The sequence below is a fragment of the Sinohyriopsis cumingii genome, chromosome 9 (genome assembly GCF_028554795.1).
Source record: "Sinohyriopsis cumingii isolate HCF-2022 chromosome 9, ASM2855479v2, whole genome shotgun sequence".
Taxonomy (NCBI): domain Eukaryota; kingdom Metazoa; phylum Mollusca; class Bivalvia; order Unionida; family Unionidae; genus Sinohyriopsis; species Sinohyriopsis cumingii.
This window is the reverse complement of record NC_142969.1, coordinates 13,718,401-13,786,346: the sequence shown is the minus strand read 5'-3', so window position 1 is coordinate 13,786,346 and position 67,946 is coordinate 13,718,401. Positions and strand designations below refer to the sequence as shown.

The 67,946-nt window shown below is 37.5% G+C and overlaps 1 protein-coding gene and 2 long non-coding RNA genes across 3 annotated transcripts in view; 1 reads left to right on the top strand and 2 right to left on the bottom strand.

Annotated features, from left to right (window-relative positions):
• The window catches only part of LOC149791298 (uncharacterized), a 26,465-nt gene extending 9,554 nt beyond the window's left edge, over positions 1 to 16,911 (bottom strand). The window contains exon 1 of the long non-coding RNA XR_016423341.1: positions 16,771 to 16,911. This is a non-coding gene — a long non-coding RNA (uncharacterized LOC149791298). The remainder of the gene's footprint in view (positions 1 to 16,770) is intronic.
• A 27,891-nt stretch (positions 16,912 to 44,802) lies between these two features.
• LOC149791297 (uncharacterized) lies at positions 44,803 to 60,265 on the top strand. The gene is made up of 3 exons (XR_016423340.1): positions 44,803 to 44,867; positions 58,630 to 58,718; positions 59,963 to 60,265. It is a non-coding gene; the product is annotated as an uncharacterized LOC149791297 (long non-coding RNA).
• Positions 46,240 to 64,899, bottom strand: LOC149791296 (D-ribitol-5-phosphate cytidylyltransferase-like). Its single transcript, XM_089969823.1, has 9 exons — positions 64,393 to 64,899; positions 60,543 to 60,703; positions 59,579 to 59,679; positions 58,562 to 58,711; positions 57,424 to 57,528; positions 56,667 to 56,712; positions 54,823 to 54,911; positions 52,740 to 53,015; positions 46,240 to 52,038 (listed from the first exon to the last, which is right to left on the bottom strand). The coding sequence occupies exons 1-9, from the start codon at positions 64,521 to 64,523 to the stop codon at positions 51,940 to 51,942; spliced, it is 1,158 nt and encodes a 385-aa protein (XP_089825949.1). The 5' UTR covers positions 64,524 to 64,899; the 3' UTR covers positions 46,240 to 51,939.
• Between the last annotated feature and the right edge of the window lie 3,047 nt (positions 64,900 to 67,946).

Sequence of the window (67,946 nt, the reverse complement as noted above, 5' to 3'; positions counted from 1 at the left end):
CAAAAAAGAAATATGGGGAAAACGAGAGAGAGAGAGAGAGAGAGAGAGAAAACTTATGATTAGATAAGAGAGAAACTAACAAAACAAAAAACAAAATATAAAGTAGAAGAGAGAAATTTAAAAATAGACTGGTTAACAGTATAGAGGGTATGGGAAGGGATAAAATCCCTAAAAGTCAAGAGCATGGTTTACAAATACCTTCAAGATGTGTGGCTGACAGGCGATGTAGCTCTAAAACGCCATATCATTAGGGTAGTTCCAAAATGTCCCATGTTTAATAAGGCCACTTTTACCAAATACCATACAACTGCCCAATGGAAGGCAAATAAAATAGAGAGGGTAAACCTAATCATAAAATTATACCAAAGAGGGAGATATCGGAGAGACAAATTAATATACCTGGATGGATTACAATACAAAAACCTAATCACAAATGGCATGGATTATATTGTGAAAACCATGTTAAAATGTGGACAAGTAATACGTTTAAGGCACTAAGATAAATATAACATTTTCTATGCCCCCGGCTAGACCACTGTGGGAGATGAACACCAGTTCATCGCCCCGCCTATGGGGCAGTTCCAGTCAGTGCGCGGGCTGACGACCCTCACTCGCATGTCACATGTACGGGTGTGTGGGAGACATAGCCTTTAATCAAATCGTCAGTTACCCTCTCTAAACAATATCAGTCTAATCTCACTATACAAAAAGGGAAACATCTCTCTGACAAGGGACAGGGAACCTGGATACCTGATGAGTGATGAGCGAAGATAACACAGGGCTATGTCACATGGTGCTACGCGAAGTTAACAGGCCTGTCGGGGAGCACGGGAAAAGCCGGTAGCAGAAAATGGACAAGCAGTGTGTGTGTGATTAGAATTTTTAACGCAGCTTGAATTTTTGTCCCCAGTCAAATCGCTACGATGTCTGCAGTGTGGCAGTTTATAGTGATGTCTAGCACTGGGGCATCATGTCGCATGATGACCTACCCAGTCCCATTATCCTGACACCAGGACGACCAGTCCTAACACTCACCTCTTAACGCTGAGCGCCAAGCGAGGTAGCTGTTAGTACCATTTTTGTAAGTCTTTGGTATGATTCGGCCGCAGATCGAACCCACGACCTCCCGATTCCGGGGCGGACTCTCTAACCACTAGGCCACCTGAGCGGTCCATGGACAAGCAAACAACAAAATAAGTGAAACATGAGTATAAGACAAACAAATGTTTCCCTGACATCTAACACAAACGGACACAAAAACACACATCAATATTTTTTTTACTTTCAGTTGAAATTTCGTCCTTGACCTTTTGTAGCTTCAATAGAGAATGCGTTTAACCGAGGCGGCACATAAGGCTCTGCCCAAACATAAGCAGGTAGAATAATAAATAAAACTAATCCTCCTGTTTACATAAGGGTTAGGCCGCAGTGCCCTCATTACTAATCCGCAAGAATGAGAGAACATAACAAAGACACAGAATACACGTTGAATTTTTTTTCAATATTTGTTCTATAGTATTAAAAGCCTCTCATCAAAAGAATCATAAATTCAAAAAAGATTCAATTTATTTTTACAAAATTAACTAAATGCGGAATTGTTTAATATTTTAAAAAATTAGACAACCACCCCATGTCGTCTAATATTTTGTTTATATTTAAAATAATAACAATAATAATAATAATACCATCCAATATCCGTCCATACACAAAAATCTACAGCACACAAACACCATTGCAATAACACATATAGTACACACAGGATTTTAGGAGATCCTTGGCAAAGATCACTAAAATATAATAGGGGAAAAGGAATCCGACAGAGACAGAGGTCTTCTGACGGATGAATTTCCCCTTTAGCTGAGAGGAACCAGCCTGGTTACCTCAACATTAGGGTAAAAAAACCGAAGAAAAAAACAATATCTAAATAAATATTGGGTTCAAATTTCTTTTTAGTCACAACGCACAACCAAAAAACCTCAGGGTACACAATAACACATAAAACTTTATATATTTTTTTCGTCAATCGGGGGTGGGGTGCGGGGCACCTGTACGGTACTCCCCCCCCAAAAAAACCCAAGAACAAAAAACCCAAAGTTTTGAGGAACAATGAGTAATTGGAACTCTATTGTGGGATACATATCAAATAACAGTGCCTTTGGCAACCTAGCACTGACAGCTTTAATCAGATTACCTGCCTGTGTGGGCAGGATGTGACCTAGAATTATTTACAAATTTTGGCATGACTCACATTTTCAAATGGCATTGAGTTTATATTTAGCGCAATCACTTGGAAACGTTTCTGGAAAGCTGCAAACTGTAGATCAATATCAGTCTGGGTCGGTTTTATTTTATCATTGATTATGAACATAATGTATTTTCTCGGTAAGCTTACCTAGATTTTTCTAGTCAATTATCACAAAGAATAGTTAACCTTGTGCATGCGTATCGATATTTCACAATGCAGTCTTTAGTCTTCTGAACAAAACAAAGTCTAAACTTCCGCAGATAGAAAAGTATATGAGCTGCAAGGAACCTATCTTACTAATAAATAATGCAGTCACTGAAATTTCTTACTCAAACATCATGGAATCATTAACATCCATTTTAATACAAGTCATGTAGTCATTAATATCTATCTTAGCAGCAAGTCATGTAGTCATTAAAATATATCTAATCAATGAGTCATGTAGTCATTAAAATCTAACTTACCAACTAGTAACGTATCATTAAAATCTATCTTACCAGTGAGTCATGTAGTCATTAAAAACCAACTTACCAATGAGTCACGTAGTCATTAAAATCTAACTTACGAACAAGTCATGTAGTCATTAAAATCTAACTTACCAACGAGTCACTTATCATTAAAATCTATCTTACCAACGAGTCATGTAGTCATTAAAATCCATCTTACCAATGAGTCACGTATCATTAAAATCTATCTTACCAATGAGTCATGTAGTCAATCTCTCTTACCAATGAGTGATATAGTCATTAAAATACGTCTAGCAGATGAATCACGTAGTCATTAAAACCTGTCTTACTCATGAGCCATGTAGCCATTATAATCCACCTTACCAATGAGTCGTGCAGTAATTACAATCTATCTTACCAATGACTCATGTAGTCATTAAAATCTGTCTTACCAATGGGTCACATAGTCATAAAATATATCTTACCGATGAATCATTTGGTCATTAAAATCTATCTTACCAATGACTCACGTAGTCATTTAAATCTATCTTACCAACATGTCATGTAGTCATTAAACTTTATCTTACGAAGTAGTCATGTAGTCATTAAAATATCTTACAAATGAGTCACGTAGTCATTAACATCCATCTTACCAACAAGTCATGTAGTCATTAAAATCTATCTTACCAACAAGTCATGTAGTCATTAAAATCCATATTTCCAATGAATCATGTATTCATCAAAATCTATCTTACCAATGAGTCATATAGTCATTAAAATCTGGCTTACCGATGAGTGATATAGTCATTAAAATACGTCTAGCAGATGAATCACGTAGTCATTAAAACCTGTCTTACTCATGAGCCATGTAGCCATTATAATCCACCTTACCAATGAGTCGTGCAGTAATTACAATCTATCTTACCAATGACTCATGTAGTCATTAAAATCTGTCTTACCAATGGGTCACATAGTCATAAAATATATCTTACCGATGAATCATTTGGTCATTAAAATCTATCTTACCAATGACTCACGTAGTCATTTAAATCTATCTTACCAACATGTCATGTAGTCATTAAACTTTATCTTACGAAGTAGTCATGTAGTCATTAAAATATCTTACAAATGAGTCACGTAGTCATTAACATCCATCTTACCAACAAGTCATGTAGTCATTAAAATCTATCTTACCAACAAGTCATGTAGTCATTAAAATCCATATTTCCAATGAATCATGTATTCATCAAAATCTATCTTACCAATGAGTCATATAGTCATTAAAATCTGGCTTACCGATGATTCACGTAGTCATTAAAATATGTCTTACCAATGAGTCATGTAGTCATTAAAATCCACCTTATCAACCAGTCATGTAGTCATCAAAATCTAACTTATCTATGGAACATATAGTCATCAAAATCTATCTTACCAATAGTCATATAGTCATTAAAATATGTCTTACCAATGAGTCATGTAGTCATCAGAATCCATCTTACCAATAAGTCATAAAGTCATTCAAATCTGTCTTACCAATGAGTCGTTTAGTCATTAAAATCTATCTTACCAATGTCATGTAGTTATTAAAATCTATCTTACCAAAAGGTCATGTTGTCTTCAAAATCTTTCTTACCAATAAGTCATATAGTCATTAAAATCTGTCTTACGAATGTCATGTAGTCATTAAAATCTAACCTACAAACAAGTCATGTAGTCATTAAAATCTATCTTACCAATGAGTCGTGTAGTCATTAAAATCTAACTTGCCAGCAAGTAATGTAGTCTATCAAATCTATCCTACCAACAAGTCTTGCCGTAATCAAAATATATCTTACCAGTGAGTCATTTAGTCACTAAAATCTATTTTACTATAAAGTCATTTAGTCATTAAAATCTATCTTACCAACAAGTCGTGTATTCATTGAAATCTATATTACCAATGAGTCATGTAGTCATTAAAATCTATCTGATTAACTAGTCATGTAGTTATTAAAATCTATCTTACCAACAATATTTGTAGTCATTAAAATATATATCTTACCAACGAGCCATTTAGTCATTAATATCTATCTTACCAACCAGTCATGTAGTCATTAGAATCTTTCTTATTAACAAGTCATGTAGTCATTTAAATCTAGCATACCAACCAGTCACGTAGTCATTAAAATCTATCTTACCAACCAGTCACGTAGTCATTAAAATATATCTTACCAATGAGTCATATAGCCATTAAAATCTATCTTATCAACAAGTCACGTAGTGATTAAAATCTATCTTAGCAACAAGTCACGTAGTGATTAAAATCTATCTTACCAATGAGTCATCTCGTCATTAAAATATATCTTACCAACCAGTCACGTAGTGATTAAAATCTATCTTATCAACAAGTCACGTAGTGATTAAAATCTATCTTATCAACAAGTCATGTAGTCATTAAAATCTATCTTATCAATGAGTCATGTGGTCATTAGAATCTTTCTTATTAACAAGTCATGTAGTCATTTAAATCTAGCATACCAACTAGTCACGTAGTCATTAAAACCTATCTTACCAACCAGTCACGCAGTGATTAAAATCTATCTTATCAACAAGTCATGTAGTCATTAATTAAAATATATCTTACCAACTAGTCACGTAGTGATGAAAATCTATCTTACCAATGAGTCATGTAGTCATTAAAATCTATCTTATCAACAAGTCACGTAGTGATTAAAATCTATCTTATCAACAAGTCACGTAGTGATTAAAATCTATCTTATCAACCAGTCATGTAGTCATTAAAATCTATCTTATCAACAAGTCACGTAGTGATTAAAATCTATCTTACCAATGAGTCATCTAGTCATTACAATCTATCTTTCTAACAAGTCATGTAGTCATCAAAATCTATCTTTCTAACAAGTCATGTAGTCATCAAAATCTAACTTTCTAACAAGTCATGTAGTCATTAAAATCTATCTTTCTAACAAGTCATGTAGTCATCAAATGTAAACGCTCTTGAAAATGATGCCAAAATGCATTATTGCTGAGCTTTTTCCAAAAATCAATGAAAATTTTAATACAACTTACGCAAATCGACGAAAATTTCAATACAATTAACGCAAGTCAATGAAATTTCAATAAAACTTACGCAAAAATAAACTTTCAGTACAATTTTCCCAAATCAATGAAAAGCTCAGTACAACTTACACAAATAAATCCGATTAGAGGAGCATAATTAACGTTCAAGTTCCCAATCAGTACCTATATTAATAATAATTAGAAACTTTACTATTCAATACCTTAGACACTATTCCTAAATTCCTACAATTAATGAAAAGAAAATAGCCAAAAATGAATACAACTTAATATAACAAGAGTATTGAATTTTTTGTCTCAATAATGAAAAGACCCTCTCAATTATTGAAAATTACAAACTTAATTGTGTAATTTTAAAAGTCAGGAGCGACTTATCATACACCCTCGAGTCGATTTTGTGCCCCTCTTTCTTTATATTTATTTGACTGCTAATGTAAATTATATATATAGTGGACTTGTACCTTTGACTCTTTTTGGACATCTGGTAGCATGAGATCAGAAGCGTTCTGGAGGCGTTATATGTTACATGTAACACTATTTGCAATATCGTCACCACCCCTCGAAAACTGATCGCGTACTTTTTAGGATACTTAGAAAATTTGTTGTTTCAGATAGGCACTTCAATTCGTATTTTCATTTATAATATTTCGATAATTTAGTTTCAATTATAGTTTATTTTTGGTATATTTAAGTTCATATATCAATTATAATTCGTTTTTGTTTCGTTATTTTCGTTGCATTTCAGTTAATTTCGTCAATTACTACCATCTTTTCTTTCATTTTCCGTGTTTAGGCGTTTCCTACTCGAAGCTCGTACCCTTGAGGTTACGCTCCACATTATTCACAAAATTTCACATTGATTTCCTTACCGGTATGTCGTTTGCACGAGATGTGATAATTGCGGCAAAAACTGCCCAATATTGGGACTTTCCATCTCTTACAATCCAAAATAAAATTCCCTATTTTCTAGCTGACGGTTGTATCGTATTTTAAAATCAGAATTATTCAGCTACCGACTAAATGCCATTTATGACCTCACGAAATTTCTTAAAAAGTAGTCAAAATTCGACATATTTAACATGTATCTGTTCCCAGTCAAAACTGACCTACATTTATACTCAAGTGAAGATTTAACTACCTGAAGTTAGCTTTCTGTGAACAAAGTTTTGAACAAAATCTGACCAGCTAGACTTTTTAAATTTCATCTCAAACATTTGATCTACATGTTTGTGTTAGCCCGAGTAATCACTTTGAGCGCGTTCTTTTGCATACGAACCCTGTGTTAAACATGGTGAGCTAGATAAAGGCATCATTAATAAGTACTAAATACCTAAATTAACGCCAGCATAAGCATTCATTAATTATAGTTTGTGTCAATATATGGTCCCAGAGATCAAATGACAGGCCAGTGATAAACATCACTATAAACTGCCACACTACAGACATCGTAGCAATATGACTGAAAAATTGTTAAAGCTACGTTAAAAATCTAAATCACACACACACACACACACACACACACACACATGACAGGACCATCACACGAAATACAAAATTGTGGAAAAGAACGTTCGAGGCCATCACACCAAATACGAAACTGTGGAAAGGAACATTAGAGACCATCATACGAAATACGAAGCTTTGGAAAGGAACGTTTGAGACCATCATATGAAATACGAAACTCTGGAAAGGAACTTTAGAGACCATCACATATGACCTAATCATATTGGCGACAAAAATAGAGTACAGTAAAAGATACAGATTATTACATGGTAACAACTTTAAATGTTTTAAAATAAACTTTTTAAAATTTGCTTTTTCACCTGTCTTAAAAGAGAGAAATTTGTTTTAAAGTGACCCAAAGTAAATTTAGTTGTTCCACTGCCAATTATGCCAACGGCTTCGTGGCATGTCATACATGTTTTCAAAACAAATGTTAAAAGTAACGAGGGGCCGCCGAACATAAACAAACAAACAAATAGTGACACGAGCCAGTTTTCCTACACTCTGAGAAACTAGCAGTCAAATAAACATCAACTGAAGACCCAGTAATTTCAGGAATGTCATTATCTGCTGTTTCATCAGCAAGAGTCAAAAGCAGATGACACATCTATTCCTATCACCCTAATGAAATAAGAAAACATCATACTGACTATACACAGCATTCTTAATTCATATGATATGTATCCAACATTTTGATTCCATGCTAACATTAAAAGAAACATTTGCTGCGGAAAATATCGAAGGGCGTTCCAGCGCAAATCAATTGAAATTTGTCTGAAATAATCGAACAGCTTGAGAGTTCTTCTCCAAAAATGAAAAACATAAAAGGCAGACAGACGGACATGTTTATAACTATAATCGCCCTCCAATGTCGTATTACACAACAAGGGAACAAAACAACATGTTTATTGTACGTCAGTCATCTTTGTTCTTTGATTGTATAAAGACTAACCAGGCCTCCTAAACAAAAAAATTCTGATGCTCACTATCTTACGGATGGATGGATATATATATATATATATATATATATATATATATATATATATATATATATATATATATATATATATATATATATATATATAGATAGATAGATAGATAGATCAGTGTGTGTGTGTGACTAGGGATACTTGTGTGTGCGCGCGCGCGTGCGTGTGTGTGTGTGTGTGTGTGTGTGTGTGTAATGGATAAAATACAACAGCCCTTATCCACTTGGAAGTAGAACGATGCTAATAAAGGTATGGACCTAAATCGGTTGGGACTAAATACCAGCTCCGTTTCAAACGGTTGCTAATCCAGGTATATAAGTATTCGGCTTTGGCTTTATTTAAAGACAAGAAACGGATATGACACAATATGACATGTATATAAGAATAATGTATTTGACCTTATTACAAGACAAGAAAGGGACATGATACAGTACGACATGCACATAAGAATGATGTATTCGACCTTGTTCCAAGACAAGAATCTGACACAACGCAATATAACAGAGTATACTGTATAAGATTGATGTATTTGGCCTTATTCCAAGACGAATCTGACACAATGCAATATAAAAGGGTATATAAGATTGATGTATTTGGCCTTATTCCAAGACAAGAATCTGACACAACGCGATATAAATGGGTATATAAGATTGATGTATTTGGCCTTATTCCAAGACAAGAATCTGACACAACGCGATATAAAAGGGTATATAAGATTGATGTATTTGGCCTTATTCCAAGACAAGAATCTGACACAACGCAATATAAAAGGGTATATAAGATTGATGTATTTGGCCTTATTCCAATAAAAGAATCTGACACAACGCAATATAACAGGGTAAATAGGATTCAAGTATTTGACCTTATTTCAAGACAAGCATTGAACATGGTTCAATAGGACAACAATTGTTCAATATATGCTGGTACTTCGTTGTGCCGTACATAGCAAATCAACAACGCCTTCTTCCTAGATCTGAGGTCAATATATATCCACTTTGTTCTCTCTGATTTGATTAATCCGTGAGACTAATGTAAAACACTTGAATCAAATATGCACTCCTGTCCTAACACCGAAACCAACTTACCCCTAGAACAATAATCGCTGTTCCATACAAAACCGAAACCAACTTACCCCTAGAACAATAATCACTGTTCCATACAAAACCGAAACCAACTTACCCCTAGAACAATAATCGCTGTTCCATACAAAACCGAAACCAACTTACCCCTAGAACAATAATCACTGTTCCATACAAAACCGAAACCAACTTACCCCTAGAATAATAATCACTGTTCCATACAAAACCGAAACCAACTTACCCCTAGAACAATAATCACTGTTCCACACAAACCCAAACAAAGTAACAAGGTAATCACAGACGCACGATGCAAGCAAGACACCAGTGGGAAACGACCCCCTAAACACATTGTTACCGATACAGGCATGATCATAATACAAGTTCTGAATAAAAGGGATACAAGGACAATACCACAGTATGTACATAAGAGTCGTGATACACTTACCTGGAGTTGCAAACGATGGGTACATCAGACTGGGTACAATGATTATACATGTACCTGAGTAAAAAAAAACCCAGGTATTATGTTCTCAGTGATATTTGTCCAACGTGTGTTAGCGTTCAAAATACAAGACAGATCATAGATCAGCTAAGGCTTACTTTATAAATTAATCCAACTATTCGGCATTGAAACGTTGTGACACATTTCTTGACTGTAATGTACCTGACTGTGATATCCTATTTTAAACGTCTCATTGGAAAGACCGGACTGACCATGGATACACGCACATAGGCGCAAGGAGAGTGGGGTGTGCACTTCCGCCCACCCCACCCCGATTTTATCTTTAAATATGTTTTGAGATACAACTGTAAAACGTAATAGCTGACCACTACATGTTTGCCCACCCCACCCCACCCCACCCCACCCCAAAAAAAAAAAAAAATTCTGCGTACGCCCTTTGACTGGCACCAAGGAATGGAAGGAGGGATAGTCATGTATGTTTCCATATAGGGACAAAGTTGATTTCGAAGTATCCACTGTAGTATTAATATGGATCGACTTGATAGTGTTGATATAAAGACGTTTGATTCATAACGTAGTTGGTGCACTTTGCATATAATGTGTGCAGTTTTCTATTTGTATATGTCATTATGTTATCATATCACATGATATGAATCTGACTGGTCCAAGTAAGCCCATGAAATTATTGCGCAGTAATTTCCTTACGACACCTTCTAGAATTTTTTATTTTTACTATTAATATCAAAATGATAGTCATGGGTCAGTGGATAGATGGTTGGGGTGTCGGCGTGTGAACGAAGCTTTGTTAATGTATATAAATGCTATTGTTAATGTATATTAATGCTACTGTTAATGTATATCAATGCTATTGTTAATGTATATCAATGCTACTGTTAATGTATATCAATGCTATTGTTAATGTATATCAATGCTAATGTCACTGATATTCAGTCTATTATAAGACTGTTTTCTAATGATAATTTGTTTTCAATAATTGTTGAGGATCCAACTATGGCTGCTTGTGTTCTAAATGAAGACATACATAAAATTAGGGTGTGGTCTGATCAATGGGTAGCAGATTTTAACTCCCAGAATCAATGACAGCATAAAGGAAATCACAATAAACATCACCCACAATTTTTTTAAAAAAATTATATGGTAATTAAGATTGTTAGTTCTCATAACTACTTGGACCTACCTCTGGATGTAACTCAATCTTATTCCATACATGTACAAGATGTAACCACAAAGGCAAGGTTTATATATAGCAGGAAGTTTGAAGTTCTTGCAGCACCATGTGTACGCAAGAAATGTTTATTAAATACTGTTTGATACTGTTGCAATATTTTGCATACAAGTTTCTTTGAATATCTACTTAGCCATCGGCACTGTTTTCAATTATCGACCTTCTTGCATTATCCACATAATATAAGTTACGATTATTATAAATGAGGAGAGTTCGAAATAAGTTTTAAGTTTTCAGCTTATCTCTTTGTTCTGATTTTGAGGTGCATTCTATAAAGATTCGAACAAGTTAACACTTCTTAAACCCTCAAGAATAATAGCCCACCCTGATCGAATACATCTACACACCTACCCCAGCACCTTCAAAGGTGGCGAGAAGACCGGGCCACTTGGAGAATTTGAGACTCCTGAACCCATGTTATATTCAAATCAAGAAAGGAATCCTATGCAAAAACAAGCCCATATAATTTACTATATAAAGATTAACAAGTATTTAAGAGACCAAAAATATCTGGTAAAAACCGACGCCGCTTAGGAGCTGAGGCCAGGGTCATATGTACCCACTTCCCTTTTTACTGGGCCTCCACCCACCATGACAACCTCTACGAGATTTATGTATTGTAATTCTTATTTGTGATACCATTTACGTAACCAGAAAGCAGTTGGGCGGAGAGAAGAATAATTAATACTCATATGCTTGACAAATTTAACTTGAAGTGAACATCTCTCTGATCTGTCTCCAAATATTAGTTCATTAACCTTTCGAACACTATGTACGTTTTGGGTAATGCACCTTCGTTGACCACCTTGGCGGACATGTATATGTGCTGAGTGCTTAACCGTGCTTTTTGGAACACTTTCGTTGTCAAATGTTCAGTTTCGGAGGTGTGTACTTTGGCACGTTGACAAACAGTTTTGGACGCAAGTACATCCTGCATGTTGTGCACAATCTCATAATAGTCTAATAAAAAGTGATCGGTTTTGTAAGAAAAAAAAACCCCACCAGAACCTGTGAAGTAACCTTTTTAAAAATAGATCTCGATTATGATTTGCCCATCCCAAGTGATTAACAAAATCAACCGTTTAAAACAAAACAACAACAGCCTAATATACCAAACGACACTGTCGACGCACAAAATAAATGGGACTCTACCTGTAGCCTAAAGACATTACCAATTATAGTTCATGGCTGAACAACTTTAAATCCCTAATCCTTAAAATAAACTTTCTTTTTTCCAAGCAGTCGTTGCATTTAACTCTGAATTGCATGTATATTTATAATCAGTGACAATAAATACACCAACTAACACGATATCGAATGAATTATATGTACACTTACTATCAATGACAATAGATACACCGATTAACACGATGTCTCATGAATTGTATGTACAGTTACTAATATTGTCACTAGATACACTGATTAACACGATATCGCATGAACTGTAAGTACAATTACTATCAGTGACACTAGATACCCCGATTAACACGATATTGCACAAAGTGCATGTACAATTACTATCAGTGACACTAGATACCCCGACTAACACGATATCGCAGAGAGTGTATGTACAATTACTATCCGTAACACTAGACACCCTTATTAACACGATATTGTATGAACCGTAAGTACAATTACTATCAGTGACACTAGATACCCCGATTAACACGATATCGCATGAACCGTAAGTACAATTACTATCAGTGACATTAGATACCCCGATTAACACGATATCGCACAAAGTATATGTACAATTACTATCAGTGAAACTAGATACCCCGATTGACACGATATAGCATGAATTGTGTGTACAGTTACTATCAGAGACACTAGATATGCCGACTAACGCGATATCGCATGAACTGTATGTACAATTAATATAAGTGGCACTAGATACCCAGACTAATACGATACTGCAAACCATTTAAACCTATCAGTTACTTTATTTTTTAAACACTTAATTAGCTTCATTGTACAGAGCCTGACAAAGCTAAACTTCCTGTCCTCGTGAATGAAAACGTACCTAATCAGATTATTTTTCATATTCCCCAACTAAACATTACTGTTACTATTGATATTACTAGCATAAACACTTATAAGTCGGCAGGATCCAATTCACACTAAACTTCTAAAAATGTCCACTTTGTCAACATTGTACTGAAAGATGAAATTAACTGAAGGATCGCTTCCTGAAAATTTGCCGATTCTCTGAAATCATTTAAGATACTAGCAATCCATAACGAAACTGAAAAAAGACATATCAAACGTTCGACCCATATCTGTACTACTTGTGCTACTGAGAGTGAAAAGAAAACATGTCAGCAAGGATCTCTTCAGATATCTCGAGAAGTATCAACCCCACACATGAATCATAGCTTGGTTACCAACAAACAAATGTCAAACTGTTTTGATGAAACTTGCAGAGCGCTATAGCCACCATAGGATGAATCGGATGGCCTTTGTGAAGTACTCTTCCTTGATGTTAAGAAAGCATTGGATTTATTGACCATTCAGTCGTTATTGGGAGATTACGAGCTTACAAGTTTTCTTCAAACTTATATACTTCGCTCAGATCAAACCTTGCTAACATATTAAACGTTATTTGTAGAGGTGAATGTACTTAGGATTTTTGGGATATATACTTCGCGGTGTTACCCAAGGTTCTATATTAGGACCCCTTCTTTTCCTAATGTCTGCCAATGAGTTACTTTTGTATCCTGTGTACTATAATACTGATTCTATTCGTGGACGACTCTAAATAACTTACATGTAGTAAATGTCTCAACTCCAAAAGAACGCTAGCTTCAAATTCAATCTCAACATCTTATGTTTTTAGTGTAGTCCAAAACAGAATATATATATATATATATATATATATATATATATATATATATATATATATATATATATATATATATATATATATATATATATATATATATATATATATATATATATGTGTGTGTGTGTGTGTGTGTGTGTGTGTGCCTTATACATATCTAGGTAAAAATAAAAATAAAATTTTGTACCAATACATCAGAGGGAATTCACATATCGATCACCTATGTGCAATAGTCGTTAAAATAATTAGCCTCCTAAACTTTCTGTCGAACTATCTACCTCTCCAGTCACTTCAACGTTTTGTTTATGGATATACACTACCACTTATAGCCGGGGGCTGTACCATGTAAGAAACACATCAAAAAGAATATAATCTATCCAGAATTGGAAAACTCACAAAAAGGGCTATTAAAATAAAATATGAAACTTGCGACTACTTTTGAAAACTTTTTTACCACTTCTACAGTGGCTACCAATACAAGTTAACTCTTACTGTATCGGCACAAACATTTTCAGATTCTATTGCTTCGTGCAAAAATTCATTAAATAAATTCCTTTTTGACCAGCTGAGACAGCACATCAAAGTTCCCTAGCACTTAATTTTACCTCGGTAGTCCAAACATTATGCGAGAGTGTGTTCATGTGGCAAACAAAATGCAATATTTGTTTTTTAATGATTTGTAATCAAAAGTCGTGTGTGTGTGTGTGTGTGTGTTAATTCTACATATATCTGTATGGCTACTGACATACTGAAATGTGTATGAAAGCGTATTATTAATGTGTGTATGTATATGTTCATCTGCTGCCCAATATTGTAATATATTAAGACTGTAACTCTGATGTGTATGGGTCCAAATTCGATTATACCCAAATGTGCGTACTTGATTTAATTATAATTATAACCTGTAAATATTTTGAGGACCACGTGACAGGTCTTTCATGACCAGATGTGTTGTTCTCTTTAAATAAATCCTATCATTGTTGCTGTTGTTGTTGTTGTTCTTCTTCTTCTTCTTATTATTATTATTATTATTATTATTAAATATAAACAAGCAAAAACGCTAAAGTTCTCAAGGGTAAATTTGGAGGAATATAGCAACGTTCGTGTGAGTGATGTGATCAATGAGATAATTTTGCCATTAAATACTTTTACTTACATTAGAAATGTTTGAATACTATTATGCTGAGTATGTGTTGTTAAATAATGAATGACGGTGTGTGTGTGTGTGTGTGTGTGTGTTTGTGTGTGTATGTGTGTGTGTACATTTATTTATTAATTTACACTGCTCTATTGATAAACATTACTCTAAAAGTAATTCAACATAACGCGCAGTTAAATTTCCTACGTGACATGGCTATGTGCACGCACTTATAGGGCACACGGTACTAATGATACGTAAAAATGGGAACCATCCTGTAAATAACATCAAAATAGAGCATATAAGGGATTGGCTGACCAGGATTGGTTAATAACGTAAGTTATGTTTTAGGAAAATGAATCTTTGAGAATTTATCCAAGTTGTAAGTGAAACAAAATAGAGACATTGTTTTATTGATGGAATTTCAGTTCTTTAATAGTCTTGGATTTGGAACATTCATTACTAACATTAGCACACGACTCTTTGGTGCTGGAATCGAAACAAATGTTTCAAATAAATGCAGGTCCAGAAAATGCCGCGGTTTCATCTATACTGATAAATATAGGTTTGATCATGAGCACTCAAAAATTTTAAGTTATTGAATTTTTAATATCATGGTGTTTGCATAGGTTTACTACGGGAACTGAATTAGTACCGTGAGTCCTAAAGGGCCAATCATTTATTCAGGTCACTGATCCAGTATCGAGTACAACCATGCACACAAGATAAGTTATCTTGTGATAACTTCGAAAATAATATACCGCCATTGGCAATACCAACATGTTACAATCATTACATTTCAATATAAACCAATATACAACTGAAATGGTCTGGATCCTGCTTCAATGATCAACGATAGAAATGGTCTGGATCCTGCTTCAATGATCAACGATAGAAATAATCTGGATCAAGCTTCAATGATCAACGATAACAAGTAGATAACTTGTAAAAAGTTATCTAATTTTCATCGGACAGTATGTTATACGGAACGGATTTTTAAAGCAAAATCTCAGACAGACATCTCTCACCTTCAAAAGAGTTATATAAATTATAACGGATTGCTTTTCAATAAGACACATATAAACACATACTGCAATAACAAGTAGTCAATCTTGTCGTTGTCGTAATCTTCCTTTCTCACCTCATTATTATTATTAGTAGTAGTAGTAGTACTGCACTGCTTGACAGAATTTCAAGTACATACCCGGCAGTACAATGGATAGAAGGCTTAGGTTGGTAGCTAGCTGGGCAAGCATATTTCGCGATGGGGAGTGGAGGCTTGGTAGGTAGATGGGTAAGCGTTTAGTGGTGGGGAGTGGAGGTTGGGTAGATAGGTGGGTAAGCGTTTAGTGGTGGGGAGTGGAGGCTGGGTAGGTAAGTGGGTAAGCGTTTAGTGGTGGGGAGTGGAAGCTGGGTAGGTAGGCGGTAACACATTTAGTAGTGGGAAGAAGAAAAGATTTGGTGGGTAGGAAACCACAACTGCTCAAATATCTTTCATAGGGTGAGGCGGTGAGAGGAAACTCAGGGCATCCACAATGAAGAGAGAGAGAGAGAGAGAGAGAGAGAGAGTGTTGTTGTTGTTGTTGTTGTGGGGTTTAACGCCATTTTTCAGCACACGATAGGCTATGCATGGCGGCCAGTATTAATGGTGGAGGAAGAACCCGGGAAAACCCCAGGAAGAACGAGAGAGAGAGAGAGAGAGAGAGAGAGAGAGAGAGAGAGAGAGAGTTTTGAGGCTAACCTGTATCCTGCTGGTTCAAACAGCTGTCAAGATCTTGGCGAAGAGAAATAACGAATTTACCGGGATAGACTAATCGATAGTAATACATAACGGAATTTGAGGGGATTTTCAGGTGCTATATTTAGAACACACTATTCAACATTTGCTCTATATACCTTACTCGGTTTTAGCGGTGCTCCCGGAGGCATATAGGAGAGAAATATACAAAACATTCTTTATTTTATTAGGGTCTACTTCCTACAAAAGGTGTTAGTGAAATTTATATTTTCACCTGTATTCAGGATAGGAACATCCAAAACAGTGTCCAGATTTACGTTAATCGCGAGGTCGGTGTCGATAATGATGCCGATTATCATTATCCTCTTCCTCCTTGAGTTTGCCCATCATAAATGGATATAATCGCAACCCGTTCTAGATGGCAGTACATGTGTATTGCCCAACTATATGCCATATTCATAGCCTAACTTAATTTATGGACAATGGAAACTCAAACTGATGTGTGAAAAATACAATTCATTTTTATTAAACATTTTTTACAAAAAAAATATAAAAGAAATATAAAAGCATATTTTTGCACGGACTAATGATAATGATTCTGATTTTATAAGCAAGAATTGTTCTCGCTTTAGAGTCAACACATATATGAATTTGAAAGGAGCTGATGTGGCATTCCAGATATCCTATCTGAACACACATGCTCCATTTGTCACGTGCATGAAGATACAACATTCATATGCTCGTCAAACTTTTGTAAAAAGGGGTTTGAATCTTGCTGCTTTTATTTAGATCTACTTGTTTAATATTCCTACAACATTAGCATGCATTTTGCCTCATATTCAATGTCCTTTATGAGTCTACAAACAAAAGTCGCACTGGATTGCCCACAACCTCAACCGGATTCTAAGTGTGTGGGGGGGTGGGTGGTATCTCCCGGATTCGTCGACTAAGGAGTCTTAACCGCATGGTTTGGACCACAAGAAATCATAATGCGCCTATTAAAGTTACATAAGTTTTTTTTAGGAATTATTATTATTATTACATAAGGAAATTAATATTACAAGGACATATTCGAGATAAATATATAAAAGGATTACACTTCATCTTCTTAGAAAATGCAAATGTGCAAGTCATTCTTTATTTGTTCAGTCATTTGATCTTGACTGCTCGAGTCACAATAAGTACACTTAGCCCTCTTTTCATGCCCTATATAGGTACAAAACGGTACCATGATCTGTATTTTCCAAAGGTTGTTTAAAAAATGAACATTTAGAAGTAGCATGGTATGTGGCATACCCTAAAAAAACTCTGAAACAGGAAAGTTGTCTGGTAGATCAAGAAAGAGTAGCCCGAGTTATTCTGGCATTGTTTAACAGCTGGGCGCCAAAGTATGCAGTGGGTGTTTGTACATATTGCATAATGTACCATGTTAGAGGAACGCCCCCCCCCCTCCCAAAAGACTTGAACATGTGAATCAGAATCTCCCATTTATTTATGCATATCGCTCCTCCTGTTGTCATCGAGTAGGTGGATCACTTGATTTAGAGCTTAAGGGTTGCATGTCCGAGCTTTATGTTTTTATGTATGGAGCTGAATGTAAAAAAATAACATTGACCATAACCTACGGACAGACACCAAAGTGATCGCTATGCCGAACTTCCTGCTCGAAAAGTATGTAACACACACACACACACACACACACAGGCTGATAAATCAACCCCACAGATCTCTGTTGATACTGATGGACGATGTTGTAGGTCTGATGTCACCTGTTCATTAAAATGTGCATGTTTCTGCATGCAAATCATTCCGGAGCAAACCCGCGTACACTTTAGACACATACCGGTAATTGGTAACAGTCATATCAAGCGCGAAATTCAAAATGGCCACAGGACAGATGGTTGTGCTATTCCAGGTGGATTTACAAGTCACCAAAGTAGTGAAGGGGGGCACTATACGTACAATGGGAATTAGCATTAAAAACACCCTTGGGGCACTATACGTACAATGGAAATTTAACATGGAGAAAAATCGTGGGGCACTATACGTACAAGGGGAATTTAACATGGTGATAAATCGTGGCGCACTTTACGTACAAGGGGAATTTAACATGGGAATAGAGTTTGGGCTTGTTTAGGGACAAGGGGAATTGAATATGGGATTTTTTTTTTTTTAAAAAAAAAAATTTTTTTAAAAAGGGGTAGGCAATTCAAAAGACTATCTCTTTTCGAGAAATATGGCTGGCCCTGAAAAGGGCCTTTGGGTTTTCTTCTTCTAATTTCTTCTTTTCCTCCACCAACTTCTTATTTTATCTCCAACACTCTTTCTCTTCTTTTTTTTCTCCTTCTCTTCTTTCTTCTCTTCCTCCTCTTCTTCTTTCTTCCTCTTCTCATTTTCCTCTTCTTTTTCAATTTTTTCGTTCCATGTTCTTATTCTTATCTTTTCCTCTTCATCCTCCTTCTCCTCCTTGATCTCTTTCATTACACCACTAATCTTGTCCTTTGCTTTCCTTAAATTGTTAATTTCCATCTTTACACGATGGGGACTATAGGAATAATGGTCTTCAACCAGTCTTAATAGCATCTGTTCCATTATTCCTAAGTTGTCTAAAACGTCTTGCAAGGTTTGTAATTTGTCCATTTGGTTTGACGCCATCTTCTTTGTATTCTTTGCAGAATGGTTTGAACGACGAATACTGTGGATTCTTATACGAAAAGCGCGAACGTGAAGGAAAACATCCCCTAAAACATAAAATGGATCTTACCTAGATGATGACCGAACATCGCGCGGACGTGAAGGAAAACATCCCACTTTTCTCATTTCATATAATATAACCCTAACTATACTCTCCACATTTGCTAAGAAACCCATAATCTACTATTCACACCAACATACCTGAGCTCTTACAAACACACAAACACATACACTTCCACTATTAATAAAGAGTTAGTGTTTATTTTCACACTACTCTACCTACATACATTGGCAAATTAATAGTTATTTCTTTTCTAGAGTATTGGGTAGCCCTGAAAAGGGCTGTTTTGTTTGGAACTTCATGGGCACCTGGTTAATGGTGGCACCTTCCAGGCCTGGCGCCACATACACATCTTATCCCCCAGTTACTTTTTACCTTTTGGGGGGAGAGAGCAGAGGCAGGATATGTTGCTTCAGAATCCCAATTTTCACTCTCTGGGATTTTGAAATTTCTTCTCTCCTTTTCCTCCTCCTCTTCTTTGTTTCTTCTTTCCTCTTTATATCTTCTTTCTTCTTCTTCTTTGTTTCTTCTTTCCTCCTCTCTTATCCTTCCCTCCTCGACAATGGCTTCCGCGGCCAGTTCATTTAATATGCGCCTGGCATATTCCAGATGCACATGAAGCTCCAACAGTTTCTCAAGTCTCGTGTTCATTTTTGGTGTTGATCAATCAACAAGGGTAGCTGGACTGCCGAACGAGTTTCAATTTATAGTGAAAGCGCGGACGTGATGGAAAACATCCCCCTAATATAAAATTGATCTTACCTAGATCATGACCAAAAAAAACAACAACAACGCGCGGACCTAAAAGAAACACTCACTCACTTTTTTATGCTACCCATCACTATTGTAAAATTTTTTATAAATCACTTTAATAGACTATCCACATAAGCAAAGCAATCCAATCTAACCCCAAATATACACCTCAAACACCAAAAAAGACATAATTTTAATCTACTATCCTCACCAACTTACGTTAGCTCTTACAAAGACACAAACACATGCCCTCACATTTTTTATAAAAGAGTTAGTGTTTATTTTCACACTACTCACATTGGCAAATTAATAGTTATTTCTTTTCTAGAGTATTGGGTAGCCCTGAAAAGGGCTGTTTTTTTTTGTTTTGCTATGGCATTCTTTTTTAGTTTCTAAGAATGCGATGTCCTCTGAGGATAGACTTTCTGGCGATAGGTCTGCTTCTTCGGAAAGAGAAGAAGAATTCTTTGGTGTCGATACGACAATCGACAAAGCCTCTGTCAGCTTCAGGTTGCTGCTGTTGTTGTTGCTGCTGTTGCTGCTGTTGCTGCTGTCTCTGAAGTCTGTACTTCTCTGTCCATTCTTCTTTTTCCCTGTTCATTTCTTCTCTGAAGAGCTCTTCTATTAGGTCTTCAGTGATTTTTAACATTCTCACATTCTCTATTTCTTCTGGCTTCGGTATCAGACTGTGTCTGACCCTATGCAAATTCACGTAGGCTTCGTTGAGCTTAGCTAGTTTGGAGCACATCTTCTTAGGAGGATGAGTCGACAATGGATGGCTAGACTGGGAACAACCCGGTTCTTAAAGTGAAAGCGCGGACGTGAAGGAAAACATCCCCCACACGGTTTTCGAGCCGCAACGTTCATGAGAGGGATAGTAAGAAATGAAAGAGCATCAATCCAACATTCTTATAGCTAAACAAACCACAAAGGCATTTTTTTTCAAAACACAACATTTTTTATTCAAAAAATCACTTAACACTAAACAACAACATTTTTAACAATAATCCAACACTATAACATCAAACAATTTTTTTTCAAATGACAAACATTTTTTTTCTTCAAATACAATCTACTTTAAACAAGGCTGACAACGTTGTGAATGAAATTGTGATTTCCACTGTTGGAAATCATTAGGCCATTGATGGACACTACGTTTCCTAGCTTGAGACAAAAGATAAGCATAATGGTCACAAAACCATCGATCTACTTTCACATCGTTTCTAGCAGAAGAACGAGGATCGAAATGAGTCACTAAATGTTCTAAGGAATAGCCCAGGCTGCGATGATGCAGAAAATACACACAATATTGTCCACACACCAAGGAATCTGTGCCTTGTAATTTCACGTTATTGAATCGGGTGGTTTGAGCATTTCTTCTCATAAAGTCAATGATATCGTCTTCCAAAGGGGGCAATCCGTACGAATCGAAATATTCCACACATCCTTCTTGAGGAAAGTAGACGGCTACCCAGTGGGTTCCTGGGAGATGACTATCGTCCGTGTTGATCACGTAAGCTTGATGGTCTTTAGGTTTGCGATGAGGGAGTTCATCTTTAGCACAGACGACGGGATTCCAAGAAGACGTATACGAACTGTGGTTCAAAAGGTAATAAAGTTCCCAGGTATCCATTGATTTGTGTTTTTTTTTCTTCTTCACAGGTAATAATAAGTCGTCAATTCGATCCTGACTTTTTGCTTGAAAATGTCTGACGAATAAACGGTTATTCGTTCTGTTTCTTCACTCTGATTCAGGAGCGCTTCGATACGATGGATCTCTTGAGTGGTTAATGGTGGACAAGAATGTTCACGCAAGTCTTTATACCACTGGTGCAACACGTCTTCGTTCGAGATGAGGCTCCAAGCTTCGTCCAGATACTCGTCCAATTTTTCTTCTTGACTCAACATCAGGCATTTATCGTGTTGAATTTGACTGGGATGATCGTTTTGACATCCATAGCAATTTTTCTTGATCAATTCCGTTATTTTGTCGACCAAGTGTTTGGCAAAACAGGAGACTAAATGGGCTTCTTGTTCTGGCCATCTCGACTTCATCATGATCACTTCTTCTTCCACAGTCTCCTCACACTCCATCTCCAAACTTTCTCCACTAGGTAAAGAGGGATAACAGTCTTCCATGGCTTTCTAATAATCTAGAATGACTTCTCTCAAACTGTTGATTTCTATGGTATTATCGAATTCTGCATACAGGATGACGTTCACTGTCTGTGTCAGTGGCTTTGCAAACTGAAGTTCCACACGAATCTGGCCAGATTTTATAGGGTGGAAATGTCCCTCGTCGCTGCCTTGGTCTGGAGTGAAATCGAAAGCCCACAAAGCATAGCCTCCGTCATAATCGTCGTACGTAATGCCGTGAGTGGTGTTGGTTCCTAACTGTCCGGTGGCTTCGTACAGGGACAAGTACGATCTCAAGTAATTGTTCTTGGCAAAGTCAGGTTCGAAAGGTCGGGTACACAAGGTCTTGCCATCACGACTGACTTCGATTTTCTTCACGTCGAAGTGTTGAAAGTTGAAAGGATTTTGATTGAAGGCTCCGTTGAAGGCTGAATTCGAGACCATACCAAGGATTAAACGTTTGGGTAACTGTCCTTGGAACAGATGATCTTCGGTTATGGATTGCAGTCCAGCAGAAATGGTGAACGTTTTCACTTCCACGCGTCGGATGGGATACTTGGCGGTCGTTCTGCTCAACGTCTGACTGATGTCGTTTGCCACTTTGGGTAACACTTCCACGCGCCGTACGTAGAGTCTGGCTTGTAGGATTGTGCTTTTAGGATTGCCAGCAGTAGCATCAGCCAACAAATGGAAAGCGGCACTGCTACGATTCAGTCTCAAGCGGATATTGACCCCGTTCAGCAAATATTTCTCTTGCAACCACATGTCCAAATGCAAACGATCCATCAGTTCTAAACTCTTTCCACCTAGGATTTTCTTTTGTCTTTCCACAAAGCCGTCATTGTCTTTTTTTATTGTGTCAAACTCGTTCGTTTCGTCAGGTTCCCACAGCACACAAGCATTGAGATGAGTATCCTTGGCATCTATTCCGTACGTCAAGAGATCTTCCAGGTAGGCACGGTAAGGGTAAGTATCCATGCTGCTGCTAACCAGTTTGTTATTCAAGTACAAGTCCACTGAGCTGAACAAGGAATGCATGAAATTGTTGACGGGAGCTATATTCTCAGTGTCTTCTACTGCACCATCATCCTTATCTAGAACTTGGACTTTCAGGTACAAGTAACTGCTATTCAGATCGATGTAATCTTCGGGCTGTCCTTTGATTTCAAACTCGATGGGAGCTGAGGCTGCCAATGAGGAGACGGGATGAAATTCCACCCATTGGGATTCTTGCATGGTCATCATGGTGGGGGGCATGGCAAACAGATCCAGTTCCGTCTTGGAACAGGCGCAAGACTCTCGGTGCATCATTTTTTGTTGTGTTTCAATAATCGAAAACGTCTAAGTCTCGAACGGTTCTTCTTTTCTTGGCCTTTCTCGCTTGAAGTCTGGTGAAAGGGTGTTTTCTTCTTCGTCGTCTCTTTCTGCCTTGTCCTTGCTGAATGCTTGACTCGGTAGCGTGCAGGGCATTTATAGGTGTGTCTCGTCGACCTAAAATGTCTTTGCCCGTTTGCAGCAAGACATTTTTGCCAGCCCTCATGAAGGCTTCTTTAGGGTTTTGTTTGTCGATGATGACATTTTGGAGGAATTCTTTGCCTTGTGTCAGTGCCGCATCTTTCAAGGCGTGCAATCCGCGTGTCACCATCGGTTTCAACACCGGAGCCACCGAACGAAAGGCCGATTTTAACATGTCTCCTAAACCGTGTCCTCGCTGTCGTGCAACCCCTCGGTACACTGGATACATGACTTACTTACTTACGAGTCGTGAGAGAACCGTTTTCGAAAATGGAGTTTCACCGTGACTTTTCCTTTGGTGAATGGAATATTTTGTCCCAGATCTCCTTTTATAGCAATGTTGACCGTGTCCAAATAAGACTTGCTGACGGGCAAATAGTGAGGATGGACAAATTCGCGGTGGATGTGGTAAGTGTTTCCACCTTCCTCGTCAGTGGCCGTGGCAGAATTTACTTTGAAAGGAATGACACGTAGTAACGGTACGGAGGTGTGTCCCACCACGTTGTACTCCACCACATCGGAGTACACGAAGATCAAATTCAGTCCTTGGTTCAGTTCTACCGGGAAACGAAAATACCTTGCAAAATGCATGTCGTTGTCAATCTCTGCCATTTTAATAATTTTTTTGGTTTGCTTATCCGTGATCATATTGAGGTCTCCACCCAAAATGTCATACAATTCAGGGCAAAATTTAATACGTATACTTTTTTCCTCACTTTCAAATCTGATGAGTAGACGGTGAGACAGTTTGTGGTACTCGATGGTGACACGTTTTTTTGCTGTGGTCAGAACTTTGTCAAAGGTTGCATAGAATTTGTCAGCGATGGCTTCCACCAGATGTTGACCACTAAAATAATGGCCTGGGTTAATTTTAAAGTGATAAACGAAAAGAGGAGGAGAAGAGTCACTGCTGCGGGGTAATAAGGCCTTTGCAAGATGTGAGTTATGTTGAGGACTGCCCGTCATGGTTTGCTGCAGTGCTGGGTCCAAAATTTCGACGTCAAAAGTGTTTTGAGTTTCAGTGATGTTTTTGATTTGTGTAGGGTGAATCATTTCTACTAAAGCTACTTCCCAATGGGCTTCGTGATCTAAGGGGATGGCTTGAGGTAATTTAGCCGTGTAACAGCACAACGTGTTGTGGGGAAACACCTCCATGGAACTGTCACTGGGTAAGGTTAAGTAAAATTGGTTTTGGTGACTCATAATTCCAGAGTTCTGTGGCTGTCCGAGGGGTTAGTGGATGTCAGAGGCGTGTCTCCGCCCAAAATGGGGTTCTGGTTGTGGTTGTTGGAGTGGTGACTGGCACTAACACTGGCACTGGACACAACGTTCCCGTTCGAGGAGAATTTCAGGGAGGGATTGGGAAGTAGGTAACCGATGCAACTGCTCAATAAAATGGTCCACAATTGTTTGTCTCCTTGTTGCAAACTCAAATTGGCGATGGCTGCCCCGATGACACAATACACCACGAAGATTTGGCAGAAAAAGACGATTTGCGTTTTAGGCACACGTTCTCCACACCACACCCACAAGGGTTGTTTTTTGTAAATCTTGCACAGAAGAACTAGGGGAAGAAGGACTGGTTGACGTAGCTGCGTCTGATGTGTGAAAGGGCATGATGGTCACTTCTTCTTTTTATAGTCGATGACTTGCGAAGCGTCGATCCAAGAATCGAAACTGGGTGGATATCCTTTCCAACGTACTTTGACTTCTTTGACACGTCGTTTGCCCACTTTACGGGTTCTGCGTTCGAGAATGCTTTCGATGTCGTACACGTCGTCTTCTTTTCTGGTGACACGTTGTAACTCGGGCAAATAAAACGTTCCTTTGAGTACTTCTCCGTTCATGTCTTCCAATTTATAGACGGCAGGATGACGGCCATGTACTCGTCCAGTGACGCGAAACAGTTCGGTCGTCCAGTTAGGTAAGTAACCTTTGTCGAAAGTGCGTTTGGTTTTGCCAATGCGCACCCAATCTCCTACGGTCAACTCTCCACTTTTCTTGGGGACAGCCCTCGTCGGGGACGTACCGAACAGGCGCTCGAACACCAGCACTTCGTTGTCGGGAGTCACGTCTTGCGGGGCACGTCCGATGCTTCGATGGTAAGATTGGTTGTACGCTTGCACCAGGTGCGGTAAGATGTCGATGTACTTCAGAGTGTGGTGATGCGTAAAATATTTCCACATGCGTTCTTTCAAAGTGCGTTGAAAACGTTCCACGATGCTGGCTTTGGTTTCGGGATTCTCGGTGGTAAAAAAATGAATGTCACGTTTCTTTAATTCTTTTTGGAAAGCTTGGTTCAGAAATTCGGTGCCTTTGTCCGTTTGCCATCGAAGAGGGCGACGACCGCTTTGTTTCAACACCCGTTGCAGGGCTCGTACTAACTCGCTGCTCGATTTGGAAGTCAAGGGCACGACCCAGGCAAATTTGGAAAAGACGTCGATGACACAAAACAAATATTTGTAACCACGATTGTAGCTGGCCAAATGAGAGACATCGGCTAAATCGGCTTGCCATTGATGATCGATGCCTTCCACTCGGGTGCGACTTCTGGCAAACTTGCGTCGAATGGGTTTGTGCAAAGTGTAGGTAGCTTGTTCTTGTAACCATCGTTGCACTTGAGGTAAACGGAGACTTTTCAGTCGCGTTTTGGCAGCACGATACAATTTTTGAACTCCTGCGTAACCTGCAGGATGCGAGGGATCGTAGTAAATGCTAGCTAAGACTTTTTCCATTTTTTTTTGTGTTGATTGGTGTCTTAATAAGGCACCCACTCTTGGAAGAGGCAACTCTTTTTCTCTTGGGGTATTTTCTTGGATTGCAAGGCTTTGCGTGTGCGGCCAGCAATAGGTGTCGAAGAGGAGGAGGATGTCTGAGCGGGGGATATCGGTTCTTGTTTCACTTCTGTCTTCACTTCTGTCTTCACTTTCTTTTTCTCTTGTGAGGAAGAAGGGGTGGCCATCATCTTTTTAATCCATCCAATTCTGGAGGTAGGTGGTGTTGTTAACTTGCGTACTTTTTCTGGTGGAGTTTGAAACCCTTCTTCTTCTTCTTCTTTTCCTTTTTCTGTCTTGGTCACGGGTACTGGTGGTACTGGTACTGGTACTGGTGATGGTGCTGGACTTTTCATCAAGGTCTTAAAATCTTTCAAAGTGGGTAAAGCTGTTTCGTCTAAAGCTTTCTGGTGAAAGAGTTGCAGTCGTTGCAAGAGTTGACCGTACTTTTGCGATTTTTCTGTTTCGGACAAATCTTGGCGATCCAGCAAGGATTGCAATTCGTGTTGTAACTGGGACATCTCGCTCAAATGGGGATTGGGAGGTAAATGCGGGGTGCGTTGTTCTTGCCACCGATGGTATTCCATCCATCGTTTGTAAGGCACTAAAGCTAGTTTTCGTCCTTCCATGGGGTTGTCAGCGGTCGATTCTGAGATCTTGGGACTTCCGAAGGCCTTTTTATCTTGCTCCCATCAGTCCTCCCAACATGGTTCCCAAGACTCCTTTCAGTATGGGGCCTAACAAGAGAGGTAAAATACCTCCACGTTGGACCAACATCTTCTTTTTCTGACGAATGGGAATTTTCTTTTGAACCATTTTCCGAAGAACGTGACGATGTTTGCCTAAGCATTGTTTCTGGTATTTGGACAAAGGGATCGTGCCTTTCAACACGTTCAAACAACATTCGCACACGGTATCGATGACCTCTTTGGAGGCCGTTTGAATGAGTTTTTTTCGTAGGGGTGGAGAAGCTTTGGACAGGACAGATAACAGGTCCCCATGTTTGGCTAAACGTGGTGGCAGTCCTTTCCTTTTCTTTCCTTGGGGTTTTCTGGAGGGTGACATCTTTGAGTCTTTAGGAGCACCTAAAAACACTGATAACCTACTCGGTCACAGGCCTTTTTTATACTGGAACGCGTCGCCACTGATTGTCTTTACGTCGTATCAGTTTGAGGACAGGCATGACACGTCGTGCAGGGGTACGTAACGGACTAAATCGAGCCAGTTCTTGCTTGGACAAATCCAGTAAACTTTGTAACATGCCCGATCTTTCATGGACTTTGATTTTGGGAGAAGGTACTTTGTGAGCAGCAGCCACTGCCGCTAAATGGGAAGGTCCTGCCACTGGGGAAGTTCTTTTGGGGGTCATCAACGGAGAAGTTCTTGGTGTGATCAACGTCTCCAAGTACTCTTCAGTTCCTGGTGACATCAACGGAGAAGTGGACAAACGTGAGGCTACCGGAGACGTTGTGGCAGGTCGTGGCTTGCGAGTGTAAGGTTGCGTCCTGGCCGAAGTGCCTCTCTTGCGACTAGTTTTCTTCTTCTTCTGTGGACTTTTCTTTTTCTGGGGACTTTTTTCTCTGTTTCTTTTTCTGGGGGCTTCTTTTCTTTTTCCGGGGTAATGGTGGTGGTGTCTGGTCAGAGGAGGGTCCTGCCACTGGAGAAGTTATTCTTCTTGGGGACTTGGTCTTTTTCTTTTTCTTCTTGGGGCTTCGTTGAACTTTTGTCTTGGGGATAACTTTGGGGGCATTAGGATCCCATCTTAAGAGTGAGCGAATGATGACCCCTCCTAGAGTACCGCTCCCTCCAGGTTTCAAAATGATTTGTTTTTTGGTTTGAGTGTCGATGCGGGGATCGGCCAGTTGGACCAAAGCGACTTTGTTTCGATCGAAAAAGCGTTGGGTTTGATGAGGAATCTGAATGATTCCTTGGAGTAATTGACGTGCCGTCACCGTGAACCATCGTAAGACTTCTTTGAGACTAGCTTCTAAGACACGGGCTCGTGTTTGTGGATCTTTTTCTCGGCTGATGCCATACAAGGCACGAATCAATTTGACGGGAAGATGTGACTGAAGGGACGTCATGTTCACACTGTGTGAGACAGACGAAAAAGGGTCTGAGGTTTTTATAGATTTTTTTCATGGGAGGAGTGAAATGAAGTCGAGGACGGAGACGTGTACAGGACAGGTCCTCCGTCTTGGCACCAGTGGTGAAACAAGTGGGTACGAAATCGCAAATCCTCGGGGGTCGTAGGTTTTAAATCGACGAGTAAATAGGCGTGTGGCGTTTGAGTGGCATCGTCGTACGCCTGAGTCAGCCAAGGCGTTCCTAACTGTTTGGCTAAGACTTGCACTTGCGATTTATCTCGAGGGCTTTTAAACAAGACTACGTAATGCGCATTGAGACTGACGGTGCGATGGGCTTTACTTTGTTGAAACAAATTTTGGGTGATGTAAACGACACTGGCATTACGGTGATGCCCTTTGCGCGTAAACCACAATTTAATTTCTTCTTCGTCTTCTCCTAACATGTCGTCGAAAATGACCAAATGGGTTAGACGGGAGTCAGAGACGATGCCATCGTCTTCTTTAGGAATGCCTTCCACAAACACGATGGAATCGCCTTGACTTTCTCGCAAGAGGCTGTACGCCGATTGCCACTCTTTGTAACACCACACGATCCGTTGAGGTGGCCGATCGATCAAATGATGTTTATGTTCGATCAAACGTTTGACGAATTCGGTTTTGCCTGAACCGCTAGGTCCAGCAATGAGCATGTTAAAGGGATGGCGAAGATACAAAGCCTCCCAACTGGCACGATCTAAGTGTTCGTCGATGACTTTGACAGTAGAGGAAGAGGGAGCAGAGACAGCAGAGGTAGCCATGGTATGAGAAATGTCACTTGTGACACGAAAAAACAAACAAGACAAGAGTTTATATACTTTTTCAGAACACGTTTATTGAATGTTTCAAATATGAACACGAAAGACAAAAATACATACAACCCAAATAGTGATGTACAGGAATATAAAACACAGCAAAGCGATCAAAGTGGAATATAAACAAGTGTCTGTACAACATGTTTTGGTTAACCAAGATGTCCTAGGGACAGTGTGTAATGTTCTTACAGTCTCTACATGAGGTATTGTCACACAAGTGTCCTCCCGGAATGACCTTTCAGGCATGTCCATGACAGTCCTGTCCTGAAGCGAGTGGTTGTTCTCGGTGACGGGTTCTTCTGGCACCGTCACTAACACAGGTTGAAAAGTAACTTTTTTCCTTGAACAACTCTTGTGCATACTGGGCCACTTCTTGGGTCCAAGCCTCAAAACCCCCCTTTTTCCAATCACGAACATCTGTCCAATGAGGGTGTAAGTCACAAGCTACACACACATCGTCATACACGTCTTGGGTCGCTAAAAGTTGACGAATCTTTTTTTCCTGTTGAGGTCGAGAAGTATCCAGATGAAAACGCAAGGCTTTGAGCAAAAGGAGTTTTTCGTGACCATTTAAGGCCATGGAGGTGGTAAGTACTGATCGTAAAGAGTCCACAAAAAATCGGCTGGTAAACGAAATCCCAGAAAACAAGTCACTAAGACACACACCACTTGTCGTCCAAAATTGAATGGATACAGTTCTTTTAATAATTGATGGTAATGATCCACGGTTTGAATATGGTCATTGAGTTCCTTCCACGGAATCTGTTGGATGACATGTGACATAAACCGTGGCATGGCAGCCTGTTTTTATATTCTCTTTTTTTCGGATGCAATAGACGTACTTTCTAGCCAGAGATCTTCGTTCTCCAGTAGGGAATCTAAATCTTGCATACTGTAACCGAAACGTCAGAGTTCGTTTAGGTGTTTCCTCTTCCTCTAAGTAGATTCCACGTAAAATATGTTGGTAATCCTTTAACTTGTCTTCCTCAATGTATTGCTGTAGGTGAATCTCGAAGTAACCATAATCATGAACATGTCGATCATTAGCGACCTCAAAGTTTTGAACAATGTCTGACCATTGAAAGAATTTCTGACGAATCAGTTCTCTTATACCATTCAAGTACCAGTGGTTAAAGATCTGGTGACGTATCGGATGCAATTGTTCTTTACGTTTCACTTGTATTTTCACCAGCTCTCGGTAAATGCGTTCTCTCAACTCCACAGGCAAAGCACGAATGTTCTCTTGTAAAGTATCCATGAATAGGTCATACTAAATCCTCTTTGGTCTGACACAAGAAATGTACTCTTTGCACAAACATGGTTTCACTTCAGTGTCGAATTTAAATCGTTGAGTCACTAATCTACACATTACAATTCGTTCAGAAGTTTCCTCTTTCACCAAGTTGACATTGTGTGAAAGATGTTGGTAATTCGTTAACTCTTCCTCTGGAATTCGATGCAATACGTTTACAATGTAGTAGATAGAATCGTCCATACCAAACCATTCCTTTTTATAACCAGGAGGTCGTTGATCAATGTCTGTCCAATGGAACACTTTCAATTGAATCAGTCCTTGTATAGCCTTCAGGTACCAGTGGTTCAAACACCGGTGACGTATCGGATGCAATTGTTCTTTACGTTTCACTTGTATTTTGACCAGCTCGCGGTAAATGCGTTCTCTCAACTCCACAGGCAAAGCACAAATGTTCTCTTGTAAAGTATCCATGAACAGATGATTATGGTAAGAAGTTACTTCAATGTCTCGGTCCCACTAAAGGTAAGTAATGACAATTCGGTGACCATCGAGCATGTTCTACGTAGGCCGAATCTTGCGGTTCCCAGTGGTGAAGTGACACACCGCAACTGAAGCACTTGACTTTATCTCCTTCGCCCAAGTAGAAAAATCCGGCTCTGGCTAATTCTTCGGGGGTCGGTCCTCCCAGATACTTTGGCCATTTTCCTTTGAACGATTGAAGACGATTTTCAAAGTCGCAGTATTCCGACGAACGCACAGGAAACGAATATTCGTTTTTCACAGGTTCGTTTCGATGAGGGTTGAGTGAAATGGGTAGGAGTTTGCTCAGGGCTAGATGACATCCGTAGGGAGGTAAACGTGAAGGTCGACATTCCCCTTTAAAACGAAACCCAGTAAAATGTCCAAGAGGACGAGCAGCATCGCTTTCGCATCCCACAGGTTTGACACGCACAGCATCACTTTCCATGACAGGGGTAGGGGCACTAAAGTTCCCATGATGCTTTACGGCATCGCTCAGGTCACAAGGTACAGCATCGGTCCCATCGCAAGGCTCACAATCGCACTCGTCTGCAAACTCCGTTACGCAATTACAATGGTAACCACATGGACAATCGCAGTTTCCTTCCGGACATTTTCCGTCGCAATGCATGGGTCTTATCCATCCAATATTAGTCACACTAGAGGAAGATACAACTTTTTTACAATCCCCAAACTGGAACGATGTGTCTTTCAAAGTATTCATCTTGTTTGCTCGGTCTTGGTAGTCACAATGAACTATCGATCTTGCCTAGGGTTCCTTTTTTATATACAGACCAATACCGACGTGACCGTACGGTAAGGTGAAATGATTGGGAAGTCGAACTCGCTTCTGGTATACAATTTGATAGACTTTTTCCAAGGGCCGACTGACGATGTGGTGAGTGGGTAAACGTACAATTTTGTTCGGTTGGTAGGTGGTCACTTTAAAGTTTCCATCCTCTCCCGATTGCAAGGCTTCTTTCAATACCCCAAAGTTGACCACTCGACTGGTACGATAATTCAGAGTCAGTCCTTTCACTTTGCACGTCGTGTGCACTTCTCCTTGTTTGTCACGGTATTCGTAGCCGTAATTTTTGGGACCGCCACTGACGAAACTTAGAATCTTGTCGTCGGGATGTTCGTCTGTCCAGGCTCCTAAACGGTCTCCTTCGATGTTAGGGTGATGTTGAATCGGGTGATGGATGTAAATGCAACTGTCCGTGTCAAAGTACAGGACGCGTTCCCCTAACAGTTCTAAAGCTTCGTACAATTTTAAGCGAGCATGGGCTGTCACGTAAGCCGCAATGATGACATTTCCAAAAGGGTCGTCTTGTACAAAGTCCAGATCTTCTTCGTAATTGACCAAGATTAAATTCTCTCGAACGACGTCCACGTGTTTCATGTATTTGGTTTTGTCGTGAATCATCTGGAAGTAGCGGGAAGGTTCTGTCAAATATTCCGTCTTGGGTAAACACGGTCGTTGTGCCATTTTACCCCACAAGCAATTTAACATCACTTTGGCAAACGATCGCCTGCCTTCGTTTTTCTCGATGTGGTCTAAAGTGATGCCTTCTTGTTCCCGGTATTTCTCTTTGAATTGTATTTGGTCTTCGGGAGTGTGACACCAGGAAGGATAGCCGCTGGCTTCTTGCTTCAGTTTCAAAAAGGCATCCACGTAGTCTGCGAAAATGCCTTTCTGAGTAGGGTCACCCTTGTGGTATTGTTGTGTCTTGGGAAAGTGGCAAATTTCGTACACTTCTAACAGTTGGTATCCCATGTCCAGAGCTTTGAACAATTCTACGCTGACCCAGGTTCCCGTCAAGGCCCGTTCTTCCTGGGTGTGCTGACAAAGCTGATCTTGGTTGCACGTTTCGGCACAAGTACGGCACAAGGGAAACATCAGTTTGCCTTGACAATGGTGAGGTAAGACGGGATGGTAGAGGTTCGTGGGAGGCAAAACTTTGCACTTGATCAAGCCTTCGTATTGTCGAATGTTTTTCAGGTCGATGTGTTCCGTCAGCAATTGTGGGTGCCCTACGGGAAAACGACAATATTTGCACACGTAGGGATACAGCGAACACACGTCCAAGTATTTGATTTCTTCTCCTTTCTCTTCGTCGGCTTGGTACAGCAAACAGGTGGCATTGGTCCTTCCTCCGTACAAACTATCCCTCGGGTTCAGCGGGTCCACGAACTGGTAACTTTCCACGAGGCGTTTAAACTCGGGATCGGTTTTCATACGGTGATCGTACTCGTGTTCCCACATTTCCACCACTTGGTATCCTTGCTGTTCCAACTTTAGGCGCCGCTGACAAGTGTCCTGGTACAAGTCTTCCATGGTTCGTTGCAAAAACTGATTTTTAGTGCCACGGTCAGGGTAACAGACGGGACATCCGTGAAATAAGCAACCGTTAAACTCGTACACGATCTTGGGGTTTTCTAAGTCCCAGCCATCGACCGAATACGTTCCGATGGTCTTTTCGCCCCCTCCGTTGCGGGCATGCTGAATCCACTTGTCTTCCTTGTCGCACAAGTAATGTAACCAACGTAGGGCTTTGACCGAGTATTGACGTTTGACAAAGTGGATCGTTTGAGGACTGATGACAGCCACGGTCTTTTCAGGCATGAATCGTTGTCGATACACTAAGGAACACGCTTTGGCAATGGTGCAAGCTTCTTTCAAAGGATCGACCCCTCCGTGTTCCATGAACAGTTCTCGAAATTTTCCACAGCAACGCCGTAAAATGTCCACGTCGGAACGACAATACTTTAGCATTTCTTCCTGAAAGTCGAAAGGGTCCGAGGCGTGAGCCTGGTACCAAGCGTAGAAAGCTTTTCGTTGTTCGGTACGCATGTTGTCGGGGTCGTAATAGTGAGCCTCAGGTAAATGGGGTAGAACGGCGTGTTGATTGGCTTCCTTATTGAAAAAGTGTGGAAAGTACCCTTTAGCCATTTCTGTCATTCCAAACGTTTTAGGCATTCGACTCAAAGGCATGGCCAAATAGCTCATCGAATCTTTAAACTGCACTTGTCCCACTTGCATAAAAATGATTTTGGCTCCGTTCAAAGTCACTTTAGGACGTTCGGTGCCTTGTTCCGTATAGTACCTCAAAAGAAACTGTCCATCGTATCCGGAGAAATTGTGAGCCATCACCGTGGCATGACGATGACAATCTCCGTAACGTTCGATGTCCTCTTGGCTCCACATCTTGTCGACGGGGTCTAAGACCCATTGGGCAAAATCGGCTAACGTGTTTGGTCCCCGAAAGATTTTTTCACGCCCTCCGGGTATCTTGCTGCAGTGAGGGCAATGACTGAAGATAGGTTCTTGAATGCACTTCTCGCACGCTCGATGAGCCACGCAGAAATTAGGAATGTGAATGCCGGTCTCTTGCATGCATTCGAAATCGAAAAAGATGAAATTGCCTTTCTTCTTGTGACCGTCCTCTTTCTCTGGTGGGGGTTGGTATTTTTGCACGTAACATTGGTGTTCCAAGTCCACGATGTGGTGACAAATGTGACATTTTTTCTTTCCTGAACATACGTGTGCCTTGGTATTATTGGTACGTATGACTTGTTCACACGTAGAGCACAATCTCAGCAGTTGACAAGCGCATTTCTTCTGTGAACCTTGTGTCTTCAGATGTTGTTGGTAACAGGTAGGGCTGACAAACGTGCGCAGACAAGTTGAACAAGGCACTGGTTCTTCGCTCAGACAGGGTGAAGAGGCCAAACATCCTGTGCATTTCGATCCACAATGCTTGTGTTGCTCTCGATTGTTATAACCATGGTCACATTTCTCACAGTAATAACTGTATTTAAGGAATCCGGTGATACTGGTAATGGTATCGAAATGTTCATCGTGATGATAAAGGTGAATGTATTTTCCGTCCTTAAAGTCTTGGCCTCGAAACAACAGAGGCCCGCGCACTTCTTGAGGGTGCACTTTCAAGGTGTAGCGTGGAGCTAGGGCATCTTGCAATTTTTGCATCTCAGGAATGCCACAGGGTGTGTCTTTGGACAGGCCGGCTTGTCGTAACAGGAGTTCTGCTTCGCTTCGTTGTTTGGCTCGATAGGAACGTTGAATAGTGTTCCAGGTTCTTTTCCATTCTACCGTGTCGTTCTTGTTGGCATAGGTTCGTCCCACCACGATGGCACGGGCTAAACACATCTGGTCATGAGGATTGTGAATTTGGACAAGGCTACGCATAATGCTGCGAAGGTCGTTCACCAATAACATCTTTTTGCGTCCAGTCCCTTGAGGAGGAGAGACGTGGGTCATGTCCAATGTGGCTTTTCCATCGGTGATGTCAAACTGGTCATTAGATTGTTGCACGTGTTGAATCTTGTCCATGACTTTGGAAGCGGTCAATTCTGCAGGGGTGCTAAACTCGATCCAAACAGGGGATTTCAAACCGTCGTGTTGTATGGAAAGTCTCAAGCGATCGTCTTCTTTGGGTTGACATTGTTGCTTGAGTGCAGTGAGCAAAGAATCCCACACCTCAGTGATGAACACTTCTGCTTTCTCTAACGGCACTTCAGCCTTGAAATCTTTAAACTTCACCGTGTATTTGTAAGCCGTGGTTCTAAATTTTCTAGAGGAGCGCTTTTCCGTCTCTCGAATGGAATAGTATTTTTCAGGGTTGACTAAGGGTGGTGAACTTGTTTTAGAGGGTTCTGATTCTGGTTCACTCATGTCCTCTTCAAAATCACTGGCATGAATTTGTGCCAAGATTTCAGCTCTGGTACGAGGCGATAGATCACGTTTCTGCCTCTTACTTTCTTCTTCTTCTTCTTCCTTCTCAAATGAATTAGATCGTTTCATCTTGAAAGCAAAAAGTCAAATGACTCAAGTTCAAACACCATAAACTACTTTATAGTCATAGCAGACCAGCGTATATAAAAGGGTGTGTGTCTTGTCCTTTCACTATTCATTTCACTCTCAAGCCGAGCACAACGATGGAAGAGACTAACCAGATGGAACGTTTCGTTAGAGCTTTGCGAGGGGTCATTAGAAAATTCTCTTCAGACCAGCCGACAGACTACTCTCCTTCCTTTCGAGATAAAAGTCAAGATACTTGCTATATCTGTCAGAAGAAAGGGCATTGGTCTTCAGAGTGTCCAGACCGTCAAAAAAGAACAAAAACAGGGACTAAAAAAGACAAAAGTCAAGATACCTGTTATTATTGTAAAGAAAAAGGACATTGGTCTCCAGATTGCCCAAAAAAGAAACAAGAGGAATCAGAAGAAAAGAGGGATTCTTCAGAAGAAGAGAGGGGTTCTTCAGAGGAAGAGAGGGATTCTTCAGAGGAAGAAAGCAGACAGGTGAAGAAAAAGAAACAGGAGAAGAAAAGAAGAAGGGAAGAAAGTAAGGAGGAAGAAGAGGAAAAGAGTGTGACAGTGAAGAAATTCAAAAAACAGAGAGACTAAACAAGGAGACAGAAGAAGTCAATGAACTTTTAATTAAAGTGTTGTGTTGAAAATTGTGAATTGGATTGTAACAATTGGTTAAAAGAATAAATGAATGATATAAGGTAAGTGTCTTTGAGTTTTGATTTTAAAATAAGAAGCTACACTCACACACTCATACACAAACACGTACTATAGGGGTAACATGGGTGGGGTTTTTTTGAGTTATTGGCAAATTGAAATTGTATTTCTTTTCGAGAAATGTGGGTGGCCCTGAAAAGGGCCTTTTTCTTTATGGTGCAGGGGTGAGTTTAAGCAATCAATTTTAACTGCCTTATGCCTTTGCCACGGCCAAGGCCTACTTCTGAACTGCGTAATGATGATGATTGGGTTGAAATCATTAAGGGTGGTACGGTAGGCTTAGTCACAGGGTTGACGTGTTTAGCTCGGGAAGGTCGTATTCTCTTCGGTCGTGATAATGAAGTCTGATACATTTGTTTCAGACTTCTTAACTCCGCTAAAATGTCCAACAGTACCGTGACCGTTTGATTTTCACCCTCTTGTTTCTTTGCTGCTACTACTTCTTCTTCTTGCTGTTGCTGCTGTTGTTTTTTTCTTACCTCTTCTTCTTGTTGCTGTTGCTGTAGGAGAAAAGCCTGTTCCGCTTCCTTTTGTCGTTGTATAAATTTCTCCAATTCTTCTTTTTGTCTCTGTCTAAAATTTTCCACTTGCGGTAATGAAGAAGGTAACGCAGGTTCCGGAACAAATTCTTGCGAAGAGAGAAAATCCACAAAATCCCAATTCACCTCTTCTGAAAGTAAGTCCGAGTTCCCTTGGGCAGTCTCCCCTGCTGGTGCACCCCAATGGATCGTTTTCTGAGTTTCCGTCATGTTGAATCACTGTCGCATAGATTGACTGCACACAAGCGCTAGCAGATCTATATTGACTACGTGACGTCACATACTGCTCTCTTCGGATTGGATGCGACTGGCTGAATTTTGTAACGCGTGTTTGGATTGGTGAATGAACTCAATCCGTTTCAATCCTACCTGTCCCTATAAATAAGCGCCGTTGACTGCATTGATTCACCTGTTCTCGTCGCTTCAAGATGTGGACTACAGTTGAGTCATCCACCCTTGTGTCTTCCATGATGTTTCGGACAGACTTGCTCATGTATGTCCGATCGAAGTGGACCGTTGTCCACAGGACAAACACCAGCCTGTGGATACGTAGGATCTACGTTGAAAGACAAGGATGCCTAAAAAGAGTGCTGATGTACGGACCAACAGTGAGACGTAGCCTAAGAACAAGAAGAAGACCAATGCGGTGCCATTTATGTTAATGAATAGATTAACATAAAACCCAAAGGCCCTTTTCAGGGCCAGCCATATTTCTCGAAAAGAGATAGTCTTTTGAATTGCCTACCCCTTTTTAAAAAAAATTTTTTTTTTAAAAAAAAAAAAATCCCATATTCAATTCCCCTTGTCCCTAAACAAGCCCAAACTCTATTCCCATGTTAAATTCCCCTTGTACGTAAAGTGCCCCACGATTTATCACCATGTTAAATTCCCCTTGTACGTATAGTGCCCCACGATTTTTCTCCATGTTAAATTTCCATTGTACGTATAGTGCCCCAAGGGTGTTTTTAATGCTAATTCCCATTGTACGTATAGTGCCCCCCTTCACTACTCACCAAACATATGACTTGCTCAGGAAATATAATCTACGTGTCACAAAAAGAACCCTTCAGCCGACGGTAGCTGCACAGTCACGAGAAATACCGGTAAGTGTATAAAATATACATCGATGTGTGCAGAAAAATTTGATGCAGATAATTTCAGCTTTTAATAAATAGGTGATATCAGCCCATCACCCGAAAATCAATATCATCACGGGTGAAGGGCTGATTTGTCGGCCTAGCACACACACACACACAAGAGACAAATGGGAGACGCTCTCGTCAATCATAAACTATCAAATGCATGTTCATAATTCGTGCTTTAATAAGGTATGCAAATTGTCGAGCGGCTTATGGGACACAAAGTCTACTCAAAAGAACCATGACTTAAAACGGCCGAATGAATCTTAGCGGATTTTTTTTTTTATACCTTTGCCTTTATAGTTTTTTTTTCTTCTTCATTTCATCTGATAATTATATAACATTGCATATTTTCTAATAGGTTACACATATACAAGCATGATAAAACATGATTCAACAAGATTTTCTTTAAACAAATTTTTTGGGTAAAACTTCGTATTTAAAAAATAAATTCTGGAAATAAAATCATTAGACGGGGTCACGGAAAATGGATGATACCATATGATAAATATAAAGTATGGTGCATGCTAACCTTAATGGCAGGAAGTAAGACAAAAATGATGAGTTCGAGATACGTAGAACAGTTTGAACACTTATAAATAGTATCCCAGTTGATACAAGAAGGTCTAGTGAGCATAATGGTAACACACTCAACATCTGCTTATGTAATCTCTGTTTTGATTTCAAGTTCCGGCACATGACAGGTGAATGGTCGTTTATCCTTGGCATGTGGCTTTCTCCAGTTTTATATACCTCAGCGAGACCACAGGGGCTTGTATCGTTGCTTAAAACTGACCTGTCATACATGTACTATATAACAACTATTTTATATAGTACATGTATGACACATCAATTTTAAGCAACGATACGAGCCCCAGCGAGCGTGACCCGCCCCGGTGGTTTGATAATTACCATATCACATTATTTCTTTAGATAAATCGTGAGAACTGACAAAATAAAAATGAAACTAAAAGAGACGCACAGAATGACTCATCTGGATTTGTTTTGTTTTTTAACGTACAAATTATTCAAAGACATAACGATAAATGGACTTCAGCATTGATATCGTTGTATCCACAGGTGCTGGACGCGAGCTTGATGTTAAGAAGAAAAAAAAACAATCATCTAAAGGAAAAAAATCATACAGAGTGACAAAAATACCTTAGATTACCCCAATGACCCGTTCTAACATAGGACCGTCTCTATCATAATATATAAGATAGAGAGGGTCCTATGTCAGAAGGGGTCATCGGGGTAATCTAAGGTATTTTTGTCACTCTGTATGATTTTTTTTCCTTTAGATAATTGTTTTTTTTTCTTAACATCAGGCTCGGGTCGAGCACGTGTGGTTGTATCCATGTCTGTCGTTTTATCCATGTACACCGCTCCCTCGATAACTCGCGCCCGGATAACGCGCGATCCCGCTTATAACGCGGTGTCCGTCTTGGCTCCCGATTTTTTCCAGAGAACATGTATTTAAAATGTCTTTAAAATATGCTGAACATGAAAAAATTACGATAAGAATTGATAAATTAAACCTTGATACATTGCTCGTTTTATCATCGAAAATGGTGATTAATGCCCGGAAAAATATAATCCATATTTTGAAATTTTCAAGTTCTAAAGAAGAATTAATTTCAGAGATCTCGAAAACGCTTAATTACGCGTATTTGGACGCCAATTTTTGATCTGGGACGCAGAAAATCACTGAGGCGGGAATCCTCCATACGCATGTAATAGGTGCGCGGGAAAATTCAAAGATTTGCTGGTCCTGTTTCAGCCACCTGCTTTGTGGGAAAATGTGTTGATCAGTTAACTGTGCTGATATTTACAATGACAGAATTCAGTGACTGAAAGACTCTTTGATGTACTGTTGCCATTTTATACGAGTACATTAAAAAAAAAAAAGAACATGATGCAAGAGCTAGGCGGCTAGTTCAAAGGCTTTGACTAGCGGCCGAGTGAGAAAATGTACTGATATTTAGTGATTGACTTCAGATGCAGAAAGACCCAGTTTTAAAATCCTAGCGAGACCTCTGTTTAAAGATATCATATATTATGTAAGTTTTTATGATAAATAGTTGTCAGTATACTGCAAATAAACAGTCTGGTGAAATAGCTATCAATGAAAACTTCTGGTAAATGCTAACAGGTGGCAACAGAGAATGAAATAAACACCAGTTAAACGTCTTCCTGTGTGAAAGTCACGTTCTAATCCTTTAATTCCGTTTCAGTGTAAACATTATAATCACAACATATTATGTTCACTGAAAACATGAAAAGAGTCAATCGACCGTCACATCGAAAACCTTGAGTACTTCTGTGAGAACCTAATTACATGTACATGCCGGCTTTGTCTTGATCAACAACTTGGGGAAGTGTTTGTTGCATTAAAAAAAAAATCGATTACAAGAGACCGCGGGTGCTGGATTAAGGGTCTTGGAGCTGCCTTTGACGTAAATCAAAACAGTAACAGAGACAACGACGATGATAGTGACTTCGAATGTTCAGTGAAACTGATGTCATTAATGCCGAGGCTGTTTGGGAGAAATTCGTACAGACTCATGGTCCTGAGACGGGCGTTTCTCTTGATATGGAGGAGTGGATTTGTGCTGACAATGATTGCCCCACAGCCGAATACATGTCAGATGAAACTATAATTATTTCTATAGCGAACAAATTTGCAGCAAAGACGATTCTAACTGGAGTAACACAAGTGTTGAAAGTGATCCAGACGCAGATGTTGCACCCGTGGGAGTGGGCCCTCTGCACAGGAAGCAATCAAATATTTTGATATTGCCATAAGGTGGCTGGAGAGCCAAAATGTTGACTACGTAAAGCTCATGCAGTTGAGAAATCTGAGGGATTTTGCTCGGCGGCAGAGAAACCAAGGAGTAACACACACAAAAAAAACAACTGATTTTTTTAAAAAAGTGAATTGATATTTGTCAAGCGTCGCACAAACGGCAAGTATTAACTTGTTCTAATTTACGTTGTTTTAAATTTGTAGACCAATTAAATACGTCTGTACTGATTAACCCTTGTTTTTTTTTTTTTTTGTTTTCCATTTTACTTCTATCACATTTAAAAATATTTATCTATCTATCGTTCGATCGACACTGTTTCTCGAAAAGAGTCCATCTTTTGTATATAAAAAAACGTCTAATTTGGATCAAACAATAAAACTAGAATGTATCCAATTCAACATAAAAATTAGTGACGTAGTACACAATGTGCGAAGTGGTACACATGTTAAACGAACGGAAACCACGTGGAATAATGTTTTCGATGATCGCCTCAATATACTGTAATTTATCCTGAAATTAATGTTGTCCTATGAGGAAATAATAAAGTACACCGTTATGAAGAGATATTTATTAACATTTAATCTCAGAACGATTATAAAGTGAGTATTCAACAGTATAATCTGTAAAAAAACCCCCCCTTATTTCTCCGTTATGTCGTCAATCACTTTATTGGTTTTGGGCTTATTTTATAGGTCCCTCGATAATTCGCGCCTCACTTATAGTGCGGTCGATGTTTCTTGACCCCGATGTGCGCGAGTTATCGAGGGAGTGGTGTATTGTTATAACTCATTTCGTACTGTTTGTACTCGCATTTAAGCCGTGTTATGTTTTGCTAAATAACACAAAACATGATTTGGTCTGACTAATTTAATGGCTAGATTACGATTGACCACGACAGAGAAAACACAGCACACTAGTTTCTCTCACTAATGTTATCATAAGGCATATAGGGTTACATCTGAGCGAGAGCCTGGAGCTGACCTTAGGTGACCTGTAACTGTCAGACCATTTGTAGGAACAGAATGTTAATATCGTATATTACCACAACTCCCCCAAACAATGAGTTTTGTGCTTTTCTTTTAAATTCACATATTCATTTCTCCTTTTCTTTTTAATAATTTGTAAAATTTTAAAACTTGACAAAGTTCTATTTTGCACATGAATATATATTTCAGATAGTTTCTGGTGAGTTGTAAAAGTACTACTAATTGTAGTTAAAATTAAGTTCTAGCCATATGACATTCACAATCATTCTTACATTCATGAAAACAAATACATGGTGATACATTAGCATTGCCACTTAAATCTGTAGTCCTATTATTTTGTTCTTCAATCCAGCTGTTATCACAGCATGTAAGCTGATGTGATATAACAGATGTATTATTGTGCCCTTGACCAATTCTAGTTTCTAATATTCACAAGACAAAATATAATTCAGAAAAATTATCAAGTTCACATAACAAAATCTCTGTATCTTGCTGACTTTTTTTTATTAGACATTCACTCCATGTTCGAATCTCTCCTGTCTGGTTTGGCTCATTGATGACTAATGGCATCTTGTCATTCAGTTCAATGACCTCCTTGTTAGTATCATCGTATGTATCATATATCTCTGGTTATGTCTCTTTTGTTTGTAAAGATGTATTCGGTTTCTCCTGTATACAGCACCATCCTGGGTTTTCACATCATACTACCTTGGAGTGCTACTTTTCTGACAACTACAGCTGGTTCCCAAAGATATTGTCTTCTGATTCTATCATTGTCTCCAGAAGTCATATCTGGAAGCTCTTTAGCTGTTCTGTCATACTGTTTCTTTTGCTGATTTTTCTTTTCACCCAGTTTCCACTTTAGGTCACTCTCTTTTATAACTTGCGGGTGTAGCTGTATGTTGGTAGTAGGTAAAGTCGATCGAAGTCTTCGACTCGTCAGTATTTGTGCCAGATATCCTATATCATCAACTGGTGTATTTCGATAATCCAATATCAATAAATATGGATCTTTTCCATCTCTCTTTGCCTTATTGAGAATTCCTTTGACAGTTTGAATGTTTTTTTCTGCTAAACCATTAGACTGTGGATACTTGGGACTTGATATAGTGTGTTTGAATCCCCAGGATTTTGCAAACTGACCACATTCTTTTGAGAACTGTGGTCCATTATCACTCCTTACTTCTCGTGGTATTCCATGTCTTGCAAAAACTGAATTTGTGTGTGTGCTTACTGTGCTTGCTCGTGTATTTTCGAACAAAGCAGCTTCAAAATATCTGGAGCAATAGTCTACTATCAAGACATAGTTGTAATTTTTCCACATAAATAAATCTGTTCCAACCATTTCCCATGGTGCAGTAGGTTGTGTAGACAACAATGGTTCTTTTTGATTTGACTTTCTATATTCCTGGCAAGTAGAACAATTCAATACTGTGTCTGCAGTTGGTGCATTCATCCCAGGCCAATACATAATGTCTCTTGCTCTTTGCTTTGTCTTCTCAATGCCCATATGACTTTTGTATGACTTTTTTAGCATTTCTTTCTGAAGAGCATCTGGTATTACAATATTCTCTCCATTTAGAACTAATCCATCCATTTCTGAAAGTTCATCTCTGCAGTTCCAACAATTTATGATTTCAAAAGGTATGAGATGTTCATCATTTGGCCATCACTTTTGAATCATTTCTCGTAATTTGGTCATTTTATTAACACATTTAGTTCCATTCTTTATTGCTTCTAACTGTGTATCTGCAGTCTGTATATTTGACATGATCATGTGCACATAGCACTCAATTTCACTATCCATGTTCATCTCAGATGTGTTTGTCTTCGTTACAGTTCCTACAAAAGATGTTTTTTCCTCTTTGAGTATTCTTGCATACCATGAACCCATTTTATCTTGTATAATTTCAGATAATGATGCTGTTTTTGACACCTGTAGCAAGTTTTTTCATAGGCTGGACACCTACCTTTTGCATGTAATTTGCCACATTTACCACAGTTGAATAATCTGGAGTCTGATTTCATATATAACATTTCCACTTTCTTTGGTTCTGCCATTTTCATTTTCTTTTTTCTTCATTTTCACACCATGAACTTCTGATGCAGCTGCTGCAAATTTTGCATACTTTGCATACTTTGAATCTGCTTTTTGGATTCTTTGTCTGCTCTGCAGATAGCAAGTGATGCAATGATTGTTTTGTCTTATTCTTTAGAATTACATTTTTGAAACCTGATCACATGTCTCTTAAGTGGTAAAATTTGGGTGTGGGTTTGTTATAACAGCACTTTTAACATTATTGGCTATATCATGCCAAGGAATTGGGAGCTTTTCCCGAAGGACACACCAAGGCAGACAATACAGGCTGGTTCGAACTGGCACCCTTGGATTACAACGCTCTACCAACTGAGCCACCATGGATCCCCTTGAGAGGTAAGAAGCTCAGCAAATCATGGGAATGATCACCTCATTAATATACCAAGTTCTCACTCGTGACAAAACTCATTGGGGATCTTGATGATAAAAATCTATGGTTCAAGTTGAAGAAAATAATATATATGAAAAAAACCATCTCTGGAGTGGTACCAAGCTCAGTCAATCAGATGCATGATTACCTCATTAATATGCAAAGGTGTCGCTTAGTTAAGCCCATCCAATTATGATACAAGCCTATGTTCAAAGCTTTATCAAAACTAAAATAGAAACATAGCTTTCAGAGGCATAACAATCTCAGTCAATCATATGCATAATTACCTCATTAATATGCAAAGGTCTAACTTAATGAAGCCCATCCAATTAAGATACATGCCTAAGTTCAAAGCTTTATCAAAACTAAATCAGAAACATGGCTTTCAGAGACATAACAATCTCAGTCAATCAGATGCAAGATCACAAAAGCAACCATATGCGTTGATCTCGCTCATGACTTAACTCATTTAATATCAGATACTAGAATACGACATAGTTTCAAACATTAATTCTGTAATTTCAAACTGTTTATTTATTTAATAAATTTACTGTGCCCATGAATGTCTTATTTCTTATTTGTATGATTATTGTAGACTCCAAAACAGAAAAAGTATTTTCTTTCTCTGTGTGTTATGGATCAAATGTTCTTCACTGCAACTATCCCTGATGTCTCTAATACAATCTATGCCATGTCATATCTTTACTAATATGCTGCTTAAATATTGTATCTTTATTCCTATGCCACCTTAAATGTTGTATCTTTACTCATATGCCACCTTAAATGTTGTATCTTTACTCATATGCCACCTTAAATGTTGTATCTTTACTCATATGCCACCTTAAATGTTGTATCTTTACTCATATGCCACCTTAAATGTTGTATCTTTACTCATATGCCACCTGTTTGTGGCCTTAGAAATATTATATGAACAGTCACCTATTTGTACACACTCATGTTCTAAGTTTTATCAATATCAGGTCAGAAATATTGACTCCAGAGTAACAAAAAACTGACGATGGATGAAAGATGGACACAAGACGCAGTCATACCTTAAGCTCACTTGAACTGATATCCAATTGGGCCATGAAACAATTTGACATTTTTAATTGTGACATGGAATATATTGCCAATTCCTTCAGTGTATTACTAATGGATAGGTGTCTTTTATACAGTACTAATGACAGGTATATTGTACAGATGTGATGGATGTTTATTAATCCTATCCACATTGTACGGTGTTATATTTATAAAGAAATTTGTTTTGCGTGCAGACAAATGCCTATAAACTTGTTTTAAATTAAAAATAAATAAATGATGATCAGTAACACAAAGATGGATTTTTAAGGTTTTATTAAAACTGATATCATGTTACAAAAAATAAATGCATTTTTCAGTAAAGATCTACTCTGACACTAAAAGGACAAAAGTTCAGAATGAAATAAAAAATATCAACAAAATAAAGATTTTCTGATGCTAAAGACAGTAAGTGTTGGACATTGCTTTCTTACAAAAGAAATTCTATTGGTTCAAAAGTGTAAAGCTAAGGTAAGTAACATAAATATCGAGCATAGTATTACAGGTAAGCCGATTAGCACTTCATTTCAGGTTGGAAACTTGTGAATTATCTTCCTTCAAGATTCAAATTCATTTTTAGGTACATCTACAGAACAGGTACTTGTCTTTAGATAGTGATGTACCCTATATATCATATTTTTTTAGTATGAGTGAGTACTGTATTAGTCCTTGCCCCAAAAGCACCATCTGTAATGCACTTTTAGAGTCACTATTTTCTTTCTGTACTTTCTACCACATTACCATACAACCATTCTTATACAAAACGAATGCGTTTCATCTAATCTTTTACACTCCATCTTTTAAATTCTTACAGGTCTGGATGGGTGTGAGGTCTAAACGCATTTCCCATCAAACAGCTGGAATTCACTGAAACACAGTGTCAACATAAGATAGCCACTTACTACTGGCACAACCAACTTAAAATAACCTTACATCGAGTCTTACACATGAAATCGATCAGAGGGGGATATATCTTCTCAGAAAATGTGACTATACAACTGACAGATGAGACAAACCTGCAGCGTCAATGAAATTTGATCTGTAATCCCACTTTCTGCATTGCTAGTCACATGACTACCCAAATCTATATGCCAGTATGTCCATGACATCGGAGGTCCAACAGTCATGTGATAAAAAACAAAATCCCTTTCCAATGTTGTTGTACAAAAACTTGAAAATATGAAATGAAATTCATGTGATGTTTGTGAGAACAAATACGAAAGAACACATAATTTTCAATAAATTTATTTCAAAAATGGAACAAATATGTTGAAAATTATGTGTCCTTTCATTATTTTTGTCACAAACAGCACATGATTTCAATTCATATTTTCAATCATTTTGTACAACATTGGAAAGAAGTTTTTGTTGGTATCATATGATTGTTGGACCCTCTGATCAATCCTCTGGATTTTCCATCAAGTTATTTATTTCCCAACTTGACGGAAATGGCCAAGTGATGTTTTGATCAAACTTCAGATGTCATGGACATGTAAGCAATGAGATTTGGGTAGTCATGTGACAAGCATGCAATGAGTACCTGGTCAAATTTCATTGATGCCATATTTTCATCCCATCTGTCAAAAAAATAAAGACATATCTCACAATTTCTGTGAACATAAATCATCGGAGGATGATATATCTTCTCAGAAAATGTGACCATAAAATTTGTTATGTCTATAATTAACTGACAGATGAGACAAACCTGCAGCATCAATGAAATTTGATTTGGCACTCCCCATTTTGCAATGCTAGTCGCATGACTACCCAAATCTAAATGCCAGTATGTCCATGACAATCGGAGGTCCAACAGTCATGTGATAAAAAACAAATACCCTTTCCAATGTTGTACAAAAACTTAAAAATATGAAATGAAATTCATGTGATGTTTGTGAGAGAAAAAATATGAAAGAACACATAATTTTCAATAGATTTATTTAAAAAATGAAACAAATATATTGAAAATTATGTGTCCTTTCATTATTTTTGTCACAAATATCACATGATTTCATTTCATATTTTCAACCATTTTGTACAACATTGGAAAGAAGTTTCTGTTGGTATCATATGATTGTTGGACCCTCTGATCAATCCTCTGGATTTTCCGTCAAGTTATTTATTTCCCAACTTGACGGAAATGGCCAAGTGATGTTTTGATCAAACTTCAGATGTCATGGACATGTAAGCAATGAGATTTGGGTAGTCATGTGACAAGCATGCAATGAGTACCTGGTCAAATTTCATCGATGCCGTATTTTCATCCCTCTGTCAAAAAAAAAAAGACATAACTCACAATTTGTGAACATAAATCATCAGAGGGTGATATATCTTCTCAGAAAATGTGACTATAAAATTTGTTATGTCTATAATTAACTGACAGATGAGACAAACCTGCAGCGTCTATGAAATTTGATTTGGTACTCCCCATTTTGCATTGCTAGTCGCATGACTACCCAAATCTATATGCCAGTATGTCCATGACATCGGAGGTCCAACAGTCATGTGATAAAAAACAAAAACCCTTTCCAATGTTGTTGTACAAAAACTTGAAAATATGAAATGAAATTCATGTGATGTTTGTGAAAACAAATAATGAAAGAACACATAATTTTCAATATATTCATTTCAAAAATGGAACAAATATGTTGAAAATTATGTGTTCTTTCATTATATTTTTCACAAACATCACATGATTTCATTTCATATTTTCAACCATTTTGTACAACATTGGAAAGAAGTTTTTGTCGGTATCATGATTGTTGGACCCTCTGATCAATCCTCTGGATTTTCTGTCAAGTTATTTATTTCCCAACTTGACGGAAATGGCCAAGTGATGTTTTGATCAAACTTCAGATGTCATGGACATGTAAGCAATGAGATTTGGGTAGTCATTTGACAAGCAATGCAATGAGTACCTGGTCGAATTTCATCGATGCCGTATTTTCCCATGTCAAAAAATAAAGACATAACTCACAGTTTCTGAAAACATAAATCATCTTCTGATCAATTTCCAACAGGTAGGACTTAATGTAAAGTCATTCAAGTTTGCTAGTCCTGGTAGTAAGCAACTATCCTATGCCAACACACACTTTTTGGTGAATTCTAACTTTTCAATAGGCAATGTGCTCTGACCTCACAGCCCAACATTAAATATCAAACTATCCAACATGTGGTGGGAAAGGTCAAAGGATGCTAGGACTGATGCCAAACATTTACCCCATAAAATGTAGCAATGGCTATAAGATATTCTTTGGTTGCCAGGAACCAATACCAAAAATTTACCCCATAAAATGTTACCAATGCTATAAGATATTCTATGGTTGCCAGGAACCAATACCAAACATTTACCCCATAAAATGTGGCGATGGCTATAAGATATTCTATGGTTGCCAGGAACCAATACCAAACATTTACCCCATAAAATGTGACCATGGCTATAAGATATTCTATGGTTGCCAGGAACCAATACCAAAAATTTACCCCATAAAATGTTACCAATGCTATAAGATATTCTATGGTTGCCAGGAACCAATACCAAACATTTACCCCATAAAATGTGGTGATGGCGATAAGATATTCTATGGTTGTCAGAAACCAATACCAAACATTTACCCCATAAAATGTGACCATGGCTATAAGATATTCTATGGTTGCCAGGTACCAATACCAAACATTTACCCCATAAAATGTGACCATGGCTATAAGATATGCTATGGTTGCTGTGAACCATATTAAGACGAGAAATCACTGCAGCATTGTTAAACTAGTTTTGTTTAAAGTTTATTTTCTGTATTTCTTATAAGATGGAGAAGTAAAAGTCAGAGAAATGAAATCTGTGTGTATGTTCACATGCAAGCAAGTGTGCACATGAGAGCTGGAGAGAGCATGTGTATGAACATGTGTATGCATGTACATGTATGTGTGTTTTTGAGCATGTGTATGTGCAAATGGATACAAGTGTGTGTGTAATCACATTGATATGTGTGTGTGTGTGCATGCATGATGAGTGTGTGTGAGCATGTGTAGATGTATGCAATAAGTGTGTATGAGTATGTGTAATCATACTGGTGTGTGTGCATGTATGGCATGTGTGCTTGTATGTGCACATGTATGAAATAAGAATGTGTTTGAGTATGTAATTACACTGGTGTGTGTGTGTGTGTGTGTGTGTGTGTGTGCATGGTGTGCGTGTTTATATGCACATGTATGCAATAAGAGTGTGTATGAATGTAATCACATTAGTGCATGTGTGTATGTGTGCAAGGCATGTGTGTGTATATGCACATGTATGCAATAAGAGTGTATGAGTATGTGTGTAATCACACTGGTGTGTGTGTGTATATATGCACGTTTGCAAGATTGTGTATGAGTATGTGTGTAATGACAGTGGTGTGTGTGTGTGAATGCATGAATGATGTGTGTGTGTGTGTATATATATGAAATAAAAGGCAATAAGTAAATATATATATTACTGGGAACAAATCCCATAGTGGTAGAAAGTACAGGGATACTGTACAGATTTGCTTCCTAAGTTGGGCCCAACTGCAAACAACATAGACACTGATCTGCCATCATATAATGTGCCTGCAGATCAAGGTCTATGTTTGTTACACAGATTAGTCCCAAAAAAGCAATCTGGGTCTATGCAGTTTGCAGATGGATCCAGTTTATAAACAAGTGTAAATGCTACTATATGAATTCCTTGAAAAAACATTGACATCTCCAAGATAGAGAACATAATGATTTAAAATATCACAAGTTTTTGACTTTTGTTTTGATATATGACCAAAATAGATAATTTCTAAAATATATAGATTTTTTAAAAAAATATTTTAAATTTATTTATCTTCCAAAGTTCAAAAGTAAAGTTTAGACCTAAAATTGAAAAAAAAGATTGAGATCTTTCTAATAATTTTTCGAGTTTTTTAAGAATTTTACCATGAACGTGTGATCACGTTTTCATGTATTGATGGATCACTCAAACTTTCAACTCCCACTGCATTGACAGGTAGGTAATTTCCAGGACTGGGCAAGGACCAATCAGTATTTGTCAACACTGTATTTTCTAATTAGATGTAAACAAGGAGCTGGATAGTCAGGTAAGAAATAAGACAATTAAATTAACAATATCTCTCAAAAACTAAAATTAAAAATATAGTTGAATGGTTTCAAGCAAAACAGATAACTCCTGTAAAGAGGAATAAAACAATAGCCATGCAATTCTGTATGAAATATTTGTTGATAATCGCATGAAAAAATTTCTTTAAATTATCCAATAATAAATTTTGTTTGTTTTGTTTTAGGCATACTATTCTCAACTTTAAAAATGGTAAATAACATAATTTTATGTGATAGTTGTAATACACCTGAATCTCTTTACTTACATAACATGTTACACAGACACCAGGATGGCTTTAGCAAATGTGAACCCCAAAAGAATATTATATCAGATTAAATGATTAGAAGCCAAAAAAAACCTAACTGGTTTGGTCTCCTGGATAGTTAAGGTATCATGAATTTACTGTGTGTTTATGGAAAAAAGATTTTTTTTCCAATGTATTTCATTAAGAAGTGCATGACCAGAAGTGATGTTATCGCGTAATGCTGACACAGTGTATAATCATTTGACTTGGTAGAATGATATTACAAAAAGATAAAAAACAGAATATCAGATTTAAATTAAATAACTGTCTGAGGACATAAATGCCAACAAAAACTTTAAGATTTAAAAAGTTTAAAAAATTGTTTCCATGTACCTTAAAATAAGTCATATACTGCTGTACAAATAAATTCAAAATTGCACACTGCACGAAAAAAAACCGATTGCACACTGCTGGCATCATCACAATGTACATGTTGTAGGTAGATTCTGTTTCTAATTTTAATATGACAACTGGCTCAATATTAGGTAATTCAGCAAAACGACTACAAAATTTTTTCCCACTTAACATGGGCAAAAAGTCACGCAGCAATGAGAAAAACTTGTCCATTAAGAGCTTCATTTCTTTCCCATAAAATTGTGGCTACCATTTCTGACAGACTGTCAACTTCATTACATGCCTGAAAAATATAGATAAAATATTAATAAATCTCATATTAAAGATAATGGGAAAATAAAATATCATATGAAACATTCCAAAACTAATTTTTCTTTACTTATGTGATCACTCCAACTGTGTCAATCTGGTCTATGGATAAAGGATACAGGCTCATGTCCATTACCCCAATTAGAAAGATACCCATCAACCAAACATGTAACTGTATATGCTTAGGACAAGGATGCTTCCATTCACCAGGGGATAAGGGAGGACTTAAGGATGGTTCAGTAATTTTGGAGAAACACAATTTTTGACAAATTTACTTTCTCCATCAAATGCATTCCCAACCAAATTAATATTACCAGAGCAGCTAACAGGAAGAAAAGAGCACATACATGAGTGTCCAGCCTATACCATAAGTTGGATTCCCTATATGAAGGCTAAGGCACTCAATTAACCTGAAGGCCACTGGTCACACAATGTGATGAAAATAAATGGCTAAGAGATACAAATGACATTTTCTGGCTGAGAAAAAATCCAGTGCTAAACCAACACCCACGGTTTTCTGCATATGTTATGTTTCTGTTTCAACTGGTGGTACCCCTCAAATAATGTGATGTTCCCCACACTTCCTAGCAGATTTAACTGGAACAGCCCTTTATTGCAGTTGACCTGTACAGCTGATACCATCATCATAAAAGAACTAATGTGCTGAAATCTAACCTGATCTAGTATTCCATACATCAGGATATTGTCTTTTCCAAATTTTCTGGCAACAGCATGAAAGGTCTTGACAAGATCACAGTACTGTTTCATGGACACACAAGAGTCTCTGAACACGTGAACACTGACTGGCTTGATCAAAGGAACACTGGAAGAGGACTTGCTCACAGAGAGAACAATTTGTGTATTCTCCTGAACAACACATATTTTGTTCTTGTCTAAGGCAGCATAGCAGAACACATTATTCACAGCTGTATATTCCAAGTCTGCACAAACCTGAATATAAACATAGGACTTTTTAGATATTTTTTTCAAAAATAAAAAATAATTTTCTATTTAACTATGCCATATACTCGCTTTAAGTCTTCTACAACCGCAAATGGCACAGATCCAGTGCATAATGCAAAAGCTGACCTGGGTTAATGTACTAAGTTAGGACACATCAAAATAATAAACAACACTAATGTTGCTGTGCTTAAATATTATGTAATGGTACATCTGGGTCTATGTTATTTGCAGTTTGACTTACAAATGAGCATAGATGATATCTATCCATTTATCTCACCCTCTGTTCCAACTTATTTTCTTATCATATCTTTTAAAACCTAATTATAATGGAATTTATTATTGAATTGTGTCATTTGTAATGATGCTGTTATAACTTTAGTTTTGATTACTTATTTTTCAGATTTTAATTAGAACAAAAATAAAAGAAAGAATTTTAAAATAAAATTAGCTTTTAACGATTTTCCTTGTTCTTAGTTATTTTCAATGAAATATTTATGAATTTCTTGATTCTGAATTTCATTCAATCTAATTAGCTTTACTGGATGATAATACAATCTTCCTAAGAAAAATGTATCCAGTTTCAAATACATAAAGTAGAAGTAATGAAGGAACAAAAAAGGAAATCCCAACATTTAGATTATAAGTGACCTTGTTAATGTAAAATGATGCCTTCACATGACTAACTGGACCAGTTTCAGTATTTTTAACCAATTTGTATTTCTTAATTTGAAACAAAGACTACTTAACATTCAGTACACATCAAGGATTACATTAGTGTCAAACACCTCAAATTCTTTGGAAAAAGTCTTATCTGACAAAATATGAGGAATTTCTCAAGTCATATAATAAAAAGATTTTCCAGTGTTCAAAATTTAAAATGTACGGATCAGCCTTTATAGTTTCTACTACTTTTACCGCTGATAAAAATCCTGATATTGTTGGAACTGTATCAGCATAGCATCAAAATCTCAACTTGAACAGACATTTGAAAAACTGCATAAAATTGTGGTCTGGGGCATGATTAAAATTCAATAAAATCATCAAATAAAATAAAAGTTCAAAACTGAGCCACTGATGTTAGGAGAACTCAAATTCTCAAAACTACACATGCTTAAATAGGTTTATTCCATTTAAAATGATTTATTAGTATCAAGAGGAAGCCAAAATGATCTACTAGGGTCAGAAAGCAAGCCAAAATGACCTAATAGGGTCAGAATGCAAGCCAAAATGATCTACTTGGGTCAGAATGCAAGCCAAAATGATCTACTAGGGTCAGAATGCAAGCTAAACTGATGTACCTCAGTCAAAAAGCAAGGCAAAATGATGTCCATGGGTTGAAGTTGTTCTGGGGACACATACCTATGATCAACTTCTCCTGACATTTAAAAATCATTATTGTGCTAGCAAACTGCCTGGTAGTTAACCCAGTTTGTACAAAAACTACCTGGTAGTTAACCCACCGGAACAGAAACTGGTAGTTAATCCAGTTTTGTACAAAAACAGTCTGGTAACTAACCCAGTTTTGTACAGAAACTGTTTGGTAGTTAACACAGATTGTACATAAATCAGAGAATGGATAATATGACAATAATATGCCTGTTCCTCAAATTGTACACCATTTTATAATGAGCATCAGACACCTCCTTTCCAACCCTGATGCATTTTTTATACGGAATATTGACTTAAAGGATACATCTTGTAAAAAAACTGTACTTGTTTGGGAGCGTATAATTAAATTTACATTACGTTGAATACCAATTTCTAAATAGTTCCAGTTTATAATATTTCAACTGACCTTCAAATTTTTGGTTCTACATTTTTCTTCAATCTTATTTCTCACAGATGCATCTCCTTCACATTGTACACATACTGTCAACAGTTTCTCTGAAATACGATGGAAAAAAGTTTAGACTGAATATACAAAACAATATTTACATCAAATACTTAAAGATCTCTCTCCCATACTCTTTCTTTCTCTCATAAAGTAGTAAATCACTGGCAAAAGACCTACCGACTGATTAATCTGTCAACCTACTATGGTACAATTTTCATTCCTATGGCTTGCTGACCCAATCAAATGACCCAGCAATGTATCACTGGTTACCTAGCAGCATCAGGACAACATGGGCTAATGTCTGAATGAGCAGTTACGATAGAACCCAGTCTACGATAGAACCCAGTCAGACATCATGTACTTTAACCAATAAAATATCTTATCTCCATCTTTTCAACATTTCAATTCCAATTTTCATGAAATCAAATAATTTATCTTTTAGATTAATTAAAGCTTGCACTCAAAATTTCTAGCTCAAGATATGTTGATAAAATTTTTGGCAAACTCTTACATATTTATCTTGTTTAATTTTACAACATTAGCTGCAGTCGTCCCTCAATACAAATTATTGTTACAATGAATTTCTATCAATGATGAATACTCACATTGACCTCAACTAACACAGGAACAAAATACTGTCTTATCATTGCCGAATTCTCATAAAAACATCAACAGACATAGGAACAAAATACTGTCTTATCATTGCCGAATTCTCACAAAAACATCAACAGACATAGGAACAAAATACTGTCTTATCATTGCCGAATTCTCACAAAAACATCAACAGACATAGGAACAAAATACTGTCTTATCATTGCCGAATTCTCACAAAAACATCAACAGACATAGGAACAAAATACTGTCTTATCATTGCCGAATTCTCACAAAAACATCAACAGACATAGGAACAAAATACTATCATTTGCTGAATACTCACAGAGACCTCAACAGATATACAAACAAAATACTGTCTAATCATTGATGAATACTCACACATACCTCAACAGATATAGGAACAAAATACTGTCCAATCATTGATGAATAATCACACAAACCTCAACAAAGGAACAAAACACTGTCTAATCTTTGCTGAATACTCACAAAGACCCCAACAGGCATAGGAACAAAATACTGTCCAATCATTGATGAATACTCACACAGATCTCAACAGACATAAGAACAAACTACCATCCAACCATTCATAAACATTCAAATGGATAACAACAGACTTAGGAAAAGAATACTGTCTAGTCAATGAGTACTTACAAGGACCTCAACTGACATAGGAATGATCAATACTCACTCAGACATCAACAGAGATAGGAATAATGCCTAATTACTCAAGAATATTCACATGGACCTCAACAAAGGAATGAATAACACTCACATGAACCTCAACTGACATAAGAATGATGAATACTCACCTAGACCTCACCAGACAAAGCAATAAAATAATGTCTAGCTATTACCGTTTGCAATAAAATTTTAACGCTTTGGAATGTTTTGTGTTTTTTCAGCCTTTTATTTTTGTGCTCTTGTTGAGACACATTTTTGTAGTATTATTTTATGATTATATAACAGTTTAAGAGATTTTCGTGAATGTCTTGTTTCATGGAATACTGACTGATTGCAAAGAAGCAAAAATCTCTGAAAATAGTCTGGTTTACAGTTCTTTATTACCAAACAATCTCATTAAACAAAGAATACAGATGCAAAACGTGCATCAATGCAAGAGATTTTTGTATTGTGAATCCAATCATTTGAAGAAAAAAACCTGAAAAGTTCATCCATATGTTTTAAATTACCTTTCATCATTCCATCAGCTGCATACAGATCCTTTGGAAATGTTACCTGAGGGGAGAAAACAAATCAAATGAACGTAAAAGTTAAGTGAAAAATACTTTGCAGCAAAAAAGCTTAAAAAAACTGTCATTTGGGAGAATACAACTTGTTCTGACAAATGTTTCAAAACTATGACTCACAATTCAAAACCTCAAAACCAAAATTTGTATTCCATTCTTTCTCTGAAATCTTAAATCTGTATAACAAACTTATTCATGCAAGTTCCAATGATGCAGAGCTAGGATCAGAAGCAATTTTTCATTTTATGCTAAGATAAACAAAAATATGTACATATTTAGCTAATTCCTTGGTTTACAGCCATCACCACATAAAAATAATTGACCAGTCTATGAGTTCCACACCTAATTTATTATTTTAAATAGACTAGCCCTTTTTGTTTCAAGCTTCAAACCTACGATTTAAAACTACAATTACGACTTATACCAAACAAAGAGAGAGTCAGGTCATGCAGGTGGAGTAGGAAGAGCTGGAAATGCAAGGTAGTGAATGTTCTCCTAATGCAAAATGATCAGGTAATGTATTTGAAAAAGAAAGCATGTCAATGATCAGGTAATGTTTTTCAAAAAGAAAGCATGTCATGAATCTAATGACCAGGGGATAGAAACCAAAGAAAATTTAAAGCTTCCAATTCTTTTTTATAACTGGTATATGTTACTATCGTTTGTTCATTCACAATGTTATAAGATATACTAAACTTACTTTCCAGAGGTTGTCTGTACCAGAAATGAGCTTGGCTTTTGTCCCTGTATACTTCATGGCCAGTAGGAGACACTCTGTCCCATAATCAAAGTCAAAGTCAGTGGCCTGAATTTCAAAATAGAGATCTGTCATTGCTAGACTCAGAGAACATGGCATAGTGGCAGTCTTCAGCCACACAGCAGCATATGCAGGGCCTTCCATTAAATTTAAAGTTGGAGGGTGTATTGCCAAAGTAGAAGGGGAATGACTAGGACCTCCCCAACAGGAAACGGCTTTCTTTTAAGCAGCCAGGTGCAAATCAAAAGTAGCCAGTAAATCACCTGGCTCCCCGCTGATAAGGAAAGCCCTGATATGTATATTTTAAAAACAAAATTACAAATGAAAAGACAATTTTTAAAAAACTGAATCTGTTTTGAAGATTACACTGGCAAGAAAAACCTATGTGATATGCAGGTAAGACAAAGTTATTTGCACAAAGTCCACACTGGCGAGAAATCAATATGTGATATCTAATTCAATTAACTTTAATACAATTCATTTTAGCTGTTTATGAATCATAACTTGTTTGTTTTAGACAAATTATTTCACTATGTTTTCGTCTTCACTAAAAATAGACCATTAAAAAAAATGAAATCAGATTAAGATGAAATTCACATAAGTAGTGGAAAGCAACCTAGTTTTGGTGATATTATGTTGTAATTATTAAGATGCATCATAAAGACGCCTGACTCCTGGTTTACAATGCTAATGAAACTGACATACAATTCAACCAATCAGTTGTAAAGAATATGTCATATGACCTAATTTTTTAAGTGGTTGTTCTGTATATACCAAGATACATCCACATACAAAATTGCATGGCTTTGTAAACAACAATGCCCAAGAAAATGCCCCCCACCCCTGTACTTAATATGTTAATGATGCACAAAATATGAGTCGCTGACCTATATACATTTTGGTAAGATGTTTTACTCATCAAAACACATCTACAAAGTTACAGGACTCTAGGGTTCACAATGATGAAAAACATAATTAAAGTCAACACTCGACAAAACAGTAGCATCTACATGCATAACCATTTCCTGATCTCCAGATCAGGACTTTGGGATTGAAGGGAAATTAAAGCTACTGAATTTACCTTTTCATATGCCTGACTAATGATCTTGAACTGGAATGCTTGTGGCATCTCACTGGCCATGTATTTAGATCTGTCCAGAGACTTCTCCAGCAAGCCATCAGAATCAGTAGAGATAACTGTTGACACCAAAGGACGGGTGACTCCTGCAGCCTGAGAGGTTGTATACAAACTTGTATATATACACATACTTCTATTTTCCTTCTCTTTGTTGGTTTTCTTTCAATGCAAGTATGTGTAATTATTGTATTGTATGTGTAATTATCAAAACTGGATACATATCAATTTTAATCAATATCATCAAGGTTATTTAAAAAAATCCAAGAAATTGTTTCCCCCTTCTGGATCCACAAGTTTAATTCTGGGTCATTCAGTAGGTAAAAAAACAAATTCCTGACATAGCAACTAAAATCAATTTACATATACCTTAAGCTGTAATGGGATAATGGGAATAAAACAAACTTAAACTTTGCTTTTACTTTGGTCATTTAATTAAATCCAAAAATATGTGGTTAATAATTGAATGGTTATGATAGAAAACTGTACCTTCTATAAAATGAACTGTCAAATACATGTAATTTGATCTTTTCAAAATTCTTTCTAAAATGAAGGTAAAAGTAACTCATAGTTTTAAAAGGGACATGTATAAAACAATCTTTAAAAGAAAAGATGGCATGATATAATCAATGCTTTGATAAATGGAAATATTTTTTCTTGTGAAAAACATCCCTCTAAAATTATTGTTTACAAAATTTCAGGGCGAGTTAGGCAAATCACTGGAATAGTTGGCTAGTCTAAACAAAGCATTTTTTAATTTATGTCAACATAAAACAACCACTTGAAACTGCCTTAATATGAACTTACACATACTCCTCTCTCTGTATCTTTCTTAATTACTTTTTATAAACTGTTATATAATTTACCTGTAGTCAGAAATCTGTATTTGTGTATCCTGCCCACTGCTGATGATCATAATTAAAAATCTGCTGAAGTAAAAATTTACAACACTTGTGTACTCACCCCATATGTTTTAGCAGCAAGAGCTACTTTCTGAACAGTATCTTCCTCTGCAAAGACCCTCACCACATCATGTATAACAACAATGTCAGGATTCTCACAGACTAAAAATACATAAATAAATTATAATTAATGATTACAAAATTAGGTTTTCCTTAGAATTTTGGCACTTTATCTGCAAACAGCACAACACAAAAATATATTCAAAGTATATGACCCTGCTATTATCACATTCAAATGTACAATAAATGAAATTGAATTGATGACCTTTTTGTCCATTCTTACTTTAATATGAACAAACATGTGAATCCTCTACCAAAACTTACATGTGACAAGGTTAAAAAATCATATAGTCAACTCTTTTTCATGATCTCTTTACATGTCCAGTTCCACATTCAGAAATCCAAGACTTGATGGGTAAAGGTGTGAAGAAACTGAAGATCACAAGTATGTCATGCAGGCATTTAAAGCAGGAATAGAATCTTTACAAGCATTTTAATGATACTGAGTAGACTGGTTCTGCTACTGTATGCAAGACAAAACAGTACAATTTTATGCAATAACCACGGTATCAGTCTGACAAGAAGCTGGACTTCATAACTGCAGAAAACATGCAACAAAAAAAAACTCATTTGTCTAACTCCATGAGTGATGGCACCAGATGGCAATGTACTGCTATAATTAGCTACATGTAGGTGAGCAATGGTTTGAGAATGGAATCATCTATGATGAAGAGGCTGAATGGTTTTCTGTTACAATCAAGCCTTCTGCTATATGGTCCATTTGTTATGTAGTGACCCATACCTGCCAATAAATATTTTACAAAGAGTGACCATTCAGTTTTTAAAGTTACATATTCCCATCACATTTCACATAGAATCCTTAACTGCTGATAAAGTGGAGAAGAACAGGGATCTTAGATACATTAAATTGTATTCAATTATGTTTTGTTGAACATAGTAAATACCTGTTCCCACTGCTTTGATTCCATTAAATATTGAGCGGTGCCTAGTGGGTGCCCCCAATGTAACAGTCACCTTGTGTAGGCCATTCTCTCGTATAAGATCCTTAACAAAGTCATCATACTCAGCAGACACTGTTATCACAATATGGCTGATCCAAGAAATTCTGAAGAAAAAAAAAGATGAAATGAGGGTACATGTAGTTTGATACTTTCAGATCTACAGATATAAATTTGTCAAAAATCTAATTTTACAGCATCAGTGTCTCTAGATATTCCTGAATAATTTATTCTCTCTCAACCTTCCCACTATCCACAGGTTCTGAACTTCAGTAGGACAGATACAAATTCACAGATCAGGGAGCAACTGGTATGAACTTAAATCATCATTGTTGGACAAATAACCTTTCATGTAATTGCTTATACAGACAAAACAACAAAATTTCAAGTATACTTTTCCTAAACATATCCTTGCCAAGATCAAAGGCGAAGACATGAATGACTACACACATATCATTTTCTTACTAAAAGAAATTTAATCATCAGATGCGTAAAAATGATCAATGGATCAGGCTGGAGCTGTATGATATTATGCATTAAGATCATGAGTGGTGACGAGGAAACATATCAAGGTTCAATCATGTCTAACACCATACTCAGCTTTGAATCATTTGATATTGCAATGAAATATAGTGTTGGATTCACAGAAAATTAATGTGATTATATAGATGGAAAACATATGATTTGACAACAGCAACCATATCAAATGCCTCTGTCAAGTGTCCAGTTCTAGAATACAAAATTGTTTAATCTGTCCATCATTTTTTTCCCCCCACTTTCAAAGAAAAGCAGCTCTTGGAGACATCTAAATTTATGGAGCCTTTTGCATTTTCATTGCATATTTTTATTTGTTATTTATTTGTTACGTGATTACTACATTACCAAAACTATGAAATAATTTCACTAAATTCTGGATCTATATGCAAACAGCATAGACCCAGACCTGCTATCACTTTACCACATGTATGGAGTAATCAGTAGAACTAACAACATAGCCATTATCTGCTGATGCATTATGCAATGGCAGATCAAGGCCTATGTTGCTTGCAGTTGGACAAGACTATAAGCTATTATAGAGTAAAATAAGTTCTTTTTTACACTGAATTATTGTAAAATATCATCACATGTTCTTATTCAGTGTACAGATAGCAATTTTTCTAGCAGAATATGTTTTCCAAATCTAGTCCTCCTTGAAAGATGAAAAATATCTTTCTTTCCATATAATAGTATATAAAGGGAAACAACTCTTACAAGTTAACTCCCCTTTTGACTTACCAGGTGCTTACTGTTTCGCCTTGATGTAACAAATATTTACTCGAGTAAAACTTTACGTGATGCTTGCATTGTGGGGAAGGGTGAGAGGGATTATCTGTAAAGTGATCAGGTAAGTAACGTTGATATGAAGAACCTTCTCTTGAAGCATTCACATGCCAATGACCACCGCAAGTCAATTAGTGTATGTGCTCTCCAACCCAAGAAACTGGCATTGCAACAGATCCAACATCACAATGAGTAGGATAAGGAGCTTAAGAAACTTCCTTGCCTAAACAATGTCTTGTTTGGTGCTTTCTTTTATGATGTATTTAGGAGAAAAATGCCAAGCTCCATATCTAGATGGATAAAATGTTGAGAAGGTCCAACTTCCTTACATTGATTATCCACCAAGAGCCACAGATGAGGGATGTAATGTAGTTCATGTCATGAACCAAAACCATTCAATCTTTCCAGTGTATGTCATCCAGGAATGCTCTTCTCCTTGGAGGATGTCTTGACTGGAGATATGATGTGGTCTAAGGTCTTACTGAATGTCCAACTTCAATTTCTTGGTTGATACCTTCTCCAATGCATGATACTTTCATTGCATTTGGGATGAAGATGACAAGCTGATATGTATTCCATTTTTAGATGGAAAAAAAAAATATGAGAAAAGTAAAGGCCTGTCTCTCTACATTTATTATCCACCACATAATGAGGACAGTTAGCCAGGAATGCCAATATCTGATTAGGCTGAAGTATGTGTCTTTAATGAAATGAATAAAAATAAACTATTGAAGAAAGTGTTCAGACAGTTTTGTTTTGTTTAAAAATACTTTATATCCTTTTGACCAGTTTTGACATTCCTGGCTTCCACTGCATTCCAGCCAACTGAAATATAGGTTGCTTGTGTGAGAATTTGAATTTATTTGAAAATAGACATCAGAGTAAGCAATGTCCATCTAAAGTAATATGGCTTTAATGAAATATATAAATAGAGGCAGCAAAGTTGTGAGATATTCCTGAAAATCTGACTTCTCATCCCAATGTTAGCCGATCTCAGAACATGCTACACAGCGCCATTATTTAGGCAGTAAGACTGTGCCCAAACACAATTATCAGGGGAGGTGTCTTACACTGTAGTACTAAGTGGCCAGTATAGCTGATGGAGGAAGAATCCAGGAAGAGCCCTGAACTCAAGGGAAGCTATTGGCAAGCTTGCGCATATACCCATATTGGTCAAGCCAAAATTCGAACACACACAGACAGTGGTGTGATGTTATGAGTGATCTGTGCCTTCTACCACTTAGCCAAGAAGCAGAGTGAAAGAATTAGTGAGGAAAAAGGCCTACTTGATGAGTAACGTTTGACACTGTGATGAAGGTTTCATAATAGTATTCAAACAAGCTCAAATGTTAACCGAGTCAAAAGCACAAAACTTTACAGACTAAATTTTTTTATGATTTTGATGAAGGTGAACAACAAAAATTCAATAAAAAATAACTGTCCCGAAATCCCATAACAGATTATAATTAAGATATGGTTTAAACTCTGTAAGGTATGGAAGAATAAAATAAAAGACTAACAGTTGGATGTTGGAAGCTGACCATGATAGACTCATTTTTAAGATATAATGCCAGTCAGGGTATTATCGGATGAATATTAAATTGAATGCAGTAATAAGTGCATGTGTGATTTGGATTTTTAACGTAGCTTTAACAATTTTTCAGTCATATCGTTACGATGTCTGCAGTGTGGCAGTTTAAAGTGATGTCTAGCACTGTTATGTAAACAGTTTTGATGACATGTCATGAGAGAGCTGAACAATTTAAAATGAAATATTTAAATAATAATAATAATAACAACAAATAAGCTGGTGAAAAGATTTTATTTTATTCTCAGTGGTGAGGGTTAATATAGAGTATTGACATTTTATTCTTAATTAATTAATCACAAATGTTGTCAACATAGTTTTGCTGGGAATACCAAATAAATCATCTATAATATCAGTTGAAGTGGTTTTTTTATCTTCTTTATTTTAAATATTAACCAGCTGATTGTACTTCATAACCTGCTACATGTATTTCAAACGTCCGATAATACCCCCTTCAGGTTTACCCCTATATATTTATCAACCAATCAAACGAAGTTCAATGCATGAGTCAGAGTAATCATTCAGTCAAACAGAACAAAAATTGGTCTATACCATGTCTGATTCATAAGCTGTGTCAGGCATATTTTTTTTTCTCTCTGGGAATGCAATAATACGGTTTTGGAATTAACTATTTGAATACAAAAGTGCTGTAAAAGTCACTCATTTTAGCACAAAATACATTTTTCACCTTTTTAATCCAAGTATCATCGTATTTTAAAATAATGAACATGATGAGGTAGGATGTTAATTGTGATAAATATATTTATAGGTTACTATGCGTTTAAACAGTTTTCTACTTTTTATTGGTTTGTCCGATAATACACGTTGACCGTAAATACCGCGACTAAGTTTAGAGATAACTACCACGATGGCGTACAAAGGTCGTACCGATGAAATGCAGACAATGTATGCAAAATTATGGGTTTATCTAGCAGTAAACTGTATTGTTTAGGCGGTTTTTTGGCAAGTCTCTCCCCTGTTCCACTGGCCGGCAGTACAACACAAACACTGAAATCCATGACTTTCTTTACAAGTCTACGTGCCGAGCAAGAGATCCAAGGTGTTCTGAATGATTGTGTGACATTTGGATCATCTCGTCTCTTTCCTATGCGAATCCAATAACCTCAACTAGACCGGTAGACGGGTCCCCTATAGTACTTATATGGTGTAAGGATGTAGCTCCGTTTCCTCTTTTTTTTTTTTTTTTTTTTTTTTTTTTTAGCCTGGTTTCCGGATTCTACAAGTACGATAGGGGACCAGTCTGTATCGGAACCCCAGCTGTCACATGCAGGATAAAAATCAACTCGCTTTAAAAAAAAAAAAAAGAGAATGTTCTAAATGTTCTTTATCAAATATGGAAAAGACAGAGGAATTCACAAATGACATAGGTCGATAAATCTTTCCCATACCCCTAATAATAATGACTGGCGCTTTCTGGGATGATATCGCCTACTCATTAAAACCTGCAACAATCTGCTGCCACTATTCTCCACACATAGGTGTATATTTTATACACTTACCGGTATTTCTTGCATCTTTAGAGCTACATCGGCTGAATGTGTTCTTTTGGCGATATGTATATATTATTTCCGGATCAAATCCTATGTTTGACGACTAGTAAATTTAAGTGGAATAACACAACCCTCTGTTTTGTGGCCGTTTTGAATTTCGCGCTAGATATGGCTGTTACCATATACCGGTAAGTGTCTAAACGGTACACAGGTGTGTTCCGGAAAGATCTGCATGCAGCAAAATTTTACATTTTAGTCAACAGGTGAAATCAGACCCACAACACGGCGGGGGGGGGGGGGGGGCTGATTTATCGGACTACGATTGACAGTGCGACAATTCGGAGCTTTCTCAACCAAAATTCCTGGGTGTAAATTACAGCCATTTTGAACCGTCCTCAGCTTGAGACGGGGCATGTTATTACGTCAAATTAACTTAATACCATCACAAAGAATAGATGCCTTATCATAACTAATAACAATGTAAACAATAGCTTCAGACAATTGTACACGAGTAATTTTTTTTAACGTTTTCATTAAAAAATTACAGGAATTACATTAAAAATTAAATGTGTTCAACGTTGGATAGTCCAATTTTAAACCTTTCATATTGTGAGGTTTTTTTCTTTCTTTCTGCGTACATCTGTCTGCTGAAAGGTTACCAATCTGGGAAGTATCGCTACAATTACCTACGAATCTCTTTCAGCGATTCTCAGTTATTCAACTTTAATCGGAACGATGATGTTCCAAAAGACAGTGGTAGTGACGCTCGGAACAAGTCTGTTTTTCCGCAATCTTCATCCCAGAAGATAACACAGACCGAATCTATACTATTATTTGAACAAACTAGGTTAGATGATGTCTTCAAATAGTATGCCAGTTATATCGTAGGGGGTGTCGACAAAAGGGTGATGATAAAGAAATCTCGGTCACTTTAACCAATACCTTTTGATTCCCCACCCAAACATAATACATATATCAGACAAAATATTATTGGCTAACTGATTTATTGTATTACCTAAGTTTTTTTTCTCCGAATTGTAAATGAGCACCTCTCTTTTCACAGTCAATTGAACGGGACAAACAAGTCTAGTAGTTTAGCCATAAACAATACATGTACTACAAAATATCAGCAAAAAGCAAACTACTGTTACAAAATCTTTGAAGATAATGTAGCCAATCGTTTTCGACTGGTCGCATAGTCATATTTGTTTCGAATCCAAATTATCACCTACATCATATTGTCACATGTTTGGGGATCAAGGCCAGAAGCGAAGGCCATATTTATAGCATAGGACCTTCATAAAATGGAAATGCACGCTATATCTTAGTATGATTTTCGGGCAGATCGATAAATACATTTGACTGCATCTTCAGAACTTTTCATGTTGAATAAAAACTGACTTTTTGCGTTTAAATACTATACAAATTATTGGCAATATTTAAATCTGAACACGGAAGACTGCTACACTGTCATGTATGTCTGGATTTAATCTGTTAGGTAATGCTTAGCTGTTTTGGTCTTTGTTTTCCTCGCGTATATTCATTTGTGCATTTTCGCATTACAACGTGTTATTTAATAGTCAATTCATCTCTAAGTTCTATAAAATGCAATCAATGGTCCACTTTCATATTTCCTTTGATTCGCTGAATCGATATTTTTCAACAACTCATTCTCTCTCTCTCTCTCTCTCTCTCTCTCTCTCTCTCTCTCTCTCACACACACACACACACACACACACACACAGAGTGCCCAAAGCCTTTATCTAAATACATCTCTGCGAGGGGACCCTAAATGATATCGGCATAATTTAAAGAAATTAAGTTGTTTGCTCACCTGATCCTAAGGCTTTCATTGTCTTCATCTGTGCTGTAACATCTTTCTTTGTAGCCTGTCACTGTAGCATCTGTGCTGTGGCCTCGTTGTTTTATAGCCTATCACTGTAGCATCTGTGATTTGACCTCTTAGCTTTTGTAGCCTATCACTCCAGGATCTGTGATATGCCCTCTTTGATTTTGTAGCCTATCACTATAACACATGTGCTGTGACCTCTTTGCTTTTGTAGCCTATCACTGTAGCACATGGGCTGTGACCTCTTTGCTTTTGTAGCCTATCACTATAGCACATGTGCTGTGACCTCTTTGCTTTTGTAGCCTATCACTATAGCACATGTGCTGTGACCTCTTTGCTTTTGTAGCCTATCACTATAGCACATGTGCTGTGACCTCTTTGCTTTTGTAGCCTATCACTATAGCACATATGCTGTGACCTCTTTGCTTTTGTAGCCTAACACTCCAGGATCTGTGATATGACCTCTTTGATTTTGTAGCCTATTACTATTGCTTCTGTGCTGTGACCTTCCTGCTTTGCAGCCTACTAACCAGGGATCTGTGAAGTCACCTTCTTTGCTTTGTAGCCTACTACTCCAGGGTCTGTGCTGTTACATTCTTTGCTTTGTAGCCAATTACACTAGCAGCTGTTCTGTGACCTCTTTGCTCTTGAAGCCTATCACTCTACCATCTGTGTTACCTTCTTGTTTTGTAGCCTTTTACTCTAACATTTGTGCTGTGAACTTGTGTGCATTGTAGCTTATAACTATAGCATCTGCGAAGTGACCTCTTTGCTTTTAGTCTATCACTGTAGCATCTGTGATGTGCCGTATTTGCTTTGTTGACTATCACTATAGTACCTGTGCTGTGACCTCTTTGCTTTTGTAGCCGATCACTCTAGGATCTGTGATATGACCTCTTTGCCTTTGTAGTCTATTACTATAGCACATTTGCTGTGACCTCTTTGCTTTTGTAGCCTATCACTATAGCACATGTGCTATGACCTCTTTGCTTTTGTAGTCTATCACTCCAGGATCTGTGCTATGACCTCTTTGATTTTGTAGCCTATCACTATATCACATGTGCTGTGACCTCTTTGCTTTT

Excerpts from the sequence above, each read along its gene's own strand:
- LOC149791296 (XM_089969823.1), bottom strand. The coding sequence starts at position 64,523 with ATGGATTTCAGTGTTTGTGTTGTACTGCCGGCCAGTGGAACAGGGGAG. Across the intron at positions 57,529-58,561 it reads TTAGTCAGGCATATGAAAAG|GCCACTGACTTTGACTTTGA; the intron begins GTAAATTCAGTA and ends TTTGAAATTCAG. Across the intron at positions 54,912-56,666 it reads AGCTGATGGAATGATGAAAG|AGAAACTGTTGACAGTATGT; the intron begins GTAATTTAAAAC and ends ATCGTATTTCAG.